A 72,089-nucleotide genomic window follows, 5' to 3' on the forward strand; every position below is an offset into this window, starting at 1 on the left:
GTGGTCTTATGGATGAGTACTGGAAAAACAGTGTTCTCTAGATCAATAGCTGTATGTCATGTACTTGGAGATGTGTTAATCTGATTGAGTAATGACACCACATCTTTTACAGAAGTTGCAATTGTAGTCACTATTGATTAATTTCTGATATACAACTATCATTCTCCAAGAACCATTTGTCTTCTGCACTGGCCAGATAGGAGATTTAAGGGAAAATATATTGGGAAACACCACCCCTTCATCTTTCAAGTCCTTCATGGTAGCATTAATTTCTTCAGTTCTTCCTGTGATATGGTATTGTCTTTGATTCACTATTTTCTCTGGCAGAGGCAATGGCTTCCATTTCACCCTGGCAAGCATAGTAGCCCTCCCTCCATAAGTCAGGGAACCAATATGAGAAATCTGCTAACTCTCAAGTATAATCTATCCCAATTATGCATTCTGAAACTTGAGAAAAACCCCACAGGATTATTCTGTATACTAACTGAACCCACCGTGAGTCAACTTCAGCTAAAAGTCCATTAATTACTTGATCTTTATTAGCCCCTACTTTATTTGGAGTGCCGCAATGCTTTATGTGGTCTCTCAGAATCTGTGTCAATTTTGAACCAGTATCCAATAGACCCTGGAAAGTTTGGTTGTTTCCTTTCACCCTGTGTATAGTTACTCTTATAAATGGTCCATTGGTCCCTTTGGAGATAGACTGGAGAAAGGCTATCAGTAAAATTCTTAGGTATTTTATCAAGGTCCTTCCTTAGGTCAATATGGCCACCCCTTTATTCAAGGGTTCTGAGTCTGCAAACTATTTCAAGTCTGGAAATTGGTTTGTGGGTCAAGATTCCCTTTTGCCACAATCCAGTGGAATCTTTCTTGCACATGTTTGAGAATTTTTCTACTTACACAGATCAAATAAAAATGCAGTAGGATTCTCATCTATTTCATGACTGAAAACACATAATTATTGCTAGATTCATATGTTATGGATAAAATTCACTATGCCTGTGCTGACCATTACATGTCAGGCTATTACAAACACTGCTTTGTGTATGTTGCACATTACAATAAATAACTATAATTGTTTTGCCCTTGGAGATTTGGTGCTGCCACCAGGCTGATGCTACTTTGGTGACCAATAAAAGCCATTGCATTTAATTATCTAACTGAACAGAAGTATCTCTACCTCCATGGTCTGATACAAGATAAAGGGCAACAACAAAGCTCTTCAAATATGCTAGTGCCCCTCTCACCATTTTGCATCTTATAAGTAAAGGGCATGTCTTCTGGCCCTTCCCATTGTGGAGGACTAGGTTTTATACAGTGTACCCACTTTAACATTGCAATTTCCCTAAAGTTTAAAATCCTTTCATCACCAGGGGATATCAGGCACCTCCAACTTCTTTTCAGTAAGCTATCTTTTGACAAATTCTTCAGTCAACCATTTAAACTTATGACACCTTCCTTTTTTACTGAATATGCTTCCATATTAAAACTAGAATCTCTACTCAGAGGGCTCATATCAGTAATCTCAGCCTGATACAGTTTTATGTTTCTTCCACCATTATACCACACCCTTAAAATCCATTCCCACACATATTCCCCAAACTTCTGCTTGAACGAATTTGCAAATTAATTAAGCTCTTTCATGGTTTAGCATACCTCCTCATGTACAATACTTTCTATCTGTCCACTAGGAGCCTGTTTTGCCTTAAGTCTGGTTATAGGTCTCAAGGTAGCTGTTTGTGGGAATTGAGAGACATCAGTATTGTCTTGTTTGACATTTCTTTCAGAGAAAGTCACTGCTGATTTAGCAGACAATGAAGGATTAATTTTCTCAACCAAAGATAGAGAAGGCAATATTTCAGGAGCTGGGAGTGGGAGTACACCTTCTGCTGAGAGTAGAGAGTACTTCCTCAGGTGAGATGAACATTTGAGAATCTGAGGGTTCAAAGTCCTCAGCCTCAAAAGCCCCCCCCCCACATCTCCATCCCAAGTTACAGAATCCTATTCTTTACCAATTAGTGCAATCAGCAGACATCCTCTGAGGCTGGGGTTTGAATTTTTTGGTAATTCATTCAACATTAGAATGAAGACTTCAGCTTAATTTTTCAAAACTTGATCTCTAAGGCTGCTGGAGAGAATATTCTATTCCAAGGCACACTTACAAATCTTTAGATTGGTTACACACATATCGAACTGGTCAGTTTTATCACTAAGTCCATTATTCTTCACCATAGTCTGAGATATTCAAAGTTGGCTGATTTTCTCATGGAACTCACTCTTTTCCTTCATAATTTCTCCAGAGATTGTAGGAGCAACCAACCGGCAGCATCATTTTCCATGTTTTTCTACAAATAATCATAGGTTTCTATACAAGGTCACTAAATAATTTGCCCCTTACAATTATTGAATCAGGATAATTAAATCCATTAGTCTCCATAAGTTTTTAAAGTAGTCTGCACCATGGGCTTTCACTACTCTCTGAACTTCTAGGAGAGGCTTTAGTAACCATAGGTGTTGACAAATTGGAAAACCTATTCCAGTTACTTAAAAAATATCTCTAGAACCACTTCTAGTTACAAAAATTAGTCACTGCAGTGATATTTTATTTGTGCTCTAACAAATAAAACTTATCTGGAGATCAGAGAACAGACCCAGCCACCAAATTAGACATAAAGGTCAGTCATGGTGGCACACACCTTTAATCCTGTCACTCTGGGAGGCAGAGATCCACCTGGATGTCTGTGAGTTCAAGGCCACACTGGAAACAGCCAGGCATGGTGAAACACACCTTTAATCCTAGCACTTGAGATCTCATACGTTTGCTACCAAGTATTTGGGAAGCATACACACCTTTAATCCCAGCACTAGGGAGGCAGGGCACAGAAAGGTATATAAGGCGTGAGTAAATAGGAAGTCTTGCTCTGTAGGCTGAGGAGTTGGTAAGGTGAGGTTGGCTGTGGATTGTTCTGTTTCTCTGATCTTCTTGCTTTTACCTCAATAGCTGGCTCTGTTTTTTTTTTTTTCTTTTTTCTAGTAAGACCTTTTAAGATTCATGTTACAAGTCCCACTGAGACCTTGTAATTTAAGTAAATTATAGAATTGACAGGAAAATTTCAAACAGGGCTCTGTTTTAACTCAAGCCATCTTCCATGCTTATGATGCCCATGTCACTCATTTACTTAGGGACAATTTTTAAAATCTGATATAATCTGAAAAAAATGTTAATTGAAGTTTGGCTTTGTCAATGTGGGCAGTCATGAGCCATGCTTTTCTATTAAAATATTCTTATTTCTTCTCTGCTTATATATGGGAGACCCATTCAGTGATAGATATGCCCCTGTTTCCTTTATGTGAAGTCAAGGTCTGCTTTTCCTAATGCAAGAAAGCAATGCTCTCTTCCACCCTCTTGACTCCCATAAAAGCTCAGATTAAAAAACTCTGTGATCGTTAGCCTAGCCTCTAACAGCTGAACCATGATAAGATTTTTAATTCCCTCCCTTTTTTTCTTTTTTCTCTTATTTTTTTTTTTTTGGGGGGGAGTGCATGAACAGAGGGCAGATGTGAAGGGGCCAGGAAAGGAATGGGATCAAGATACATGATGTAAAAGATGCACAGAATAAATAAAAACAAAAAAAGTCCTGTATGATAAAAAGGCAGTCACAATTGAAGGGCTATAGCAGTCCGTTGCATGGCATACATAGGCCTGAGCATGGAAAACCTGTCTCCAACAGAGTTTGCCTTTTGCCTTCTCCCCCATTCCCTCTTCTTTGCTAGACTTTGGATTGTATTTATATAGCTAGCCACCAAGGTCTATTCCCTTATTTGGCTACTTCCTCATCCTGAGGCTGACTACAAAGGTCCAGATATCAAAGTATTGAAGTCCAGCAATCAGAAGCCCCCTTGTGGCTACCCTAATTAACATGTCCAATCAACATTAGCCAACTCATCCTAACACAGTTTCCCCTTTTTCTCTTTATAAACTGCCAATTGCCTATGGGCCACATCTTTCTCCTCTCTATGAAGAGATGGTCCTTTCTCTCTCAGAGACTAATATTCCTTCCCCCTTTTCTCTTCTGCTTCATTCTCTATCCCCTGTCTTCATCCCTTATTCCTGCCTTTTGTCCCCCTGGAGCAAATAAATTTCCTTTGTGCTGAGAACTTGGTCCTGGTGTGTCCTGGGTCATCCTTCCTTCAACAATGATGCTTCCATTAGTGTACACGAATTTACTTTTTGCTTGCTTTGAGCACCCTTTTTGTTTTCAACATTTTACTTTCCCATGACAAAAATCTAAATATGCACACATTTGTTCCCTTTCCTCTGATGAAGTAAAAATGAAAGAATAATTTAGATGAATTTCCAAACAGTCTTATTCAATAAGAAACACAGAGACAGCCGGGCGTTGGTGGCGCACGCCTTTAATCCCAGCACTCGGGAGGCAGAGCCAGGCGGATCTCTGTGAGTTCGAGGCCAGCCTGGGCTACCAAGTGAGCTCCAGGAAAGGCGCAAAGCAACACAGAGAAACCCTGTCTCGAAAAACCAAAAAAAAAAAAAAAAAAAAACCACAGAGAAAAATACAGGGGTGAAAGCTGTAGAGATCAGAGAAATAGTGAGAGCCAGCCGCCAGCTAACTTTAGTTCACCCCGTGCTGTAGCTTCCCAAGAGAGAGCTTCTTCCTGTCTGTCCTGAATCTTTATTGCCTTGTTCTGCCTTCTCATTGGCTCTTAGCCCAGCTACCTCATTTCCGTGTCACTGCCTGTCTGTACAGACTCCCAGGTCTCTATGGTTAGTACTGGGATTAAAGGTGTGTGTCACCACACTTGGCTTTTCCCTAGTGTGTTCTTGAACACACAGGGACTCTGCTTGCCATGTGATTGGAATATGGGCATGTGCTACCACTACCTGACTTTTGTTTATGGCTGGCTATCTATGTCCTCTGATCTCCAGGCAAACATTATTTATTAACATACAAATAAAATATTGCCACATTTCAGCACAATATAATATCACCACAGAATAATTTCACCTTTAACTTTATAAATAATGTCTCCTCCAAGACTTGAATGGCCAGTAGTTATTATACATTTCAGCAACTACATTTAGTAATCTGCCCATCACACAAAGCTCAGAGACTAATATGATATTGTTAAAAGAGTGCTAACATCATTTTAAAAATCAACATTATCTGTTATACTATCTCATTCCTATTTTACTTGATAGCCTAAGCCTGAGTAGCTTCATAGATAAAAATGTAGGTAGGTACCTATATTAGACTACAACACCCTAAACAGTCTTTGGCAAGCATTGCTGTATTTGGATATAAATTTATTACTTAAAATCATAAATGCACACATTTAAAATTGGAAATTTTAGAACTTTTTACACAACTACTCAATTTTGCCATTTTTCCTGAAAGCAGCCATATATGATACATAGATAATGAGTATGATTGTGTTCTTATATGGTTATAATTCTAGGCCATGGGCTGGTTGGGGTTGACCTATGAGAATATAATTGACCAGCCCTAGATTCAAACTCCTCTTATTTTAAAATTGTCTCTGACATTCTTTATTTATACTCACATGGGTGTAGGCATTCACAAAAGTGTGTTATCATTTGTACAATGGGGTTTATCAATGCTATTTCCATGACATCTATGAACAGAAGTGGTGGCATGGGACTTAAAATGTTACAAAGAAAACGACAAGCTTATGTGGTTACTATAGTGTAAAATACTATGCTCTTCTATTGTTTATAATGACTTTAAATTTAACTTCTTGTAATTTACTTTGTTTATTGGTAACAATGTAAATAGGGAAAACTGCATTCATTCTATTTTTCTATAGTTAATTGCCAATGGCATCTGACAGCCTCAAGTACTTTCTGTAAACTTGACCCCTCTCATCAATATGATGGTTGTCTTGGTTGTCAATTTAACTGCCTCTAGAATAAACTAAAACCTAAGCTCCTAGGCACTCCTGGGAGGGATTTTCTTAATCAGACTATTTGGAGGTGAAAGACCCACCCTAAATCTGGGTCATACCTGGTGGCAGCCCACATAAAAGGTCTCTGAAGAAGAAGGAAGCTTTGCTTTGTGCCTGGTAGCCCTCACTCTCAGAAACAAGTCCATCTATCCTTCTGCTGAGGCATTCTTTCACTCTTACTAGAACTGAATTCTTTGGGATTCCAACGTAGTAGACTGAAGACTAACAGCCCTTCATGCATCTTCCAGGACACCAGCACCAAATTGGGATGGCTGAGACATCCAGCCTTAAGGACTGAACAAGTATGGAATTCTTTGTCTTTCTGCCATGAAATAGTCACTGCTGAACACCAGGACCACCCAGCTTGTAAACGAGTCTAATGAACCATATATACATAAATATGTACACACACATATTCTATCAGTTCTGTTCTTAGAGAATCCTAACACCATCAAAATATTCACAATTTTCCTGGGAAATAATCCTCAAAACCCAGATGTACACAACAGTAGCTTTTAGTATCTCAGTATCACAGCTCGGTTGCATAGCATTGCCTCCTCTTGGGTCCTTCTAGTCACAGCAGCTCATTTCCATCCCTCTTCCTACTTGTCATGCTCCCCTTTCCATCCCACAGTATTTTCATTGTCCTGCTCTTTGAATGTTTCTCTTTCATTTTCATTGAGTCTCAGCTCCTTCCTCTTCATATTGCCCCTTGGGTGTGGCTTCATCAAGATTATCCTCCCTGTCTTCCCCAAAGAAGTGAAACTCATAATTACAAAGTCTGCTGTCACAGATGTCTTCCATTTTTCCTCTTTATTTTAGCATTTTTTTTCAAAGCTACACCCTAGAATTTTATGTTTGATGCTGTAATTTGGAGGGTGGGTCTGTTACTACATAATGTCAAATATAAGAAGGAAGATGCTAGTTTTTGCTACTGCTTTGTCTTCTAAATATAATGTAGTGCCTCACACAGTAAATGTTAACTCAATAAACTGAACAGAGGGACAAAATGAAGAAATGAGCGAAATTTTAGTATTCTAGGAATAAGAAACTAAATACTTGGAAAATAGCATAATTTTCTTCAAAGTGGTCAGTAGTAGGAGAAATTGTGAAGGGAGAAATAACTTACTTTTGCTAAATGAAATGTAAAATTGTAGATATCACTGGAAAAACAATTTACTTTTAGATCATCATGCTCATCAATAGAGGAGCAGGCATTGGTGTATGAAGTGTCGAAGTGCTGTGGTAGGTTTTCATCATGATGATCACTGGTGTATAAATAAACAAAAGTTGATTCCCATAGTCCTACATTGTTAGCACATCACCATAGAGGAATGCAGCACCATAATTAGTTTTTCCTTTGTTGGGGCTGCTATAAATGTTTCTTCCTTTGCCAAAAAAAAAAATGTTATATAAGAATTTCTCCTTAATAATTAGGGGATATTGAAGCTATTTCTTTATTTAGGATGATTCAGTAAGATAGGATTTACAATTTATTATTATCAACATGTGTTGTGTCAATTCAAGGCAATTTAAATGCCAAGCTCTGTATATTCCTACCCAAGAGGAGTGAAATAGGATCAACATAATGTGCATGATTTCAGTGCAAAGCAACATGGGCTCTGTAGACCTGTGCTGTAAAGGAACCTCAGGGGGAATGAGCAGATCAAATCTGAGAGCTTACTGTTATCCTGGCCCAAGATTTTGTGATCATGGAACACATTCAAGTAAGGAGCCACTGCTTCGAAAAGGAGCCTTGCAGAAATTTTGCTCATTAGGTGTTAAGAGTTAATGTTCATCTTGGCTTCATATCCACTGATGATAAGATAGAAATCCTGAAATTATCATTTAATTGATATAGGAAACGATTTGTGTCGTGTGGCGAGTCTTGAAATTTACCCTCATTGCTTCTAATAGGCAGCAAATATAATTTTTTTTTTTTTTGTGAGATAGGTTATAGCTCAGTGTAAGGACACTTGCCTTACATGAGCAAGGCCCTGGATTATATCACCAGTATTGAAAACAGAAAATAAACAAACAAACAAACCCCCAAAATTAATGTAAGCAAATTATAAATAGTAAAAGGTATAAGATGAAAGTTAGAGGTCTAAAGCCAACAACATAACCAATAACCAATCAACCAACTGACTAACAAAATAATTACAATTGCTAATCCAGGAGGGCTCCTTGCTAGCATGCTTCTGCCCTACCTGGGAGCATGTTAGAAATTCAGTCTCTGCCTCAGCCACACTTAGAAAATTAGTCAGTACATTTTCTACAAGTCTTCAAATGCATGGATAAATGTGACTATAGCATGATCAATTCTCTTTACTTCTTAATTTTTGGCTTACAACTCCCTCCTCTAGCCTGCTTACCTTTTGCTGGTAAGTAGACATCACATATCACTGAAATGGGTAGCTAACACTGATTTTCTTCTTAAAATAACTGTTAATTTCTTTTGAAACTCCTAAATTGAAAGCTCTTGAGACAGAAACCACCTGTCTATGTGTACATTCTGAGTTAAGTATGGATATAACTATGAAATCACTTTCATCACATTTTATTTTACTTTTATTCTTAATTTTTTTTAAAGACAGGACTTTTCTGTGTAGTTTCGGTGCCTCTCCTGGATCTCGCTCTGTAGACCAGGCTGGACTCAAACTCACAGAGATCTGCCTGGCTCTGCCTCCCAAGTGCTGGGATTAAAGGTGTGCGCCACCACCGCCAGGGCACAATTTTATTTTTTATTGTGGAGTCCATTATATATGTTAGTCAACTATTCCTGAACATAATAATGCCTGTCCCAGAGTGGCTGATACATCCATTGTCACTCTTTTGGAAGAAACTGATTTTCCCTCTCTCAACTAGAGTAAGTGATGGTTCAGTACCTAACCCTTGCCCTAGTTCCTGGGTATTCATTCATCCATTCTTCCATTTGCTTTTTTTTTTTTTTTTAATGTATAACAAAATAAAATACAATAAGATAAAACAAAAACTATGACACTGAAGTTTGATAAGACAAACCAACAGAAGGAAAAGAGCCCAAGAGAAGGCCCCCAAATTAGAAACCTATTCATTTGCCCATTCAGAAATCCCATAAAAACAGTGAACTGGATACCATAATATAAGTGCAGAGGACCTGATGCAAACCTGTGCAGGACCTCATAATTTTCTAAATAAAATTAACCTTTTGGTTTGATTCTGCATAACTCCTATGGAGGCAAGAGTTCATTTATAATTAAAGCATTTTGTGTTTCAAATGCTGATGCATTTTCATAATGAAGGGTATGCCAGGAATTCTGTGATTTTTCATTCTGAAATCTGATCTTTCGAAGTTAAAAATCCATTTGAATGCTTCTGAACTTTTGTTTTGAATCCCCAACAGAGATGTTCTTGGGTGGCTCATGGTTAACTGTGAATAATTCTTTGGTATGATCTCTTATTCTTTTATAGGAATAAGGACATTTGCACCTGAGTGGATCATTTTGTTACTTAAGTTAATTCAGTAGTAGAATGTTTCTCTTATGGCTTAATCCAGATCTCTGCATCAGTGGTTGAGGCTCTGGGGATATTCTAACATTCAGAGGTCAGAACACAGCCTCATAGCTAATAAGCAAGATCCTGTGCTTGTTAAGATCATTAGCCAATACTTAGACAGATAGCATGAACATTAGAATCTGACCAGAATACTGATTATAGATTCATGGACTAACAATAATTTTTAAATAAGTCTGTCTATGACTTAAGTGATTTTAAAATCATCTCTTTCATATTGAATCAGCATTGTCATTAATTACAGTTCCTATCTATGTTGGCATTTTATTTACTCCACTCATTTCCCTTGCCATTGTACTAGGACTATGTTCTATAGTGTAAATTGAAAAGAACAGCATGGAACAGACTAGCCTGATAATCTGCAGTGCCACACATAATGTATCATCAAGAAAAATGATGCATTGTAAGTTCCCAACTATGTAGAAATATCAAAAAACTTATCACATTTTATAACAGTTAGTTCATGGTTAGTTGCTTTTTAAATTAGCATAGTGCTAGTTAATGGAAATTATTTTCTGAAATTACTTTCTGTAATTCAAGTTTACCATAAGGAGACATGGGGCACCATTTAGAGAAGGAAAATATTTGTTACAGTGGGAAACTTTCTTTTTCTTTCAGATTGACCATATATTGGAGAGTATTATTCAGTCATAAATGTGGATACAAATTAAATTCCTCCACTAAAAACTTTTTCATGAAACTCTATGAGGTCATGCTTCATTCCTACATTCTTGGCCACTTAAATTAAGGCTGATTTCCTGGTTATCCTGTGCTGCACAGAGAGTAAAGCCAAACATTTCATGATTAGTGAGAGGAGTTCATGCTCCTAGACCCTTTTCCAGAATTTTGCTCTTCCATCCCTGCATTTCTTATCTTTGTTTTATGTTTTCAATCCACTACTCTTCGGCTATTGGTAATATGGAAGCTGGGTCTAGGCTTTAATTTTACCAGTTTACCTATATCAGCTTTTTGCACTGAAACACCCAGAACACCAAGGGGGGTTTCTGCTTGTCTTGGAGGTGGAACTAGTTTGAACCTGGTTTGAACCTTATGGAGTTGACTTCTTTGTGTGCCTAAATTTTATGGTTAAAGGTCACTTCATCTGAAATGCAGCCCTCTTTAAATAGAGTTTGCCAAGGTGATTTAGATTGCATTTTCTGCCTAACTGCTGTGAAATATATTGAGATGAACCATTTTTTTTTTCAGAGACTATTTAGGCTTCCTGGCAATAATAAAAAAACATGCATAATAAAAAGGGGAGCATGTTTCCTGACTTGAAAATCATGGTAAATATTTATTTAAAGACAAGAAATGTTTCTAATTTTTGTAAGTAGTAACTATTGTTTTTGTTGTTGCTGCTGCTGTTGTTTTTTAACTGTCTAAGCAGTCTGTGTAATTACACTGGCTTATTTTCTAAGATCAATCCCTGATTTGTGATAGGAACTTAGAATTCCTTACCGAAGTGAAAACTTGTTGTGTACCTATTTCTATGCTGTGTGTTGTGGGTGTGTGTGATTAATTTAGACTCAGAAAATTCTAAATGCAGATGCTTTATTACTCAGAAAGTAAACAACTCATGAGTCTCAGGAAATTTCTGAAACTGACTAGATTCCCAAGGCTCCTTCTCCCCCAGGATAACATGAGCAGTAAGAAATACTAAGCAGATTCAGAGCAGCTAAGCTGCCTAAAAGAGACACTTGCAACTGCCTAGCTGCCTATAAGTCACCCGTGAGTAAGTCCCAGGCACTAGCTTTTGTGAGTTGTCACCCATGTTGTGGGGTGGCTTTGGGTGATAACTTTGAGTAATTTCTGCTCTGGTAATAACTTCTCACCTATACTCCCATAGGTAACCTCAATGAGCTCATGCTTCACCAAGCTGAACTTGGATGGTATTGTTACTTTGTTGTCAGTTCCCAGGAAAAGTTTCACACACAGATTCTAATCATCCTTGAACTCATTTATACTTCTTGAAATTTGGGTCTGAAGCCATAATATGAAATTTAACTTCTATCACTACACCAACGTTAACTATTACACCTGTTACTTCCAAAGGACTCAGGTATCTAAGGAGGATGTGCTTTGGCATAGAATGAAGAAATGAGCTACAAACTCAACACGTTAAGTTTTTGTTGACTAGACTGAAAACAACTTTGTTTAATTAACAGTCATATTATGGTTTTCAATTATAAACCTAAATACTCAAAGCACCAAAAATTAACCATCTTTTTTTTTTTTTTTTTAAAAAAAAAATCCTAATGTTTAACTGAGATCTCTTGTACTATTTGATGGGTACTTAGACACTTGACTATATTAAGTTTAATCTTTGTGTTGGTTTCTTAAGTTAACGTTCTCCTCTACACATATAAAATCTAACCGTAGAATCATTATAAAACAAAACCTGATAATACTAGTGTTTGACCCAGATTTTCTGATCAGAGATAAACTCTTAACTGCCACATGATTTAGTGTAGGAGGAAGAGATGAGGCTTCTTCAAACCTGGCGTATGACTGAAGATCTCACTTGAAGAAAATGTAACATTGAATTATTTCAGTTGTTTGTTCCAGATCTTTATGACCACCTGAACTGATTCGCAGTGACTCCAAACTTCCCCAGGTCCACTGATTATGTTATACAGTCCCTAGCCACAATGTTGGGTAACTCAAGAGGCATCTGTTTTTCCTTACTTCCTTTTTAAGTTTTTGGGATATCATCTATTAATTATCAACTTCTAACTGACCCTGATCAAATATTGACAAGGCTACTGAGGTGGTTAACTCCCCATGAATTGGCACTTTTTTATTCTATACTCATTTTCTGGGATCTTCTAGTATCCCCCCAATTTCAAGATACTAAATGTCTGAATTCTGCCCCAATGCTTTCCAGTTATTATTCTGGCTTGATAATATATGTATATGTAAGTTATTAATGAATGGAAATGTGGCCTCAGGGGCTTACTGTTGAGAACCTTTCATATTTAACCCTCATTGATGATTTCCTAAGTTTGCCTTAGACCATTTGCATGCATAGGGATGTGGGACTTCTGTAGTAAACTTGTTAATTTCACTAAAGCTAGATATTGTACCCAGAGTCCCCTAAAGACCACCAAGAGACCTATCCGATGCAAAAGCCGAGTCTTTTTACTATTTTGAGTTAACCTGAGTCTCTCTGTTCATCTGATGCAGCAGCAGGCCGGAGAGACCCCAAGTAGCAACGTGGCAAGGTTTTTATAGGGGGTAAAGCAAGGGAGTTCTTGGGACCTTCAGATTATATAAAAACAAACTCAGGATTGATTTATGTTAGTGGCAATCATGTTAGTAACTTTTAATTGGCTAGGGTTAGTTGGGGTACAGTTTTCCATTTTTGTACAGGCCTGGGCAAGTCCCAGGCTCTGTCCTTGAGCTGCTGTGGAGGCTGGCTGGCCCAGCACATACTGACTGTCCCTGCTCGCAGGGGCTTCATTGATTAATAGTCTTTTGTTTGTGGCCCTCCCAGAAACTGCTTGCTCAGTCTCAGGAAACTGAAATTGAGGTCTGATCTCTGAGAGAAGACTGAGCAGCTGTTATGGCATCAGCTTGGTCCTTTCACTAGACTGTATTCTTCATGTTTCTGAGTTGATATTTCACCACATAGCTAATACATGAAAAATGCAGCTTGTTCATAAGTTACCTCTGAGATGCAAGTAGTAAGGAGAAGCTTTCTGAGAACACTCACCTGTAGTAATGAATACTTGGACAGAATATTTTGAAATAACTGCATGTCCCCTCTGGTTTTAATTTACACACAAATATTTCCAACCTAAAAGAAACCTGGAGGTCATTGTTCATCCTTTTTTTTTTATGGGGCAGTTTAATACTTAGTACAGTTTTTTTCTGATAGCATTTTTATGTACATGAATATCATGTAATTAATCATTGTTGTACATTAGCCTGAACTTAGCTATATCTTCAAATTAGTTAGTATAGTCCATGCATCTTCTAACAATTGATAGGCATTGGCACATATGATGAACACTCTCTGCCATCCTTTGCTATCTCAGATTGATGACACAGGTTTGATGATATGTGTTGTTTTTCTGTTGGGCTAATCCTGGCTTTAGATGCTGTGGCTATATCACGTTCTCCTTCCAGCTACAGCTCAGCTATCATCAAGAAGATGGCAATGGCCATGGTGCTCACTCTTTGCTGTGGATATCACTCTGTATAAATAAAATGCTGATTGGCCAGTAGCCAGGCAGGAAGTATAGGTGGGACAAAGAGAGAGGAGAATTCTGGGAAGTGGAAGGCTGAGGCAGAGAGACGCTGCCAGCCACCACCATGACAAGCAACATGTGAAGATGCTGGTAAACCACGAGCCACGTGGCAAGGTATAGATTTATAGAAATGGGTTAATTTAAGATAGAACAACTAGATAACAAGAAGCCTGCTGCGGCCATACAGCATATATTACTTATATTGTAAGCAATATAAGTCTCTGTGTGTTTACTCGGTTGGGGACTGGCAGGTGAGAGAGATTTGTCCTGACTGTGGGCTTGGCAGGAGCTGGAAAGAATAACTCCAACTACAACTCTTCCCTTAACCAGGGTTACAATAAAAGACCTTGTAATCACCACAATTGTCTTACACAATATGTTTTATAATTAAAGTAGTCAACAGCATCAGCTCACAATGTGAATAAAACTACTGAAACAATAAATAAGTTACATTTCTCAAATTGAGGATGAGAATAATTTAAGAGAGAATGTTAGCATTAACCCAGAGATAGAAACCTCAAGCTCAAAGTAAGTGGGGAAATTCTGATGACTGTTTCTTACATTTCTTATCTTCTTCCTTTTATTCACCAGGAGTCATAATTAATCATTCACCTGAAATAATTTCACATTATACATTTAGACTATCCCAAAGTAGTTATAACCCTCTCCATCTGACTAGAAGAAATGGTGAAGAGAGTGAGTCAAAGGAGGAGACTAAAAAAAGAATTCCATTTCCTTCAGCAAATCACACTACATTTATTTTCACAGTTTCTCTCAAATGACTAGAACTAGCTTTCTGTTCAAGTCTCACTGTGTAAGTGGGTGGCCCTAAAACATCCAACATGCTCAAGCATTGCTTTCAGCGTTCCTTATTTTCACAGATACAAAAACAAGGGAAATGAAAGGAAGGCTTCCTCTGAATCCTTAAACTGTTTCTCAGAAGTGAAGAAAAAGTCATCTCAGTAGTTCAACATATCTGTTTTTAATGCAAGGTCAAATAAAAAAGTTATTTTTATAATCTGTCAAGGGCACTTATTTTTGCAAACTCTGCTGGGTATTCAATATCAGTGAGAACAATTTAGAGAGTTTCACTTATTTATTGAGACATATTTTTCAACATTAAGCTCAGAATCAAACTGATGAAAACATATATTTCTTATGTGAAATATTCCCTGAAAGAAAGGTTGTAAGACACATGGCAATTCCCAATACAATGACACTTATTTATGTAAAAAATACATTATATAATTCTGTAGATATTTAGTATAAATTTTTCATTGAATGATTATTAAATTCACATGGCTGAAAAATTTAGGATATAGGTTACAGATATTCAAGTCTTTTATGGTTTACCCTAACATTTTATTTATAATCTATAAACAAAGACTATTGACTTTGGCCCTTTCAGAAAGCTGAAGTTATTAAAGACAGATTGCATTACCCAATTAAATTATTAAAAATCAGTCAGGCATCCTATAATATTACAAGAGTTATATCATTCTGAAGAACAAGAGAAGACAAGATTAATTAGTGAAAAAATTCTGTTGGTAATGACAGATCTGGGAGATTAGAATCTGCTACTTGTGAGTTTAAGAACATATTATCCAAGGTTGCACATAGAATTCTATTCATGTATGTTGACAAGAACTAAGGCAGCATTAATTATAAACTTATTAATTGAAGGAAGCAGTATTTACATATTGAGCCAGGGTTACCTGATAGACTGTGGGAATGAAAGCCAGGACAGGATAGAGGGACCACAAGTATATTCTTAGCTATCAAACATTTTATAGCTTTATCAGAAACAGAAAACAGTGGCAATTGTCAAGATTAATACAATGGCAATTGCCAGGATACAATGATATTTGTAAGCTGTACAGTGTATACAAGATTAATGTCTAAGACCAATTGTCCTGCCAAGCCTCTGTATGCTTCACTGACGTCTAGGGAACACAGAGAAACACAAAGCAGTCTGAGGGTTTCATGCCTGAGGGTGGTCTCTATTTTCAGGAGCTAACAGAACATAGTACCCCAGGTGCTTGGACTCTAACCTGAAAAAAAAAAAAACAAAACTATGATGCATTTCCTTCAAGGCAGCTGGATCAGGCCAACTCCATGATTCCCTACAATTAACATAGGAAAGAAGATGGTTACATGCTGTGTGATATTTTTCTTTGTGTTCTGACAAATAAAGCTTGCCTAGAGATCAGAGGGAAGAGATAGTCACTAGTTAAACATAGAGGTCTGGAGGTCTGTACAGACAGAAGACAGGAAGTGATAAGTTAGGGCAGAGACAGGATTTCATTTTTTTTTCTTTTGGTCTGAGGATTTGGAGAGGTAAGAAGTCTCTGGTGGCTGCTCCTCTGCTTCTGTGATCATTCAGCTTTTACCCCAATATCTGATGCCTGGTTTTTATTGATAAGACTAATTAGGATCACACTTCATCTGGTGTCCAACTTTTGGGGAACAAATTCACAAAAAAAGCCACTTGCCTGAGGCTTTGCAGCCACAAACACATGCCAGTGCTGCACACATGGAGTGTGTGTGTGTGTGTGTGGGGTCCCCATAGGACTCACCACCCTGCAAACTAGGTTTTCCTTTTTTTCTCCTCAAGCCCTGAGTCTGGGATTTTTCTGTTGCAGCCTCTGCAAGGCAAACTCCACAGGCACTTGGACTTCAAACCCTACTGAGGTTAGCCCCTCATCACCAGGTAGCTCTGCCTTTAGACAGCTCCCTCCACACATGCTTCTTCCACACAGTTCCCTGTGTGCATTTTTCAGGCAGCCAGCTCCCTGTGCAGGTGGGTTGTGGGCTTTCCCTGGACACCCCCCCTCCGCCCCCTCCCACCTCGGGCTGCTGCCACACTAGGTAGCTGTCTTGACACACACTCAGGCTTCTACTGTTCTATGCAGCAACAATGAGCTTCACATTTCACTGTCATCTTCACAGTCATGGTCAGCAGATTTGGTGAGACAATTTGGAATTCTTTTTTTTTAAAAAAATATTTATTATTTATTTATTTATTTATTTATTTATTTATTTATTTATTTATTTATTATGTACGCTGTGTTCTGCTTGCATGTATGCCTACAGGCTGGAATAGGGCACCAGACCTCATTACAGATGGTTGTGAGCCACCATGTGGTTGCTGGGAATTGAACTCTGGACCTCTGGAAGAGCAACCAGTGCTCTTAACCTCTGAGCTATCTCTCCAGCCCGACAATTTGGAATTCTTAAAAGGGAGAACTAGTTCAAAATAAGAGAGAGCATTTTTTCCCATGTTAAAAAATGGGAAACGCTATATGATGGAGGGAATTAGGTTATGATTACACAATGAATGGTTTAAACATGAAACAGTTAAATGAAGGGATAATCAACTTAACTGGGATTGACATAATGTTCATTATCATTTTGATAATACTTGTTTTATTCCTAAAAAATGTTGGTTGATATGACACAAGTCCTAGAAAAACTTATTAAACAGATCATAGAGATATTCAGAACCAGGCAGATGAATTTAAAGGAGAACCAACATTATCATTACATCATAAAATTAGAGAGGACCAGCCCAAATTTATCAAACAATCAACCTTAATTTATCTAGTCACCTTGCAAAAACAACTGCCAAATGACAGGTGTCCCCAAGGCAATGTAAGAGCTGACTGTATTCCTGTGGAAATGTTAGATTTGAGGAGATTTAAGGAAGTGATATTCTCATATGGTATGCATTAACTTTTTGTGAAGCAGAGGTTAAATTCGTAGTCAACTAGTAACAGAATTTTCCCACAAGTTGGGAGGGACTTGGTTACAGCAGCACTAGAACCTGGTCCTCAATTACAGTGGAGGACCTGGTGGGAAAATGAGGCTAAGACCATTGAACAGCAAAGTAGGGTTAGAAGTATTGAGATAGGAAGTGATGGGGTGGGACAGAGACAAGATCTTTTTTTTAAATCTGAGGATTCAGAGAGGTAAGAAGTTTCTGGTGGCTGCTCCTCTGTTTCTGTGATCTTTCAACTTTTACTCTGATATCTGACTCCTGGTTTTTATTGATAAGACTAATTAGGATCATGCTTCAGTTATAGAAGTAAAGTAAGATATGATGGCTTGCAGTAGCCTAATTTTATTCATATATTTCTGTTCTCCTTGTGTAATAAGATTGTAGTAAGTTTTAAATTGTAACCAACCTTACACCACAGTGTCTTTCAGTCATGATGAAAATAGACGACAAGTGGAGTTTCTAGAATACTGAAGAGAAGGAAAACTACAAAAAAAAAAAAAAACTTAAATATGTATCACTAAGTGGAAAAGCTAATCAGAAAGAAATAAATGCTATGTGATTCTAACCATATGATATTCTGGAAAAGAGAGAAACAATGGATACAGAAAAAACATCAATGTTTTCCAGAAGTTAGATGGGAAGGAATGAGGAGGCTGAACACCAAAGATTTTGGAACAATGTAGCTGTTCTTCAGGATGCTGTAATGGTGGACACACACCATTAGACCTGTGCACATTAAGAATAAGCCCTATTACAAACTATGAACTTTGTATAACAATCATGTCCCAATCTAGGTCCTTTTACTATAGTAATTTTGTTATTTTGCCATAAAATATTGGCAGTGGCGGAGCCTGTGAATATGTGGAGTCAAGAGATACATAAAAGTTTCTATTTTCTAAAAAAACTAATGTTGCTGAGAACCTAATATATACTATAAAAATGGATTCTTCTTATCAGGAGAAAAATATAACCAGTTTGTAATGCTATACCTAAATATAGTAAACGTATTTATACTAATCATACATCTGAGTATAGTTTTCTGGAGCCACGGCTGCTCAAAGGGTCTATAAATTCATTCATGGACACTAAATTTAAATAGAAATTAACACTATTGAGAAAAAAGATACATATAACAATCATTTAAATAGTTACATTATTTTATAACTAATTTACTATAAATAATGATGTATTATCTTACTATTACCTGACTAATGTAACTTATCTAGACTTATCTGGAATTGTTTTAAATATACTTACATTTTAGTTACATTACCTAGAGCAAATTTAAAAATGGTCATCACTTTTTTTCTGATTTACTAGAAATTTTTAGGTTATATAAAATTTGAATGTTCATGATTGTTATTGGTAAAAACGTAAAGCATAATGTGTTTTTATTTATAAGATGTGAGATATTTGTTATGGCCTGCAAATTTTTAGTTTTTGACATTATAAAATCATTGCAACATTTATGTTTTCTTTTTCTCCCTCCAAGCCCTCCATGTAACCCTCCTTGCTCTTTCTCAAATTTATGGCTTCTTTTTACATTACTTGTTATATGCACATAGGTATTATTTACATATATATTCCTAAATATAACATGCTCAGCATGTATAATGTTATTTTTATTCATGTTTTCAGGAGTGACCAATTGAAATTGGATAACATATTGTGTATTTTATCATAAATAGTAATACTAGAGATAAAATGAACTCAATACCTAATCACTTTCTATTATTTTTGATACATGAGTGCATTCTATGATTTAATTGCTTCTATTTGTTTTATCATGGATCGGATGAGTTCCAAGAAAAGAAGATTCTGCTACTTAAAAATTAGCATGAAAAACTAGAAATAACTAGAAGAGTTGTTGATAACATGTAGATATGTTTACTATTCTGCCTAGCTCTTAAGCAAATCCTATCTTTTGTTTTGTGTTACAATATGTTGGAAACAGGAGACTATGCAGTAAGAACTGTAATATTACAGTTTTTTGGCATTTCTTTTTGTATTAGTCACAGAATCAGATTATTGATATTGGAGAACAAATCAAAATAATAAAATAGCTTAGGGAGCTAAGGAGCCTTAACTGGAAGTGTCTCATATTTTACATGGACATATTACAGGACAATAATGGGCCTCCAAAGCCCTGTTGTAATTCCACATGCATTTTGTTCAACTCTTTCTCTTTGTTCACATTCAGTGTTGAGTTTCAGATTTCTGACCATTGCTACAGGGTGATTCTCTGTAGTGAAACTCTGACTTAGGAATGTCAAACATAATGACAATTTTGTCAATGCTGACCACTGCAGTTCCAAAGGGCCTCAGCTTCCTAGCATGCACAGGTTTTCCAAATTCATCAACAAAACATTGAAATGGATGCAGTTTCTTGGCTTTTATCTTTGGGTAGCTTTTTTCTCAGTTTTCCACTTATTCACTACATTGCAATTATGTCATATAAATGTAACAAAAAGCATGTAGAGAATTAGCTGCATGTCTGTATGACAAATGATCCAAGTCAAAAAAGTCAATTTTAACCTCTAAAGTTTCACCCAGAAAAACAGTGAACAAAACAACCTTAAGAAGTAATATTTTAAAACTGTTGATGTATTATGAAATTTCAAAAATACATATTATGAAAAGCTTCTGTCAAATGCCCTTAGAATTCCCTTAATACTTTGTAATTATACTTACTTGTGTCTTGTCACAGATTGATAGGAAATTAACACTAACATTAAATGTAGTAATTACTATATGTTTTACATCTGTGTGTGAGTATCTTTATGATATGAAAATGTATATGTAGAGATATATCTGGGTGAGCACATGTTTGTGAAGGGTGGAGGTCAACATCTGCTCTCTTCCCCTATCATTCACTGGCCAGCAATACTATTTCCACATGTCCTCCCAACTCTGCACAGCATTGATGGCACAGATGCCCAACACTGCACTAGGCTTTTAAATAGTTGCTGTGAACCACAATTCAGTTCCTCACGTTTTTATAGCAGAAGCTGCTGTGAGCCACAGAACTATGAAGTAGGACCTCAGCTGGCACTGACAAGGCTGACTCATCAGAACCAGGGGCACTGGTGGAGGTCAAAGTCAAAACATAGGATGTTTTCATGTTATTGCCTTTTGAATGTATTAGCTGTGTCCTGCAGTGAATTTCTTGTGTGCTATTGTAGCCTTCACATTTGATTCTTTTCCCAAGATCTTCTAACAGTGTGACTGGTCATTTATTGGGCACAATTTCCCCTATACATTTGGGGTATTTGGGTAACATCTCTCAGCTATGTGTGAAAACAGTCACAGAGTCAAAACCTGTTTCCTTCAACCAGGTCTTTGTTCCTTTCTCCAATGTAATCTTAGAGGTCTGCCCTCCTGTAATTATCTTCATTGGCAGACATTTGGTCAGTGTTAAGTGGCCAGGCAAAAGTATCTCATTTGAGACATTCTCAGACACCCAAGAACATAGAATTACAACATGGCTAAAATTGTTGATTCACAGCCTTAGAGAGACAGGGAACAAGTGTGGCCCGAGTTTACCCCACCAACAGATAGAAAAGTGCTACTACAAGCTAAACTCTCACTAACAAATTCTTAACTCCTTGTACTCTCACCATGGTTTGTTAATTAGATTATTATCTAACCACACTTAGGAATGCAGTATTTCACATGGATTCCCCTTTTTTTTCCTTCAGATTTCTGAGTCTCTCTCCCTCTCATTTGTCTCTGTTCCCTTTAAGAATTCCCTGAGGCTCTTGCAAGTCATTCCTACCTTGAGTCATAAAGAAAGTCTGACAGTCACTGCCTTGTGCAATTCTTATCTGCTTTTATGACCCTGAAAGAATTAAAGCCCTATGATGCTGTTTTGGCCAGAGAATTGCTGATTATATGTATATAAAAACTAGAAACTTCAGAGATTCAGAGTAAAACTAAGGTAGAAGAAAGCAAGAACAGCAAAAAGAAGTGCATGGATAGTCAGGCAAGAGAGAAGCTAATAATGAAAGCTGAAAAGAAGCTGTAGATTTAGGAGAAGCTTATTTAAGACAATAAAGTAGATGGATTCAAAGATAAGTAGTTTCCCTTGCCAAATGTAATGCCTTCCTTGGTTTCTGGGAGAAAACTATTGGGACTAGGTCCTAATATCTTTTGTTAAAAGACATCAGTGGGAGAGGTATCTTTCTAGATTGGGCTTTCCATTGTATGAACTCGATCATTTTAAGAAAAGACAAAATGAGTAAAATGCTTAGGTCTCAACTTCGCTTGAAGAACAGGAGATAAATTATATTTGATTAAAAAAAGAAAAAAGAAAAAAGAAAAGTCTAATGGAATGAATTCTGAAGTTATGGAGTTGCATCCATGCTTAAAATGGTTACATAAGATTAAAATAATACAATAAAATGTCTTTGGGAAATATTTTTAGGCAGAAAGCCAATGAAATTGGCTTTTAGATTAAATTGGCTTTTAGAATTAGATTTTCCATCTAATTCTGCCAATAAGTTAACTTCACATACTCAAAAATCTGCTTCTGCTGACATGTCAGTTCTACATGCTCTAACATCTGCTTCTACTGACCATCAGTTCTACAAGCTCTAACATCTGCTTCTGCTGACACGTCAATTCTACATGCTCTAACATCTTCTGCTGACATGCCAGTTCTACATGCTCTAACATCTGCTTCTGCTGACATGTAAGTTCTGCATGCTCTAACATCTGCTTCTGCTGACATGTTGGGCTCCAACACCTGCTTCTGCTGACATGTAAATTCTACATGCTCTAACATCTGCTTGTATGAGTTTCTGTGCTTTCAACTAGATGAAAGTCCTCCAAGTCAATCACATGCTAAGTGAATGGGAATACTTTTTCTTTAAAGATAGGAAAATTCTAGATAAAAAGTCAATATATTCTTTTTTTGTTTGTTTGTTTGTTTGTTTGTTTTTCGAGACAGGGTTTCTCTGTGTAGCTTTGTGTTTTTCCTGGAACTTGCTTTGTAGACCAGGCTGGCCTCGAACTCAGAGATCTGCCTGCCTCTGCCTCCCGAGTGCTGGGATTAAAGGCATGCACCACCACCACCCAGCAATATATTCCTTTTCATATACAATCAACACAGTTTCATTACTGTTAGGTCTCTTGGCCAGAAAGATTTGCTTTCCAACAGTATGTTTTCTCTACACAACAGTGCATTCCCATTAGATTAAAATGTGACTGATGTGAAAGAAAAATAATTTGTTTTCTCTAAATATTTTAAATAAATAAACATTCTCTAAATATTCCCAATTGCCATGCATTGTGCTGGGTGACTTGAGGGACTACAAATGAAGACAAGAAAGATTGCTCTCTAAGCCACTTAGGAAAAATACAAGTTTGCTTTTGTATCTTCCAGTCACAGTGTTTCTCAGAACGTTACTCTCATCTCACTTTCTTTCATTTCACACTCATTTTTTTTTTAAAATTTTGATAGTAGTAATGATATACAGTTAACAATTTTTTTAGAGATGTTGATTGTCATAGAAAATCTCCAAACCATTTGTGTTTAGTACAACAGAAGACAAATCCATTTGTGGTGGAGTTGGGGCTAACTGTAGAGAAACTCATGGGAAGCACTGTATTTCAGTCGTTCAGGTTTTATCCCCTATACATCATATCTAGAGATGCTCCTGAATCATAATCAAGGAAGGTACAGAAAAGGCATCTGTGCAGTCCATTTTCACCCACATGCCACTCTTTACAACATAGCTGCAGAGCCAAAATGACTGGGCATTGCTTACTCCTATTTGTTCCTAAGTAAGTCTCCTTATACTTTTTGGAGAAATTGCATGGGCATATTGTTTACATCATTCTATTTGCATTCAACTGTGAAACAATTCTCGGAACAAGTGCATGAAACATCATTTATGCACCATGTGGTATTTCACACAAGGAACAAAGAAGCCCTAAAGTAAGTGCAATGACCCAGGCATTGTAAAGGATGAAGCTGCATAGGAAGCAAGAACATAACCTAATTGTGAGAACTGGCTAATAGTTGATGCCAACTGGCCATCAAGAATAGATTTGTGAATGAAGACTCTAATTTGGTTTATTTGTAGAAACTTTAAAACTTAGATTATTCATACAATTATAATTCTGATTACAGGTATAAACAGCCAAAATAGTACACGAATTTTTAATTCTAATTCTAAAATATAAGAAATCAATTTTTAGCAGACTTAGGAAACTCAAGTACAGTTGAAATTGCAATGGACAATAATGTAATCAAGAGACAATTAGATAAATAAGCATTTTAATTTGTCCCTGATATGTGAACAGAGTGGAATTCATGGATTAAATCCAACCCTTTTTGGAGACCAGGTGACATTGTACTTTTATTCTAACAATTTTCATGATCAAAATACTTTCAAATATATTTTCATTGCATTGTTGGTTTTGGTTTATTCAGAGTATTTTTCCTTAAAATAATTTAGAACTTATTGAAATACTTCAAGTTCCAGAATAACTATAGCCCAAATACAAAGAAATGCATTTAAAACTTTCAGAATAAAAAAAAAAAAACTAATGAATTATGTCCCATTCAGTAAATATAACACCAAATATAAGCAATCAGAAAGTTATTTTATCAGCTGTTGTCTATCAACCAAGGGCTTTGGGAAGCAGATTTTTCTCTCAGAGTAAATAACTATCACTTTGTGTCATAGTATATCAAAATTGCTTTTGTGATAGCAGCTAAATAAATCTTCCTTGGTTAGAACAGATATCAAGAACTTCATTCACTGAATTTATGAAAAATATTTTTATATAACTTGATCTCTATAAAAGAGAGAGATAGACAGAGACAGAAAGAGAGAGAGAGAGACAGAGACAGAGAGAGAGAGAGAGCTCAATGCTATGGCATGGACCTCAACGTCCTATTATTTTACATTATCAAGCCAGTCAAAGCTATATGTGAGGTTTGATTTGCTTCAAACATTTTAAGGTCAAGACTGCATTTCTGCATGCCTTTTACTCCCCCAAATTTTCACTTGTCCTGTGGAACTGGGCAGCCTTTTCTCAAAGCTCTTTGGGAAATATTCATTCCTCCAATTAAATGTTTTTCTGTTCACATTTACTAGGAGAGAAAAGGAATTAATCTTATCCTAACTATAGGAATGCTGTGGTTCATTCTTTAGGGATCAAATTAAGAAAGTAGCATGGTATTACACTTGGATTGGCTGCATTGTCCACCCTTCATTTATCGGGGGTAATCAGTCATTTTGAGCTCTGGGTAGGTGTATGGTCAGGTTGTGTACAGTAAGGAGTGTGTGGAGAAGTGTTAGGAATGCAAACACATCATCTAACAAATGATGCACAGCATTTTAAATATTTTATTGTTAAAATTCTGTCCACAATGTCAGAATTATTTTATTTTCATCTATAATTAGGCACAGAGCCTAATAATTAATCTGCCATCTAGTAATCTAGTAACCTTCACTTTTCTTTTTAGTTTTCTAGGTGCACAGTTTTTTTTTTTTTTTTTTTTTGGCTAGACAGTGAAAGGTAATATCATAATATCCAAAACATTTGCTGCCTCTGTTAACAAAGAAAAAAAATTAAAAGAAATCAAAGGAGTAGGAAGACACTGAATGTTTGGAATATAAGCCTGCCAAAATGTTAAAGTGGAAAATGTTCTAAGATGACCTTTGGAATTATTTTTATCTAGCCTTGAATATATAGGATGTTTTTTTTAAAAATGTTTTATGGACACTTGCACATTACTGACATGGCTAAAATGATTTTTCAGTGGATTTTAAAAGCAAATAAATTAAACCTCTTGAAAATATATTAAAATTATGGTTTGATCATATTGAAGATTCTGTCCTAAAATAAAAACGTTCTTCAAGAGTTAAATGAAAAGTCCAGACGAGCAGCATTTGTTGCAGCCCAGTTAATTATATATTATACAACTTCTTGTGTTTCCTAAAATATGAGCATGGAGAGAATTTCAATTACCCATTTCTATGGATCCTTTCTTAGCATATGGATGAAGACATAAAACGTTCATATTCAGAGAGATCAGACATGTATTAGGTATACATATAACAAAGAAAATTATGAAAGTAAGACATTTAGTCAAGCATGACATAACCAGAAATAAATGAAAATATGTGCAATAAAGTACCTGGAACAAGCAAGTAATGAGATACATCAATATTGTGTGTGGGGAGTCTCAACAGTTTATCTAATTTAATGAATAAATACAATTTGCTTCTTAACCAAAATTAAAAAGTCAACAAAATTTAAATTTTAGAATGAAAATATGGACTTGAGATTATTAATATTTCCCCATATAAATGTAGAAGGAAAGGAGGGAGGCAATCAAGCGGAAAAGGAAGGAAGTGGGAGAGGAAAGGAGAGAGGAAGTTAAGAAATGTGTGATTAGCTTGTTTAATCTGAGACAATCGGCTTATTTTGGCCTGGTTTTGAAGATCGTATCTCATGAATTGTTTATCCTATGGGCCTGTGGGGACGCTCTGAGTCATAACAGGAGCATGTGTCAGAATGAAACTACCTGTGTTATGGCCAGGGAGAGAGCGAGCACAGAGCCTCTGAGGTTCCACGGTCCCTTTCTGGGAACACTCGAAGATCTGAATTCCTCCCAGGGCCCACTTCTTAGTTTCAGTGAGTTTCCTAGGGTCCCAATTTGGGCACCAAGCTTTTGGAAGATAGTCATGATTTCTATACAGTAGGAGGAAGAAATGAGAGAGAGGAGAGGGAATAAGAGGAAAGAGAGGAGGAAAGGGAGGGAGGGTAAAGTGAGAGGGAGCAAGGAGAAAGAGTCGAGATGTGTGTAGAGGTGTTTTACACCAGAAACAGATTCCTGATGCAGCTTTTTAGTCGTAGTATCAGGCAGCTGGATATGCTACTCTACGTAGCTGCTCCCAAGGGACTTTGAGGGTTGCTAGTTAAAAAATTACCCAGAGTTGCTCTCAACTTTGACACTGGATGGCGTGGCCTGTTCCTCCTAATTCTAAATCTTTCTTTTAGAACTAGTGGTAAGCCTAGGGGCACCCTTCTTGTAGTAGAGTACAATAAAACAGTAAAGCAGAAGTCTATTGAGGCTGAAATGGCATCTGCAAGTTACGGCTTCTACTTTTTACAATAAGCCAAATCAAGTTTTAAAGTATGCTCAGCCTTCAGGATGTGGATGGCCCTAGTTTGCTTCTCTGTTGCTGTGATTAAAAACCTGACCAAAAGCAACTTGTGACGGACAGGGTTTATTTGGCTTGGAGTAATAGATCACAGGCCATCATGCGAAGTCAATGCATGAATTCAAGCAGGAACATGGAGGCAGGATCTAACAGAGTCCGCGAAGGATTACTGTTTACTGGCTTGATCTCCATGGCATTATCAGTCAGCTTTCCTATACAACCCAAATCACCTGCCCAGGGGTGCCACCACATACAGTAGGTTAGACTCTCCCACATCAACCATCAGTCAAGAAAATGCCACACAGACTCATCCATAGACCAATCTGACTGAAGCAATCCCTCATATTGAGTTCCCTCTTCCCAAGTGACTCTAGTTTCTGTCAAACTGATGAAAACGGAACCAGCACAGGCAGATAGTTGTACAGAGAAATAGGGCACAGAATGTGGGTAGAAGACTAGGAACCATTAAAACAATGTAACAAACTGTATTTTTGTGGTATTTGCACTTATTCTACATTAGTCATGGAATCAAAAATTAAAAATAAAAATGTACAATTAATATGAAGAATACAAGAAAGAAAATTATTTGTAAGCATAAAAATATCCTTCATAAACTTGTCATATTTATTATCAAAATAATGTATACTATGTTAAGGAGATGTTTTTTATTATCCCAATGGGTCTGATACAGTTAGTGTGTGGCCGACAGTGTTGCTTGGGTATAGATGAATTGCTAAATGGTCTCGTTAATAAAAAACTGCGAGCCAGAATTGGGGTTAAAGCCCGAGAGAGATCAGAGAAATAGGAAAAGCCATAGCTAACCTCACCTCACTAACTCCACAGCTTCCAAAAGCAAGCTACTTCCTGTCTACCCACACCCATATGCCTTTCTGTTCTGTTCTCTCATTTGCTCTCTCAGTCATCTACATCACTTCCTCTTCCTGCCCAGCTCTGTCACTTCCTGTCTATCTGTACAACCTCTAGACCTTTATGGTTGGTGCTGGGAATAAAGGTGTGTGTTACCATGTCTGACTCTGTTCCCCAGAGTGGCCTTGAACTCACAGAGGTCAAGACAAATCCCTGCCTGACAACTGATAGGATTGAAGGCATGCGCTATCATTGCCTGACTTCTATATAGTGGCTGGCTTTTTCCTCTGATCTCCAAGCAAGTTTTATTGGGGGACACAGTATATTGGGGGACACAATACATCACCATATTTCCCCTTTTTTGTCTAAAATAAATAATTATAACTAATACAAGAAAAACTATATACAATAAATACAGTAACTATATGCAATATATACAAGCAATAAATACACCAACAATGTCTAGTCCATTTGCATTTGACAAATTCAATGAAAATATTTCACTATCTATGCTACTTTCGTAAGTCCAAAATGTATCTAATTCACTTTCTATCCTATCCTGTTTCACCAACAGAAAACTGTCTTATGATGTCTTTCAAATTTATACACTTTACACCTCTTAGTGAGTTTCTTTTCTGAAATTGTTAACAAAGAAAGCTGTAACTACAACTATCTAATCTTCAACTCCCTTAGAGACCCGAGAAGGAAATAATATTACCTAGTAAAACAAGAAGTACAAACAAGTGACTTCCAAAAAATGTGAGTGATGACAGAAACAGCCAGCTTCCTGGGCAGTCACCCGAGATTTCTCTGCATGTTGGGGCATCATCTTTGGTCTACAGGGTTAGCATATCTGGCAGACTCAATTTGTAAAACAGGATGCATGCAAGGTCTATAGCTCAACCTCACATTTGGTGCAAGTATTCCATTTACCAAATAAGCTTTTTTTCTACCAGTGTCATGTCATGATTCAGGATTTTAAATTCTGGAAATTGCTGGTATTTTTGGAATTTGGCTTCTCATTCTTCTCTGCTTGTGGGTGGCTTCATTTCCTTTATTAAATACCAGTCTACCATTGAGAGGCTAGACTCCATCAGCCTAGTTACTCCTCCAAGAATAACTGCTTCAGCTACTGTTCCACTGCACACCAGAAGCCGTAGCCCACTGCCTGCACAGCTGCCTTCTAAGGAGGGGGCACTGTACCTTTTCCAGATTGCAAAGCCACTTCAGTGATGGTGCCATATTGCCCTGGCCTCAAAGGATGCCTGTTGCCAAAGCTGCAACCACACTTGTCTTAGCAAGGATTGACAGTGTTTTTTTTTTTTTTTTTTTTTTTTTTTTTTTTTTGTGTGTGTGTGTGTGTGTGTGTGTGTGTGTGTGTGTGTGTGTGTGTGTCCTGCTTGTCCATTTTGGATAGCATGCTTTCTGCAGTCAATGCGAGGGCACTTTCTTACCTGGTAGTTAACTTTTGCCACAGTGAAAGTAAACCCCATGTGGAGGTTCTTCAATGCCCATATCTTCTCTGAAGTAGATTCATGCTACCAGGAGCAGACATGTCTCATAGTCATAAAAAAGAAAAAAAAACTATGCTATTAAAACATTTTAATGCCATAATCTATAGATCTATGAAGGGTTTGAAGATGACCTATCTATCTAAAATATGTCTCTGCTGGACTTTGAAAACATACGTAATATGACTACAAGTTCAATTATAGGAACTAACTACTAACTTTCATTTCTTTATATCCTAAGAGTTGGTAACAATAACTTTCACGGATTACCAAATTGCATTACATGTTTTTATTTTATTTATATTTACTTGTTTGTTTTCTTGAGACAGTGTTTCACTGTGTAGCGTTGTGCCCTTCCTGGAACTCATTCTGTAGCCAAGGCTGGCCTCGAACTCATAGAGATCTATCTGCCTTTGCCTCCCGAGTGTTAGGATTATAGGCTTGTGCCACCACCACCTTGCTGCACTACATTGTTAAATGAGCTGTATAGGTATACTATCTTGAACAAGATTAGAAATATATGTATAATATATTCTAACAAAATCAATCTCAAATTTTGCATCAATATACATAATTTGTATACAATATACAAAAATCCAATTCAATGTAAAATATTTAAAACTAGTAGTTGCCTTTTAAAAGTAGATTGAATAATCTGCCTTTTTATTTGTATTATATCTAATCCTTTTTTTTCTTTTCAGAGTAGATTCAATAATCTACCTCTTATCTATATCTCTTTTTTCTTTTTCTTTTTCTTTTTCAAACAAGAACTCTAAATCTAATCTCCTTTGTTTAGTCTTTTTCCTGACCATTAACAATAACAACTTATAACCATCCTAGACAATGACAATTATACAAAACTCATTGAAAGACCAAAAGCCACCTGCCGCACTCTTGGGTGTGAAGAGGACAAATGTCCTATTCCGTTTGAGAATGAATATAATTGATAAGACCTTAAGGTAGTCTGTACATTTCTATTATAATTTAAAGTGAATATATTATCTCAAACCTACCACTTTCTTTAGGAGTTTATGTTCTGGATATGTGTGTGAACATAGGAGCAAATATATGAAAAACAATTTCTAGTGTCTGCAGTAAGGGAATACGAATCATCCAATGTTTATCAGTATAAGCGTGTTTCTGTCAATCATGGTACATCCTCTCAGAAAGAAAGCTTATAAACAGACACAGTGATGTCACTGTGGCATTGAATTCTTTGTTCTGTCTATGTGTCTGGCTTTCTTATTTCTATTTATTTGGTATTGGAGGCATAGGTGACACAAAGTGTTAGTAGAGGTCAGAAGTCAGTTCTCAGGAATCAGATCTTTACTTATACCATATGACTCACCAGCAATATAATTGCTGTTATCAGGCATGTTATCAGGCTTACACCCTAACCTAGGGGAGCATCTCAATTGTTTTTGTGTGCTTTCAAAATGAGGTTCAAATTGAATGGCACTGGATAAAGCATAACAGACACACACACACACACACACACACACACACACACACACACACACACCACTGTATGCATCATCTAGATCACATTTCAATCCTGAAAAGTGAGGTGTTTTACTTGCTTTATGCACTTGGTGCTCACGTAATTAACATCAATCATTTTTTACTTCTCTACCCATTTCCATTGTGAAAGGAAAAGGATCAATGAGTATTTGGCGGGAAAGTAAAAAGTTATTTTTTTAGAGTCTGTCTTCATCCAATTCCACAAAAGAGCTGTTTGAGTGAGTTCAATTTAATAATCATTAAACGAAGTCTGAGGATTTGACCACTTGAGACCAGGAAGTGATTAATATACAGTTGTAGTATTCAGTTAAAAATGCTAAGCGTCTTTGTAATTAGGCCCCCATTGGGCCAGAGAAGACACAAGGAATAAATAAATTAATGAGCAGTATAATTTTATATAATGACAAATGCATTTGAAGCTTTATGAAACCTCCCAGTTGGTTTTCTGTTCCCAGAAATTCATTCTGTCTTAACTAACATTTTTAGACAGAACTTTCCCTTCCTAAGACATCTTTGCATATACCTCTTCTCTAAGTTTCCACTTTGTGAAACAATTATGCTAAATGTTAGAGAAAAATAATGGATAAAATCTCTTTTCATGATGTTCATAATTTTTGATGTAGCAATCCATTTAAAAATAATTTTAAAATATTTAATTTTGAGTATCTGTGTAAGGGAATGCATGTGAATGCAAAGGAGCTGAAAAGAGGGTGTCCCTGGAGCTGGAGTCGTAGGCAGTTGTGAGCTTCCCAGTTTGGGCACTGTAAACCTAGCTGGGTCTTGGGCAAGAACAAGCAGCACATTCTCTTACCCATTGTATCATCTTACCAGCCCTTTGCATGTATTTTGTGGCTGTTATATTTCTCAAAATAAGAATTTGAAAAGTTCTGTGACCATGTGGGAAATCAGAGGTATGCAAAAATAAATTAATGTTTTATCAACTTACATAAGGCAATCTTACACAATTTTATTTCACACATATTGTTGGGGATGTACTCAATATCTATAATCCATGGTTAAAGGACCATCTACCTATGGGTTGCACACAACACTTAGGTTGAAAATTTTTTCAGGTACTTATGGTTTATTTCCCTGATTAGGGACCACAGAGTGACAGTTCAAGACCAATTCTAAATAAGAAATTTCCTTAGCTCATTTGTACAGCTAGTGCAAATAGAAGAACCTATAAAATGTATGTCTATGTCTTTGTTGGATAATAAACAATCCTGTAAAGATAGGAATTTCTCCTCAGAGAAATGTCTGTCATGATTCTTTATGTTCAGAAATAATGACACTGACTGCTCACAACAAATATGATTTCTAAAGAATGGGGGGGGCAGTGGGTATCCCTCTGCATGTCAAACATAATTCCCCACAACTCACCAAGTCAGAAAAGTCAATGGACTGTGGTGGTTTGAATAAAATGCCCCCCATAGGTCCATACAGAGTGGCTCTATTAGGAGATGTGGTTTGATTGGAGGAAGTGTGTTGCTGGGGGTGGATTTTGGTATCTCAGATGCTCAAGCCAGGCCCAGTGTGGCAGTTTTTCTTCCTGCTGCCTGTTGATCTAGGTGTAGAATTCTCAGCTACTAGCACCATGCCAGCCTATGTGCCACCATGTTCCCTGCTATGGTGACAATGGACTAAACCTCTGAAATGCAAGCTATCTCCAGTTAAAGCTATTCCTCTGTAAGAGTTGCCATGGTAATGGTGTTTTTTTTGTGTTGTTGTTGTTTTTTTTCACAACAATAGAACACTGGCTAAGACAGGAAAACAAAAGTCAGCATCCTAATTCCCATCTCAAACGTAAAACAATAGATTAATTTTCAGTTCATTGTTTCAAGCAAAGATAAGAAGAAGGGGCTGGCATTGGTGGTCACTGTTCCAGAAATGCAGAGGGAGAAGGAAGAGAGGGAAGAAAAGGGAGAGAATGAACATGGATAAAAGTGACCCCAGATGACTGGGTTATCTTCTGTGCATCTGCTGAAGCATGTATCTATGTCCAGTGTTGAGCTTAGTCCTACCACTTTTCCTCCTCCTGCTTCCTGGGCCTAAACATCTTTAGGTCATGTTCAAGAACATACATTAATGGCAGGAGAGTGGTATTTTGGAAGATGCTTAAGATCCTGACAAGTTTTGTGCAATCTAGAGAACTCAACTGTAGACTTTTATTGAAAATGGAAATAGATTTCTACTTTTAACTTGTTTTTTAGTTTAATGTCTGATTAAAAGCCATTATTGATAGATGTGACCATTTACAATTAGGGACAATCATAAGCAGTTTGGTATTATAAATCTAATGAGGTTCTCACAAGAATTAATTATCCACCAGAGGCCTTTGAACCTTACACATACTCTTTGCATGAGATGCGCATGAACGCATTTGGAAATTATTAAAACAGCAACACAATGTTTCAATATTGAGTTAAATCTAAAGAGACAAAATTGAAGAAGTAAAACCTATAAATTTTTGTTATGCACTACTAAATAGCAATGGTAATTCTGCTATTAAAACTTACAATCAATATTTATATTTACAGTTGAGTATTAAAACATTAAAATATTCATATAACAGGAATTCAACAATATAGCACAATGATATAGTAGCATTGCTGGATTTGGGAAGAAATGCTTCCAACTGATATCACTTGCCTCCCAAAGACAACTATAAGAAGGTCAACTTTTTAATAGAAAAGTCCCAATTATCTATGGGGAAATTAATACTCTCATTAATTTCTGGTACAGAAAAATCTAGAGACTGAAATAGAAATTCCCAGGTGCAATGAGATGAGATCCTGTAGAAATGACAAGTTGTTCATCAGTCATGGAACTAGGTGTGCTTTTGATAAAGATATCTTTTGTCTGAGTATTTTCTAGAAGTTTCATTTATCCTTGAGAAAACAGACCGCTTCATTAATGGGATGGGATGTGTAGTGATTTTAGAGTACATTTGGTGGCATTTACAAATCATTTGTCCTAAGTTGGGATCTATTCCCAATGTGCTCATTAAATATCATTGTTGATGTCCATTACAATAACATGCTTTTCTCCAAAATATCTAATTTTGTTTATAGTCTATCATTTGTGGTTAATTCACTTTAATATATTTTAACATTTTTACTCTCATATATTATATTCCAATGACATTTTTCCCTCCATTTCCTTAACCTAGCTTCTCCCTACATCCCCTCTCCCCCAGATTCACCTACTTAGCCTCCCCTCAGAAAAGAGGAGGGCTACCAGGGGCATCTAATAACATGGGATAACAAGCTACAATAAGACCAGGAACATAAATACCATCATATAATTGCTGGACCAGAGACCCCAGCAGGAGGAGAAGGGTCACACAAGTAAGCAAAAGAGTCAGGGGCACCTATGTTCCTACTGTCAGGAATCCCACATAAACACCAAACTACTCAGCCATAACATATATGCAGAGGAACTGTGTCAGACCCCAACAGACTCCCTGATCTCTGTGAGCCGCAATGAACCCCAGTCAGTTGATGCTATATGCCATGTTTCCTTGGTATCCCTGACCCTCTGATTCCTCTGATCCTTCCTTCCCCACCTTCAGAGGAACCCCCAAGCTCTGCCTAACGTTTGGCTGTGGCACGCTGCATCTGCTTCCATCAGTTGCTAGATGAAGTCTCTCTGGTCTTTGATGATGATTCTGCAAGGCTTTGGTTCCAGAACAAGTAGGACAAATTGTAGATTGAAGATTTTGAGACTGGGTTGATGTACCAATACCCCCACTTGAGACTTTTCCTGGTTATAGATGATGGCCCATTCAGGCCCTATGTCCCCAATTTCTAAGAGTCTTTGCTAGGATTACTCATGTAGATTCCATTATACTAGGCTTCCAACATGCCTTCCAATTCTAGTCATTTCTCCCAATATTTTCTCCTTCCCCCATACCTGATCTCTACTATTCCCAATGCCATGTACCCCCAGTCCACCCACAAAATCAATTCCATTTTCCCTTCTTAGGGAGATTCTTGTGTCTTCCATGTCAGAATTATCTTTTACTTTACAACTAATATCTACTTGTAAATGAGTAAATATCATATTTGTATTTTTGGGTAGGACTGGATTACCTTACTCAGGATGACTTTTACTATTTCCATCCATTTGTCTGAAAATTTCATGATGTCATTGTTTGACAGCTGAGTAATACTCAGTTGTGCAAATGTATCACATTTTCTTTATATATTCTTTGGTTGAGAGATATCTAGGTTGCTGCCACTTTTGGGATATTATGAATAAAATTTCTATAAACATAGGTGAGTAAATATCCTTGTGATAAGATGGAATATCCTTTGAGTATATGCCGACAAGTGGTTTAGCTAGGTCTTGAGGTAGATCAATTCCCAATTTTCTGAGAAACCACTGTATTGATTTCCAAAGTAGCTGTGTAAGTTTTCACTCCCACCAGCAGTGAAGGGGTGTACACTTTGTTCCAAATCCTCCCCAGCATGAGTTGTCATTTGAGTTTTTTATCTTAGCCATTCTGACAAGTATAAGATGGAATCAAAGTTATTTTGATTTGCATTTTCCTGATGGCTAAGGATGTTGAACATTTCTTTAAGTGTTTCTTGACCATTTGAAATTCCTCTGTTTAGAATTCTCTTTTTAGATGTGTACCCTATTTTTAATTGGATTATTTAATTTGTTGATATCTAGTTTCTTGAATTCTTTATATATTTTGGATATTAGTTTTCTGTGAGATGTGGGGTTGGTGAAAAATCTTTTACCATTCTGTAGGCTGCTGTTTTGTCCTAGTGATGGTGTCCTTTGCCTTAGAGAAGGTTTTCAGTTTCATGAGGTCCCATTTATTAATTGTTTATCTTAGTGCCTGAACTATTAGTGTTCTATTTAGGAATTGCCTCCTGTGCCAATGCTTTCACGGTTATTTTGCACCTTCTCTTCTATAAGTTCAGTATATCTGGATTTATGTTGAGGTCTTTTATTCACATGGACTTGAGTTTGGGGAAGAGTGATAGACGTGGATATATTTGCATTCTTCTACCTGCCATCACTCATAGAGAACTACACCATTTGTTGAAGATGCTTTCTTTTTCCATTGCATATTTCTGGCTTCTTTATCAAAAATCAGGTGTCCATAGGTGTGTGGATTTATGTCTGAGACTTCAATTCAATTCCATTGATCCACCTGTCTGTTTGTCTGCCTATACCATGTGGATTTTATTACTACATCTCTGCATTACAGCTTGAAATCAGGGATGGTGATACCTCTGCAAGTTCTTTCATTGTATAAAATTGTTTTAGCTATCCTGGTTAGTTTGTTTGTTTGTTTTTCCATATGAAGTTAAGTTTTGTTTTTTCAAGGTCTGGGATTTTGATGGGAATTGCCTTGAATCTGTACATTGCTTTTGTAGAATGACCATTTTTACTATGTCAATTTTGCTGATCAATGAGGATAGATCTTTTCATTTACTGATATCTTCTTCAATTTCCTTCTTCAAAGATTTGAGGTTCTTATCATACAGGTCTCTGGCTATTGTGAAGGGTGTTGTTCCCTTGATTTCTTTCTCAGCCCATTTGTCATTTCTGTATAGGATGGATACTGATTTTTTTTAAGTTAATCTTGTATCCAGCCACTTCACTGAAGGTGTTTACTAACTGTAGAAGTGTCCTGGTAGTATTTTTGGTGTTGTTTAAGTATACTATCATATCATTTGCAAATAATGATACTTTGATATTTTCCTTTCCAATCTATATCCCCTTGATCTCCTTCAGTTATTTTACTACTCTAGATAGAACGTCAAGTACTGTATGGAGTAGATATGCATAGAGTGGACAGCCTTGTCTTGTTTTTTAGTGAAATTGTTTTGAGTTTTCTCTCCATTTACTTTGATGTTGGCTATATGCTTGCTCTAAATTGATATTAGAATAGCTGTACCAGTTTGCTTCTTGTCCATTTGCTATTAAAATATTTTTCTAATGCTTTACTCTGAGGTAATGTCTGTCTTGATATTGAGGTATATATCTTTTATGTAGCAGAAGGACAAATCCTGCTTTGGTATCCATTTTGTTAGCTGGTATCTTTTTATTGGGAAATTGAGTCCCTCCATAGTGAGGGATATTAATGACTAATGATTGTTTATTTCTGTTATTTTATTGATGTTGTTTTTGGTGTGTGTGGGTGGGTGGGTGTATGTGTGTGTGTGTGTGTGTGTGTGTGTGTGAGTGTGTGTGTGTGTGATGGGCTCCAACTCCATTTATCCTATCTTGGTGGGGAGGGGAAACACTAGAGCCCAGGAAGAGCCAAAGGCAAATCCCAAGTGGCTCATGAGTATGACAGAAAAGACCTTCCATGAGTCAGCTTTAGTGAGGCAGATCAGTTTATTGAAGACTGTAGAACAATTTATATATCATAGGTCAAGTAGAGAAAGGAGGATGGATGAACAAGGGAGGGAATGCACCTAATATACCAGAGCACAGGAAAAAGATGAGAGCTTGTGTCCTGAGTCACACAGTGTTTGCAGGGAGCTTTTGTGCCAGGTCATCCTGCAAATAAGATCGGGCATCTGGGCCTAGAGAAACTCTACAAATAGGTGGAGAGGGAGTCCTGCTGCAAAGGAAGTCCTCTTTATTACTCTGAGTTACAGACAGTTATCAGATGTCATGTGGGAGCTGGGAATCAAATTTGGGTCCCCTTGAAGAGCAGTCAGTGGTTGAGTAACTGCTGAGCTGTCAAAGACCAGCTTTGGTCCAGGTTCAGGTCCCAAAGGGATGTGTGGAGTCAGTGGGGCAGGGCAGGAGTGAGAGGGAATACACAATCTGAGTGTGAAAGTGTGAATCAGAATGGCTGCCAGTATTATTTATTGAGAAAAGATTACACCTTTTATACTTTAGAGTTGCACATTAGGATACAATGGGAGAAAGAGGGCATGTGAGCTGAGGTGTGGATTGAGGTAAGGAGCTGAGGAATCTAGCACTGACCTTGACGATAGGCACCAGTCATATGTTAATGAAGGGCCACAAGTTCCTCCTGCCAGAGATAAGGAGAGACTGTTTTAGCAAGTGGGAACTTTCCTAAGCCCCGAGGGAACGGAGGACATTATCCAAATGCCTGACCTTGGGAAAAGGACTTGTGCGGACCTGTACCTGCACTGCGATTTAAGAGCAATTTTCAACCCTCAAGGTGATAATCAGTGAGTTGTTTCTTAAATGTGTCCCTTTGTGGCATAGTCCTAAAATATGAGGCCATTGCCCTCATGCTCCCAAAAGGGAAGCTCCTAATGTCTTCCTCTTTCCCCATTATACATACCATTCTGATTTCTCTACACTTATTAGCTGAACTCTTGCCCTTAATGACCTCGGGTTCTGGATCTGAACTGTAGGCACATCATCCTTGGGATCAGGTGTGTCTCCTAAATCTCTAACTTTGTTGTTCTTGGTGCAATTAGGAGGGCACGGTGGGATTTCTGGTTCCATGGTGGTGGGTATCTTTTTCCAAAAAATTACTTTATTTGGAGAGGCTGCCATTGTACACATTTTTATTCTATTCATTTCACATGTGCTGTATTAGCCAGTCTATCTTTGTAATGTATGTGTGTGTGTGTGTGTGTGTATTTGTATATATGTGTATATATGAAGTGATAATCCACATTTGAGAGATAACAGATAATATCTGCCTTTATGAACTTGGGTTATGTCACATGTGTGTATGTGTGTGTTTACATACACACACACACACACACATATATGATGGCTATGTTTCATTTTTGTAGAGGTAAATAAAATTCAATTGAGTGTGTGGATCATATTTTTCTTATCTATTCATTGTTGATGAACATTTATTTGCTGTTGTAAATAAAGTAGCAATAAAAGCAATGAACTTAGTTGCAGCTCTCTGTAGAATGTAGAATCCTTTTTGAATGTAGAATCCTTTGGGTATACACTGAGGAATAGTATATCTGGGTCATATGTTAGTTCTATGTTTTGATTTTTGCGGAACCTACAGCCTGGGTTTCCATAGTGACAGTACCAGTTTATCCTTCTATCAACAGTAAACCCAGGTTACTGTTCCCTCCATCTTCCCCAGCATTGCTATCATTTATTTTCCAGATGGACATTAAGAGTGGGATTAGCTTGATCTGGAGGCGGTGGAAATGGGGGGTGGGCTGGGGGGAAGGGGAGGGGGGCAGGAAGGGAGAGAACAAGGGAATCAGTGGCTATTATGTAGAACTGAATAGTATTGTAAAATAAATAAAAAAATTTTAAAAAAAGTGGGATTAGGTAGCATCTCAAAATTTTCATTTTCCTGATGCCTAATGCTGTGTAACACTTTTTAAAATGTTGGCCATTTATATATTTTTTTTTTTTTTTTTTTTTTTTTTTTTTTTTTTTTTTACTTTCTTGAATATATTTTATTACACACAATGTTTAGTACACCTTAAATGTTTCTTTCTTACAAACTATGTATAGAAAATTTTTATATATCTATTTTTATCTATGTATTCATCCCATCATAATCTTATTTCATTTGGGAAATTAAATTTTTATAAAACATAGAGGAATTATCCCAAGTAAGTTAATTCCACAATGAATATTAAATTTCTATTCACATAAAAAGAATCATTCACATAACTATCAATTTATTTATTCAATGAATGTAGGATATTGTAGATGTAACCAACCATCTTATTAAAATAAAAAACACAGAACCAATGTAAAAAAGAAAGCCGAAAGGTCAGAGCTCAGAGCTAAAATAAAGTAGCAATAAAAGCAATGAACTTAGTTGCAGCTCTCTGTAGAATGTAGAATCCTTTTTGAATGTAGAATCCTTTGGGTATACACTGAGGAATAGTATATCTGGGTCATATGTTAGTTCTATGTTTTGATTTTTGCGGAACCTACAGCCTGGGTTTCCATAGTGACAGTACCAGTTTATCCTTCTATCAACAGTAAACCCAGGTTACTGTTCCCTCCATCTTCCCCAGCATTGCTATCATTTATTTTCCAGATGGACATTAAGAGTGGGATTAGCTTGATCTGGAGGCGGTGGAAATGGGGGGTGGGCTGGGGGGGGGGGGGGAAGGAAGGGAGAGAACAAGGGAATCAGTGGCTATTATGTAGAACTGAATAGTATTGTAAAATAAATAAAAAAAAATAAAATAAAAAAAAAGTGGGATTAGGTAGCATCTCAAAATTTTCATTTTCCTGATGCCTAATGCTGTGTAACACTTTTTAAAATGTTGGCCATTTATATATTTTTGAGAATTCTGTTTCATTCATTACTCCATTTACTGATTAGGCTATTGTTCTTATTCATTTTTTTTTTCCTGTGTGTTCTAGGTTTAATCCTCTGTCAGATATGTAACAAGCAAATACTTTCCCCATTCTTTGGGATGCCTCTTCAGTCAACTTACGTTCTCTTTACTGTATCAAAGCTTTTGAATATTATTGGGCCTTATATGTTTATTCTTGTCACCATGTCCAGAATAATTAAAATCTTCTACAGAAAATATTTTTAAACTCTACATTCACATTTCTCTAGTTTGTATCATGTTCCATTTTCTTGTTTCATAGTCTTGTATAGAATATTATTTACTTTCTTCTTATTCCTTTTAGTTTTTGACAGAACTCTGTAAGTTATGTCAGTTTTCTCTTGTGTTCCATTAACATACATCATTGTCATGGGGTCATTTAAAAGATTATTTCTAGCTCAGTTCTAAAAATAGGCCAGTCAGACATCAGCACACAGACAGTTGTCTGGTCTCTGCCTTGTACTTTTCCTGTAATTATACCCTGGAGGAAGGACAGGTTTGACTCAACAGAATAAAATCTACCCACTGTCATCAGACTGTCCCCTTCTGGCCTTCAGTGAACAGATCTAGTGTTTACATGGAGCCTCACTGGCCTCTGTCTGCTCGTGATTCTGAATTAAAAATATCTACAGTGACCATTTCTTTTTCTGAAACTTCACTAAAATTTTAATTTGTTTTTTCAAAAACAAAATGTCGATTGAACTTCAACTTTCTAGAAGAGAAGAATTAATTATTATACTTATTTATAAATTATATTGGGTTTATAATTCATTATCAGTTTTTGTTCATGTTATAAATGATAAATCTTGGCTCATGTAATAGATGGTCATGGTATATAACCAACACCATATCTAAACACCACGATTATTTAATTTTTAGCTATAAGATCTCAATAGCATTAAACTGCTTTACAGCTTGAACTCAACAAAATCCACCAAAATAAAATTGAAAAAAAAAATATCAATCAAAGCCAGTGATATTTTAAAACATTGCCCTCTTTAAAGAAAAACACATTTAGACAGGTCATAAACTTTTGAAAAAGCATTTCAAAATGAATTAAATATTGTGACTCAGTCTAAAGAAACTATAAACTTACATGTTTATTTTCATGTTATTTGGCTAATGTCTTTCATTAAAGAGTTAGTGACATTGCTTTTGACTAAAATTTTCTTACTAACTGCATATTAAATGGGATCTATTTCTGACTTATGCTTATAGCTTTCATTTGTATTCAAAGTAAAAAAAATTACACAAGAATAAACATTGCTATTTTATGTAAAAAGTAAAATAGCATGTTGAAAAATAATGGTAAGCAAAACATAACATTTGAAAATAAAAAGGAAATTGCACACATTTACAGGTTGCAAATAATATTGTATTCTGGTAACTGACTCATAATCAACATAGAAAATACTTTTGTGAATATTTATAACTTTTCTAATAATATTTTTCAAATATAGGGTCAGAATTGAGTGCTTGGCTTCACAATCTGCAAAGGAATACAAGACTTGATTATCCACATGATATCATTTGTAAGGAAAAATGCATTTTCTTTTACATCAATGGCACATTTTTTATTTTATTTCTTTATAGCAAGATTCTTTCTATCTAGCTCAAGCTCTAAAGAGTAAAAGAGAGCTGATTGTCCATAGCTCCAGCAGCTTTACTGAAGGCAGGCTTGTCCTTGTGACCCCAAGTAGGACACCGCCCACCACCCACTAAACCCCTTTAAGCCTGACCAACATCCTCAGAGTGCACACCATCTCCTGGGATCCATATCCTGAACTATAACTTCAGAAGATACTTCTGCTTTATGGGAAGCAAGGCTGGATTTAGAGTCCTGGGCCCCCAAACCCCAGGGGAGACACACTACTGTACCTGAAGACTCACTAGTCGCCAAAACCCTTGGCCACTTAGGCCAGAAGACCAGAGATGAAAGAAAAAACCAATAAACAAAATACTCATTTAACAAAGACAAATGCAAGAATCAATACCTAGACCTATAATCATTCTGAATCCAGATGCCTAACTGCCAGTGTAAGAACCCAAATGATAATAGAAAGGAATGTGGCACCACCAGAAACAAACTATCCAATGATAGCAAAACCAGAATCATCCAGTGCATCTGAAGCACAAGAAAACAACTTAAAAATACCTTTATGAAGATGATAAAGATCCCTAAAGAGGAAATAAAAAAAATCTCTTCAAGAAATTGAGGGAAAGACAAACAAACGAATGAATGAATGAAATCAATAAACCCCTGAAAGAAAGCCAAGGGAGAAAATGGTTGAAGGAAACAGTTTAAGACATGAAAATTGAAATAGAAACAATAAATAAAATACAAATGGAGCATCTTGGCAATGGAAAGTCTGGGTAAGTGATCAGGAATTACAGATGCAAACATCACCAGCAGGCTACAAGAGATGGAAGAGAGACTCTCAGGCGTTGAAGACACATAGAGAAAATAGTCTCATCTATCAAAGAAAATGTTAAATTTAAAAAAATTCCTAACACATAACATCCAAGAAATCTGAGACACTATGAAAAGACCAAACCTAAGAATAATAGAAATGGAAGAAGTATCCCAGCTAAAAAACCCAGAGACTGTATTTCACAAAATCATAGAAGACAAATTTCCCAACCTAAAGAAGGACAAATCTATGAAGGTTCAAGAAGTTTACAGAACACTATGAATCCCACTGTAGGAGAATAAGACCACTGCCACAATGTAAAACCAAATGAAAGCAAATTTTAATTAAATACTAGCCAGGTGCATGAGCTCTGGCCAGGTCTATCTCTAGGAAATGGCCCCCAGTCATGGTTTGCAACATTTTAAGTATTTCCTATCAGGTCCAATCAGGCAAGCATACATCCTGACGTATTTCCTGCACTGAACATCCCACTCACATGTGATCAAGCACATCCAGTCAAGATGGGTCAAACATACTTGTCTAGGGAAGTGAACACATGTGGCTTTCTATCTCCTATAAACAATAGCATGTCAGAAACTATCTGTCCTTGAGCAAGGTGCTTGTTGTTCAGAGGCATTTTTGTTTCATGGATTTCATAGGCATAGCAAGTACAACTAAAAGTATAACTTTGGCTCTCACAACAACAAATAGATTGATTGGAAAAGAAAATCATCTCACCACATAATAATCAAAATACCCATCATTCAGAAAAAAGAAAGAATGTTAAAAGCGGTAAGGGAAAAGATCCAAGTAATATATAAAGATAGACCTATTATAATCATACCTGACTTCTCAACAAAGACCATGAAATCGAGAAGGGTCTGAACTGATGTCTTACAGACTCTAAGAGAACACAGATGCCAGTCCAGACTATTATACTTAGCAAAACTGTCAATAACCATAGATGAAGAAAACAAGATATTTCATAACAAAGTCAAATTTAAACACTATCTATCCCCAAATTCAGCCCTACTAAAGGTATTAAAAGGAAAATTCCAAGCCCTGGAAGTTAAGTACATACACACAAACACATCAGCAAAACCAAAAGAAAGAAAACACACACACACACACACACACACACACACACACACACACACACACACACAAACACATTACTACCATGAGTACCTCATGGAACTTTCTCCAAAATTGACCATATACTCAATCCAAAAGTAAATATAAAAAAAAATTGAAATAACTCCCTGTATTTTATCAGATCACTGTGAATTAAAGCTGAATTTCAACAATCACAAAAACAATGGAAAGCCTATAAACTCATGGAAACTGAACATTTCTCAACTGAATTACCACAAAAGATGGAAAGATCTCCCTTTCTCATGGATTGGTAGGATTAACATAGTAAAAAGGGCAATCTTACCAAATGCCATCTGCAGATTCAATGCAATTCCCATTAAAATGCCAACACAATTCATTACAGATCTTAAACAAAAAATATTCAACTTCATATGGAAAAACAAAATACCCATTAAAAATCCCAACACAATTCATTACAAATTTTGAAAGAATAATACTCAACTTCATATGGAAAAACAAAATACCGAGAATAGCTAGAACAATCCTGTACAATAAGCTATGCTACAGAGCTACAGTCATAAAAACTTTGTCATATTGACATAAAAACAGAAAAGTGGATCAATGGATCTAATTAAAGACAGAGATGTAAGGCTACACACCTATGAACACAAGATTTTCAACAAAGATGCCAAAATTATACAATGGAAAAAGGAAAGCATCTTCAACAAATGGTGCTAGTCTAATTGAATGTTGTCATGTAGAAGAATGCAAATAGGTCCATATCTATCACCCTGCATAAAATTCAAATCCAAGCAGATAAAGGACCTCAACAGAAATCCAGATACACTAAACCCAATAGAAGAGAAAGTGAGAAATAGCCTTGAATGCATTGCCAAAGGAGACAACTTCAGGAATAGAACATCAACACTGCAGACACTAAGGTCAACAATTAATAAATGGGACTTCATGAAACCAATGTTTCTATTAGACAAAGGACACCATCATTAGGACAAAATGACAGCCTAAAGAACGGAAAAAGATCTTCACCAATACTTCATCTGACAGTGTCTGTTTTTTTTTGTTGTTGTTGTTTTTTTTTTCCGTTTTTCAAGACAAGGTCTCTCTGTGTAGTTTTGGTGCCTGTCCTGGATCTCGCTCTGTAGACCAGGCTGGCCTCGAACTCACAGAGATCCGCCTGCCTCTGCCTCCCACTGATTTTTAAAATATATAAAAAAAACTCAAGAAACTAGACATCAACAAACAATTAATTCAGTTAGAAATTGGAATACAAATCTAAATGGAGGATTTTCAACAGAGTACTCTCAAATGGCTGAGAAACATTTAAAGAAATGTTCAACATCCTTAGCCATCAGGGAAATGCAAATCAAAACAACTCTGATATTCCATCTTACACTTGTCAGAATAGCTAAGATAAGAAACACAAGGGAGAGCTCATGCTGGGGAGGATGTGGAGCGAGGGGAACACTCCTTCACTGCTGGTGGGAATACAAACTTTTACAGCCACTTTGGAAATTAATGAGGCAGTTTCTCAGAAAAGTGGGACACAACTATAGTACTCTTGGGCATATGCTCAAAGGATACTCAATCATATCACAAGGATATTTCCTTAACTAAGTTCATAGCAGCTTTATTTGTAAAAGCCAGAACCTGGAGATAGCCTAGGTATCCCTCAACTGAGGAACTGATAAAGAAAATGTGGTACATTTACACAATAGAGTATTACTCAGCTATCAAAACAGTGCCATTCTGAAATTTTCAGGCAAATGGATGGAACTAGAAAAAAAATTATCCCGAGTGAGGCAACCCAGATGCAGAAAGACAAAGATGGCATGTAATCTCTCATAAGTGAATATTAGCTGTAAAATAAAGGATAACTATGTAACTATTCCACAGACCCAGAACGACTAGGTAACAAGGAGAGTTTAAAGGGGAATGTCTGAATCTCCCTGGGAAGGGGATATAGAAGACATTCTGTGAGTGGAATAAGGGCAGGTGGGGATGGGAACAGGAACAATCAGGTTAGGGTGGGTAGAGAGTGGAGAGTACTGAAAGAGACTACTGGAAATGGAGGGCATTTTGGGGTCACATAAAAACCTGGCACAAGGGAATCTCCCAGGAATCTATAATGATGACTCCAGATAAGACTCAGAGCAATAGCAGATATGTATGTCATCTGAACTGGTCATCTCCTGTGATCAGACAAGGATTCAAGTAGAGGGAACAGGACACCAACTCAGCCAAATGACCTTTGACCTACAATATGTCCTGCCTATGGGATATGCTGGGATAATCTTGGCCTAGAGATTGAGTAAGTTGCCAAACAATGCCTGGTCTAGCCTAAAACTCATGCCAGGAGAGTAAGTCCACCTCTGACACTACTTGAATCACCACGATCCACAGCCTGTATGGCTCAGAGACCTAGGATAGAACCAAACACGATTGGAAGGGGAAAAACATGTCAATGTAATGATGCCTAATAATATTCTGCTAAATCTATAGATTGGTGCTTAGCCCAATTGTTATCAGAAAGGCTTCATCTAACAACTGAAGGAAGCAAATGCAGACCCACAGTTTGGGGAATCCTGCAAAAGAGGAGGAGAAAGGATTGTAGGAGGCAGATGGGTCAAGGATACTACGAAAACCCACAAAATCAAATAACCTGGGCTCATAGAGGCTCACAGAGACAGAATCAACAACCAGGGAGCCTGCATGGACTGACCTAGGCACTCTGCATATATGCTACAGTTGTGTAGCTGGTCCTCTTGTGGAACTTTTAATAGTGGGAGCAGGTGCTGTCTTTGACCGTTTTACTGGCTGTTGGGACCCTACTTATCACACTGGGTCACTTTGCCCAACCTCAATACATGGGGAGGTGCTTACTCTTGCTGCAATTTGACATGTATATTTTGTTGATACTCATGGGAGACCTTCTATTTCCTGAACAAAAATGGAGAAAGAATGAATTGGAGGGTAGGAACAGAGGAGGTGGGGGGAATGACTAGGAGTGTAGCTGGAGTTTTCTCTCTGGGTCCTGGCAAGCCCGACAGCCCACTTATAAAATAAACACAGACACGCTTATATTATTTACAAACTGTATGGCCATGGCAGGCTTCTTGCTAACTGTTCTTATATCTTAAATTAACCCATTTCTATTAATCTTTAAGTTGCCACGTGGCTCATGGCTTACGGGTACCTTACATCTTGCTTGTCACGGCAGTGTCTGGCAGCGTCTCTCTGACTCAGCCTTCTACTTCCCAACATTCTCTTCTCTGCTTGTCCCACCTATACTTCCTGCCTAGCTACTGGCCAATCAGAATTTTATTTATGCAGAGCAATATCCATAGCATGGGAGGATAGGAGGAAGGGGAAATTTTGGCCAGGATATAAAATAAATAGATGGATAGATAGATAGATAGATAGATAGATAGATAGATAGATAGACAGACAGACAGATAGATAGAAAATAAAGTGAAAGAAAGCTGATTGAACTTTTGCCTGTGTAATTTCAAACATTTTGCTCAACTGTTCAGTTTATCTGTTAAAATGCTACAGTTCTGAATGAAGCTAGAATCTACAAGCTATATACCATTAAAAAAAATTATCTAGCCAGAGAAATAGCATTGTTCAGGCTATTAATTGGCTACACTTTTTTTTTAGTAAAATAAAAAATCCAGAAAAACAGAGGCAAAATCTCACAGCAAAATGTAGGCGTCTACATAGCTAACTATTTGGGAAAATATTGATATCCTATCATAAGTAAAGGGACTAGATTCAGAAACTTTATACTTGGTGTGAACTGTTTATAATTATAACCAAAAGCCTACATCAAGGATACACTATCATTGTGATTTTTGATGAATTTTTTTGGCTTTTTTTCTTTTATACTTCTATTATTCTATTCCTTTAAAAATTTTATATTGACATAAGGATGTCAACTCTATAATAGTCATTTTAAAAATATACCACTGAGAAGATATACACAAGTATAATGTACTTATTTTTTTGAAGATAACTAGCCTATTATAAAAACCAAAAATAAATAACTATAATTGTGGAGATCAGTAGTGGCAATTAAAAGACTTTGGACTAGAAAGCTATATTTGTCAACTCTTACAGAAATTTAAAATTCTAACAAAATTGGTAATTCTGAATATTTACTGATTCACAAAGTAGCAATAATTTAAATTATTGGGATAAATAAATGGTGCCAAAACTATATTGTAATCATAATAGCATGAATTGAATATGAAGTGAAATATAAAGAAAGCAGTTTTTTACAAGTAAAAATATCAAATGTATAAATCACTGACAAAAATTATTTGATGTAACCTTAGGATATGAAGATATCATTTTCAGCATCAATGATAGTATGCTCAAACTCTTTCGCAGAAAAAAATATAGTGATCATCTGGCTAGTATGATGAAAGGAAATGGGAGCAAATCCTCAAGCATATTTGGAAATGAGTAATTCTGGTGGACCATGAAGTTTAACACATTTTATAAAGCATTAAACACATGGCCCCATATTGCATGGACTATGCCCTCACCAGATACAAACTTCTCAATTTTGAGCATTGGAGAAATCAATTATATTTATGATTAGTTTAATTATACATTCAAATAATTGATTAGTATAATATTATTTTCTCTAGTTCAATTATGTAAATTTAGATACTATAAATCCTAACATTTTAGTGTAGTGGCTTGCACTCATGGTCAGTGATGCAGTGTCATTCAGCTTAAGCATCACTGTTACCTTTATGCTTACTAAGCTCATGATGACATGAGGTCATTTTATTGTACATAATAAGCAAAGCCAAAAAAGTAACAAGTTTAAAATGCCTTATAATTCATTAAATTATGTACTGTGGCTTTGATATGTTCAAGGTATGTTATGAGACCATGAGTGCTGTCACAACTCTAGGTAATATAGATTTCAATTTCACACATGAGTTCAGAGTTCTGAACAATTTTATAAATAAGTATTTGACAATATGTTGTCTGTTTCTTAATCAAGTTTATTCTAGACTAAAACTATTTTCATCTTCCTCTATTTGTTCTTAAATTAACAAATGCTGAATGTTCATCCCAGTAGGCATTATACTGGTTGGCAGGACTGGTACTCTGACCACATATGTTAGACCCATCCAAACCTTGGATTATCCATGCCTTTTATTTAGTGAGTAAGGCAAAAAAGAAGCTAAGAAAATAATAAGAAATGCATAAAATGAGTAAGTGACTGGGACAAAGTATGCATACATCTTTCTGAAACTCCAGAGAGGCTGGAAGACTTCATGAGTTCCGACAACATATTTGGAGTGTCCATCTTCCCCAAAGAATTTAGATTTGCCTGTCCCATTACACGAGCCTTATACTTAGATTCTCTTCTCTCCATCTAGTAATTCTGTTCTCTGGAGAACCCTGAAAGGAAAGTGTGTGTGTGTGTGTGTGTGTGTGTGTGTGTGTGTGTGTGTGTGTGTGTGTGTGTGAGAGAGAGAGAGAGAGAGAGAGAGAGAGAGAGATCTATCAACTCCCATCTCTTCTTATGAGGAAAGTGGAACCAGAAAAGAAGGATGTGAAAGAGAAATCCAAGCAAGAGAGGAAGAAACACCAGAGAGTACACTGCTGAAGAATTCCCTGCTCAGCTCTCCAACCTGGTATTTGAAAATGTGGCCCCAAGGCATGGGCCATGCAACTTCTAGTTGATTTCACCTGTCCAGATTACCTCCTGCTCCGAATCTTACACTAGTTTCTGGTTTCAGTCTGTCCCATGAATATTGGACTGCCACCATAGCCAAGGGAAGCCAAGACTTAGTAAGTTTAACTATAAAAAGTAATTATTTGATGTGCAAACTTCATGGATGGTGACAACTAATTACAAGCAGTGATTTGAGTAATGAATTTAAGTCGAGATTTGGTTACAAAGAACATTGGCTACATTAAATTCTCAGCTCTGAATAGAGAAAGAAAAAGTGATAGCCAGTATCTATAAACTGTGGATTTCTTTGCCATATTTTTTGGTGGAGGAATAAGTGTAAAAAGCATTCTATAACTCTGGAAAAACAAGAGATATTTGATAAACTCCGATTTAAGAAATGCAAGCATTATCTGTGATATTGAGGCCAGTGTAATATTTGAGGCAGCAGAGGAACTTATACGTCTGGTGTAATATGGAACAGAGCTGATTGACCCACAGCTGTTTCAGAAGGTTAAGAAAGAACAAAATCAAATGTTTCCCTTACATCTTCTACTGCTAAATAATTTTTCCTAAATGTAAATTAGATAGGAAGAAGGTAAAAATTGGTAAAGATTTCGTAACACTTGGCACTGCTTCTGAGAGGTCACAGGAGTCTGGGTGCAGAGGACTAAGCCCATAAGGAGAAAATCAAGCACTCCATCAAAGAGTGAAGAGAATGGAAAAGGGAGAGAAGAATAAGAAATAAATGAAGGGATGGTGGTTAGAAGCAGAAAATGCAACAGTGTGACCTGGAATTAGAGATGTGAAAGAATTTCAGATGACAACAACTTCATAGTGACCACATCCCTGAAAATATGCCGTGGGGTAGTGGTCATTGGTTATTGCTTGTAGCATCAGGTGTGAAAAAAGTGACAATGACATCTGATTGGTATGGAACCCCTGACTCCGTGAGTAAGCGCCTAGGTGTCTACATACAACACTGGCAAGAAGACTTATACATAAGACTGTACTGTGTGCCACAGAGAGCATTGTATCATAAGGAAGGAGATTGGAGCAGGGAGAGAGAGCAGATGCAGATCTGTATCTGTTTTATCAACTTTGACAAAAAAAGACACACTAAGGAAGATTGTTCCCGTGAAGGTTATGTGGATACATAAAAAAACAGGAAGTATGTACATAGAAGTTAGATTATGCAAGAGAATTAAGATGCATACAACTGCAGGATATGCCATAATGAGCGACAGAGGATGAGTCCTCTGGGGAGAACCAATGAGCATTAAAATAATAGCACAGGTGACAGGAACTGGAGGCAACCTGAGGAGGCCTTGAGCATGAACTGTGAGGAGGAAAGCCTTTTAGAAAGTCATAGAGATAGCAAAATGGAAGACTAGAAGAGAAACTGTTCTCCAAGTGATCATGCTCTGCTAATTTTGTAGGTGCTAGAGAGAGAGCTTGGAGAAAATACTTCGTGATATTAAAATATACTTTGCAGAAATAAGTTGAGTAATGTACATAATTCATTAGAGTCTTATTATAAATGCATTTATTGAAGGAAAAAATACTTTCAAAGCCTAACCAAAAAATAAAATATCAGTCCACTCTTTCTAAAAATAAATCAGCGGACTTTGCTTGCTCTTATGGTAGTTGTTTCCTACTTAGCTTGTACTAGGAGTAGTCATAAAGTTATTCTCATGAACCTTAATATTGACTTTAGCTACATAAGACTTTTTATTGAGAAATGAAACAGTTAATTTGTTTTTCAGCAATGATATAGTTTATTGATAATTAAGTCTAAGACTAACTGATTTCACATTTTCAAAATTAATTCAAGATGCAGCAGAACAAAATGTTAGGGACTTTTGATATTTGTTCTGTAACTGAAGGGAATCTTGAAGTAAAATATCATTCATTACTACTGTCATTGTGAAATAACCTCCCTACTTTTTGGCTTAAGTGAGCCCTGATCCACATATGAATGAGAAACTGGAGTTTTAGTTCCTTTTTGGGTTTGTGCTCCCATCTTTATTTTTAGGTTTGGCCAACATTTGTCAAATGTGTGGTAAACTTCTTTATCAAATCTCTAACCCAATTAAGAGAAAAGTGAAATAGCTTTGCTCTCACTCATGTTTTGAGTTGGTATCTTTAATGTTATAAGGACTCTTAACAGAAGATCAGAGATGATGACATGTCTCATATTAAAAAGGACAGGCTGATAAAACTTGGGAAAAATGCAGCTTCTGCTTCCCCTAATTATTTTCAATTCTTCATTTATTTTCTTTAAAGGAGAAACAATATTTTCTTCCTTTTATTTCTTTAGAAAACTCTGTGGCATTTTACTTAAAGGCTTCTCATAGTACATATGTAAAGTAAGTATGTATCTCTATATATAGTAGAACACTGTGCCCTGGAAATGATTTTCATGAATAGAACTATTTTTCTGTCTCAGGTCTGGAAAAATACAGGGAGGTCAAAAGTAAACATAAATACAAGGGTATACAGAGTGAGTCTTTGTTTAAAAAATGTGCTCTTTTGTCATCAAGTTACATTTCCCCAAATAATAACTTTCTATTGAATAACATTCAGTGCTACAATCCTTCAAACAGCAACTTTAAACAAACTAAGATTTTCATTTAAAGATTAATTAATCCTCTAACACACAGCAAATAGGATAACATTTACTCAAACTTCATTATTCATTGCAAGTTATGTCCAGATCTTGTGCATCTGGAAGTTTCTGAACATCAGCAGAACACTTAATCATATTTTCTTGACTATGAACAAGACTCGTTGGAAGTGGTTGAGAACTCACTGATTTATACAGGATATAGCTATGAGAATTATCAGTTAGATTTCTTTTTACTGAAGATTTGATAATCCCCATGAATTTTGTGTTCATTTTTTCTTTGCTTTTAATATCTTTGATTATTCAAATAAAATCCTGTTTCAAAACATGTGAGAGCACATTAATGAGATGTGTATATTCATGGTATTTACAAGATCTTAACTGTAATTTTAGATATTCTAAATAAATACTTGTTTATGTAATTATTTGTATTATAGATTCTCCAATTAAAAATACAACATTCAATCTAACACTGCTCTTTCTTCTGAAACAAGGACTTAGTTTATCATCATTGGAATGTCCGTGTCTAGACCCACAGTACAAACTCACAGAAACAGCCAACATCAACCATGATGGGATCATCAGGTTAGGAACAAGTTTTGCGCTAGAAATAAGACTGTTGAACCCTCAATCTGGTCATAAAATTTTCTCAGTGTAACTTAAGCATTTTCTTCCTTTCTGTATCATCAATGTCCCATGTCACTAAATCTTCCTTAGTAGCAGTAGAATGTTTGCCTTCTCAACATGTCGGGGGGTGGGGGAGACCATAGAAAACTTAAAACCTCCCTTTTCCCCATTTGTGTATGTTTGTTTTTAGTTACCAGCAAGAATGAGAGAGATTATTCATTCCCCTACAACATGTCCTGTTATTCAAGATAGGGACATAGCTGAGTAGTAAAACATTTCCTTAGTGCCACTGAGGTGCTGGGTTTGATCCCCAGCATGGGTGAGCTATAGACAAAAGAAGTTGAAAAGACTATCAATTTAATGTGTGCCTGTGTGTACAGTGCACATGTATATATATGTGAATGTGGAGGTCAGAGGTGTTGTTCCTCAAAAACAGCCCGCTTTGTTGCATGAGATCCAGTCTCTCTGTGGGACCTGGAGTTCACAGATTAGGCTAGGATGGCTGATCAGGGAATCCATTGGTTCATTATATATAATGTGTGTTGATTTAACTTATACAGGATCTATAATATGCAGTATGATATATATATCTTAATTATCTGTAAAAGCTATTTTTCCCTAGAGATCAGAATATTTTATTTTAAGCCATTCTACATCCATTTTGATACAGTACACTTGGGTAACGGCAGAACTCACCTGCTGAGATGCTTGCCTCTCTATTAAACAGTCTTCTTGCCTGAAATCCAATGCTGTAAAAATTATTTTATCATATATTTGATCTATTTTTCTTTATAAATCGGGTCCCTCTAATACCCAGAAGTGTAGGCTGCCAATTCTTTGGTTTTCTCTTCTTCCCCCTTCCCTTCCTCCTCCTTCTTCTTACAGTTTCTGGATTTTCTATGCCATGTGAAACAACAAAATGTTGGATACTAAGGGATCCATGAAATAATTTTAGTTTTCACTGATTGTTTATGATCTCTTTGCACCTTGTTTCTAGGTAAGACTTCAAAGAATGATTCAACATGCCCATGAACTGCATTCCAGAGATAGCTGTTGTGTTATGTAATTGAGATCAGATGAAAAGGACCAGAGATGACATTTGGAGAACAGCTTGAGTGAAGAAAACTTAATGAATCTCTGAAGATACATTTTTAATATTAGAGGGGAACTTTAGAAAAATATAGTTATATTTTTATCAAGTCTACAAACTAAGAAAGGATGCTATTTTATACTATTCTTGTAACCTTTGTCTCCTTGGTGATATCACAAATTTCCTAAATCATGAGGTTTACAATCCTAGCTTATACTTTAAGCTTCATGAAATCTATTTTCCCAAGATGAATGCTATGTCTACATAACCAGAGTATAACAAAAGCCTCACTTAGGTGGATGATAATATTTTCTGTCAATCAGCTATGATCAGTTAGAATTTTAAAATCTATTAAAAGATTTCAAAGTTTATTTAAAAAATTGGAGGAGATGGGAATGGGGGGTGGTTTGGGGGAAGGGGGGGCGGAGGGGGGAGAACAAGGGAATCTGTGGCTGATATGTAAAATTATATTAAATTATAAAATAATATATATATAATTGGAACAAGTTTTAAAGATTTATTATTTTTTCTTTTTTTCATTTTTTAAATTTATTTATTAAATTTAATTTTACATATCAGCCACGGATTCCCTTGTTCTTCCCCTCCCACCACCCATTCCCATCTCCTCCAGGGCAAAGACTCCCCAGAGGATTGAGTTCAACCTGGTAGATTCAGTCCAGGCAGGTCCAGTCCCCTTCTCCCAGGCTGATCCAAGTGTCCCTGTATAAGCCCCAGGTTCCAAACTGCCAGTTCATGCATGCACTGAGGACAGGACCTGGTCCCACTGTCTGGATGCCTCCCAAGCAGATCAAGCTAATCAACTGTCTTATTTATCCAGATGGCCTGATCCAGTTGGGGGCTCCTCAGCTATTGGTTCATAGTTCATGTGTTTCCTTTCGTTTGTATATTTGTCCCTGTGAAGATTTATTATTTTTAAATTGTGTGTGTGTGTGTGTGTGTGTGTGTGTGTGTGTGTGTGTGTGTGAGTGGGTGTGTTGGTATGTGCACATTAGTGCAGATACACATATAGGCTAGAGGTATCACATCTCTCTGAAGCTGAGGTTCCTGGCATTTGTGTGCTTGCTCAATGTTGGTCCTGAGATTGGAACTCAGGTTCTCTGTAAGAGCAGTACATGCTCTTAACTGCTGAGTCATCTTTCCAGTCTCAAACTTGGAATATACTTTTAAAAAGAATATTAGCTTGCTAAAATTATTTTTCAATGATGGATTACTATGTTTCAAGCAGTACTTTGATCACTTTTTATGACTTTACATAAATTGTCCCAGAAGCTTAGAATTAAATAAAACATGCTCATGCAGTAGAATTTTGGGGACATTTAAGGAAGAAGGAAAAACATTTTTTTCCCAATTTCAAACTTTGTAGAGTAATTATAAATTTTATTTGAAAAAACATAATTTAAAAGCAAAAGAATCACACGAATAAGAAAAATTCAATTCTGTATTCAGTTCAAACTAGGACTTTAATAATATGTTCCTGAATGTAGAAAATGTGGACTTCTGGATAGAGTAATTTGCAATAACTTGATGCAACTTCCAGAAATAGCAGAAAAGTATTAAACATTTGTATGTGTGAGTGTGAAACAGGGATTGTCCAAAAGCAGCTTTGCTCCATTCGGTCTTGGAGTCAGTTTGTAAACAGAGACAGAATTAGTGCAGCACCTACTAATCCAGGAGTCTGGGGAGGGGAGCTTGCAGGCTTAGGTGTTTGCAAAGCTGTCACCTGGACAGACAGACATTTGTTCCTTCCTAAGAGCTGCAGAGAAAAAAAAAATGCTACCTGTTTGGCTTGTTTGTTTGTTTGTTTGTTTTGCTCTTTTCTTATTCCATAATACACTCAGGCATTATTTTTAAAAAGACTAAATCTCCAATCAGAAAAATTTGAGCAAAATACTTTTTCTGATGTGTCACAGGACTGGCTAAGAATTTAAACAGTGTTTGTCAACAGTTTTAAGAGAAGTTAAAGCTGCTTGCTTGGCGATAGAAGAATTAACTATGTAGTGTCACATTCATTAAAATATTTTAACAATTATGAAAATCTTATTATTCATTTTTTTCACTTTTATCTCTATAATTTGTTTTCTTACTCTAAAAAGGAAATTCTTCAAAATGGGTTAAAAAGTCTTAAGAGGAAAACATAAAATATTTTATAATATAGTTTTTTAATAATAGCAATTCAATATTATGAAACTAAAAATTATGTGTAAAAAGTCTCCTATGTAATTGTCAGCAAATAAGGACTTAGTTCATTTCATAAGAGGAGTGCAGACAGATATGAAAGCTAGGAGTAAAGAAGCTGAGGGAACACTTCAAGTAAGAAGATAGAAAATGACTTTTCAACTGATCTTTGTGGTAAAAGCGATTATAAAAGTGAGTTGCACTGACTGTTTTCTTTACGTTCTAATTTTATCCTGTAATTTTTTTCTCCAAGAAATAATAAGATAAATTTGAGTGACAAGAATCTTGTTGAATTGTTACTAATTTACTGAATGCTTAATTTGATTTTATGTCTTAATTTGATGGTGTAATATAACCTATAGGGAACAATTTAAATAATTTAACTCTTTGTTATTACATGGAAAGAAGATATAAATGCATCATCCAAAAATGTGTTTCAATAAAAGAATAGAGTATATTTATTAGCCTTTAACCTATCCATGTGATGAATTATCTTAAAGCTTAGAGGCATTCACAACTCAAGAGAGGCCAAGGTATAAAAACAGTACTGGGGCATAGGCTAACCGTGATCACATAATTATAAATGCTGCATTTCCAAGGGTAATCATCCTCCAATTCCCGAAAGGATCTCCATATTTAACTACAAAGTAACTCAGGTTTTTCCAAGTTCAGTATTAAAAATGAACCTCTTATTCCTCAGCTTCAAAACAAGGTATGAGCCAAGAAATGTGATTTCAAAAAGTATAATTAGGAAGAATAAGATGTGATTACATTATGTTTATCGTATTGCATTTTACATAATCATGGTGGCATTATCATACACTAAGAAATTAATGAATAAAACTCATATCACAACACACACACACACACACGGATAGTTAAACACTCTTTAATAGTAAAATAACTGCTGGAGTTATCTCCACTCAGATTTTAAGTTATACTACAGACATAAAGTACTAAAAACAGCGTGGTTTGACTTAAAACAGACATGTTGTTGGATGTAATTGAGTTGAAGACAGGAACATAATTCTACACACCTACAAATACCTGGTTCTTTACTAGAAGCCAAAAATATACACGGGAGAAAAGGCAGCATCTTCAGTGAGTGCTGGTCAAACTGGATGGCTGTATGCTGAAGAGTGCAAGTAGACCCATATCCATAACTGTGCACAAAATACAGATTCAAATGGATGGAGGAACTCAGCATGGGTCCAGATGCCCTGTATGTGATAGAAGAGAAAATAGGGACCAGACTGCAACTTATTAGTGCATGAAAAAGTTTTCTGAACAGGACACCAATAAGATACAGACACTAAGACAACAATTAATATATGAGCCTCATAAAGGTAAAATCTTTAGTATAGCAAAGGATAAAAATCATTTTGGCAAAGATACAGAAAAGAAAAGAATCAGCATCTAGAATATACAAATAACTTTAAAGATGAACATCAAGAAAACAAATAATCCCATAAAATTTGAGTAAAGAACTAAATAAAGAATTCTCAAAGGATGAAATGCAAATGGCTGAAAAACACTTAAAAATGCTCAACATCTTCAGTCATCAGGGAAGTGCAAATCAAACTTATCTTGAGATTTCATCTTAGTACAGAGAAAATGGCAAAGATCAATAAAACAAATGTCAGCACATGCTGGAGAGGATGTGGAGAAAGTGTAAACAGTTATTGCTGATGGGAGTACAAACAGAAATAATTGCTATGAAAATCATTGTGGAGCTTTCTCAAAAATTATATCTACATCTCCTGGGCAGATACCCAACGGAGTCTACATCTTAGTACAGAGATACTGCTCATCCATTTCACTGCTGCTCTATTCATAATATCCAGAAAGTAGAAACATTGTAGGTGTCTATCAAGTGATAAGTGGATGGTGAAAATGGGGTGCATTTATACTATTTATAACTATTATTTAGTTGATTAGAAAAATGAAATTTTCAGGTACGTGGTTGGCACTAGAAACATCGTCCTCAGTAAGTTAAGTCAGACCCAGAAACACAAACATTACATGTGTACTAGTATACATTGATGTTAGGCAGTAAAGGGCTGAAAGTTGGCAATACGAACTTTCAAGGAAGGATAAATACAATGAAAGGAAAATCATGGTAGAAATATCAAATGAGAGGGCAAGGGAAGGTATGGTAGAGGAGGAAGTGTGGAAGGGGTAACTGAAACTAACAGTACCCCTTAACCTTAATGCTCAAATATATTCTCCTATATGAAGTATGTAACATTGATCTTTGAAATAATGAGGCCCTGGTTAGCCTTTTCCTATGAACAAATCAGAGCATTAACCCTGCATATTTTCTGGCTTTAAGAACATTAAATTAACAAGTGAACCTTTTTTAATCTGACTCCAATTTACATAAAAAGTGTGACAATGGTTCATGAATCTGTTATGGAACAAATAGGAAAATTATATCACAATGTGATCACATAAACTGAAACTGGGAAATATCAAATTTGAAAACATATCAGAGAAAAAGCATGAATTCTTTTGGCTTTGAGAGCCATAAAAATAAAAATAGTATATAAAATCATAGGAGAAAATGTAGATGTTGATCACATTTACCATCCAAATTAATTTAGATCAGATGTAGATATTACAAAGGAAGGTAATCTACAAAGACACATTTAGATCTAATTTGAAACTTATTTACAAAGTAAAGCAAGCTGTTTGAAATGTATCTCTGTGACCTTTTTTTAGCTGTCAGATAATGAAAGGTCCAGATTCTTGGCAGTAAACTGTGACCTCATTTTGCAGCACAATGCTGATATTCTTCAGTGAATAGATGCACATAAAGTCTGAAGAAACAAAGAAAAAACAAAGTCAAATAAAGCTTTTCATATCAGAACATCTTAAAATCCTCCAGAGAAATTAATTAAAAATTTGGTTAGGCAAATTGCCACTGTCCTTCTTTATGAATGCACACCACTAATTATTTTTAAGTTAAATAAAGGGCAGAAATTATAGCCACCTTTGAAATCACTAGTGAACATCACAAAACATGACTTTCATCAATTTTTCAAATACACATTATTGTAGAATTATACATAATATAATCTTACAATTATATGAAATCAGATTAGTTATTTTAAAGCAAAATATTATTTTAATCTCCAGATATATAAAATTTATTGAAACATTCATAACTTCCTCTATGCAGTACCCTATATTCCCATTAGCAAGATCATCAAATTAAATATATGTGATGTGGTATCTGCAAAGAAATATTGCTGAAGTATGAGTCTTGTTATTGGTGGAGAAATATTAAATGCAATTAAAAACACCCAAATATAATTACCCCACAATGTTATGCTGCATTTGTCATCTCTTATACCAGCCTGGACAATAATCATAAAAGGCATTAATGTTGCTGTGTAACTCAGGCAAGTTTACATTTTTTACTCTTTGGCAAGTAACTTTGCACCCAGAATGTTTTATTGTCAATAGGAGAATAGTAATAACTACTTAACTTAGAAAGAAGGTATAGATAAATTTTATGCCAATGAAAAATATCTAATAAGATATTTTTAATGACTGAATTTAACAAAATATCGTTATTATTAAATTTTTCAGTGAATAAATATGGGAAACTTTTATTTTTATATTTTGAGTTTTGAAAGTTTCATCTCCAATTACACAGTAAATAATTGAGTTATAAAGTAATTTTGACTTTATGGTCCAAGACTAAGAAAAGGATAATTTTCATGAAAATGTTGAAATAATGGATTTTCAAATGGGCAATAGTAAAAACACATATTAAAATAGAATGCTATTCCATAATCTGAAGCAAGCAGCCCAGACACGCAGTCCATTAAGTGCTCCAGTTCTGGGAACATCCCTGTTATCCTTCATTCACACTTGTAGAACATCAGACCAGTATCTTTAGCAATGATTAATGCTAGCAGAAAAATAACCTCTTCAATAATCATCACACAAGTCCAGGACCTGATAGTTAAACATTCCCATTTTTGTTCCTGGTATCAGGGTGGGACACAGATGCTAACTCTGCACTGCCATCACCTTACACAGAATGCTTCTGCTAATCTGTCAACTTTCCTAAAACAACATCCTCCAGTTAGCAGTTATCTGAACACTTCGCTACGTTTGTCTGTAAGAAGTTCTCACTATGCCTCTTTGCCACTGCTAATATCAAGCAATTGTGGTGGGTTCCCTTTGTAAGTCAACTTATTCTTTCTTGTTTGGTTGGTCCTAAATGACTTCCCAATTATCATTTTTGCCATTGCTTTGATTTGTGGAAAATTGCATGGTTTATATAGACTATTCTACACAGAATCAATATGGTTTATGGTATATCTCTGCTAACCAATTTAGTTATTTATGAAATTAACTAATTCTGATATTTTTGGCAAGAATAATGCCCTGTGGGCTAAGTTTTCTTTCTTTTTTTACACAAATAATTTTTTACTTTACTTTAATTAATTTTGTATCCTGACCACTGCCTCCCCTCCCTCCTCACCTCCCACTCCCCATTCACACCTCCCCTTTGACCCCCAAATCCACCCCTTCTCCATATTCCTTCAGAAAGGTTAGGCCTCCCATCGGCATCAGCAAAGCATGGCATATCAAGCTGCCATAAGACCAAGTGCCTACTCCTGTATTCAGGCTGGGCAAGGCAATCCAGCATGAGAAATAGGTTCCCAAGAGCCAACCAAAATACCATGGACAGACCTGCTCCCATTGCTAGGAATCCCACAAATAGATCAAGCTACACAAATGTCACATATATGCAGAGGGGTTAGATCAGTCCCATGTAGGCTCCCTGGTTGTTGGTTCAGACTCTGTGAGTTCTCATGTGCCAGGCTAGCTCTTCCTGTGGGTTTTCCTGGGATGTTCCTGACCCCTCTGGCTCTTACAATCCATCCTCACTCATTAGCAGAACTCCCTGAGCTTGGCCCAATATTTGGCTGTGGGTCTCTGAATCTGCCTCCATCAGTCACCTCCATCTGGATGAAGGCTCTCCAATGACAACCTGGAAAGTCATCAATTTGATCACAGGAGATGGCCAGTTTAGACATCCGCTGCTGCCAGGAGTCTTAGCTGGGCCCATCCTTTTAGACTCCTAGGAATTTCAATTGTATCAGGCTTCTACCAGACACATAAAGCTCCCCTTTCTAGTCATCTCTGTCAGCACCCTTCCCCTCTGCCTGCCTGCAACCTGATCCCTCAAGTTTTCATGCCCACCTGCCCCTAGTTTACCCAGGAGATCTCCCCTATTTCCCCTTCCCAGGGAGATTTATGCATTTCCCTTAGGCTTTGCCTGTTACCTAGCCTCTCTGGGTCTGTAGATTGTAGCATCTTTACATCTAATATCCACTTATGAGTGAGTACATACCATGCTTTTCTTTCTGGGTCTGGGTTACCTTACTCCCTATTATGTTTTTCTAATTCAAACCATTTGCCTTCAATTTCCTGGTGTCATTGTTTTAAACAGCTGATTAATACTCCATTGTACAAATGTACCACATTTTCTTTATCCATTCTTCAGTTGAGGGGCATCTAGGTTGTTTCCAGGTTCTTGTTATTATGAATAATACTGCTATGAACATAGTTGAGCATGTGTCCTTGTAGTATACTTGAGTATCCTTTGGGTATATGTCAAATAGTAGTATTTCTGGGTCTTGAGGAAGACTGATTCCTAATTTTCTGAGAAACCATCATATTGATTTCCAAAGTGGCCATACAAGTTTGCACTCCCACCAGCAATGAGGAGTGTTCCCCTTGCTCCACATCTCCCCGAGCATGAGTTGTCATTTGTGTTTTTTATCTTGGGCTAAGCTTTCTTAAGTAATTGATAGAGACTGAGCTGTGAGATAGCACAAATGATTATCCTCTCAAATAAGATTCACAGATTCAGAGAGCTTGATAAGTATAAGTATGTAAATGATACTAGGTCAGGGGAAGGACAGGACAATGTTTGGAACCTGTGGTGATCCCTTCCCACACTGGGTTGTGCTTTATAGGCCAGATACTATACAAAGCCTTTATGCCAAGACTTGTGGGTCTGGTTAATATATAGGAAACATTCTGTTAGCAATTTTTTTTTAATTTTGCTCCCTGTGATAGTATATAAATAATTTAGAACTCTATACATATTCATACCTCATAAATCTGGGTTATATGTTTGTTTGTAATTAACAATCCTAAAGCAAGGATTTTCTGATGGCATTATTTCAGGAAAAATGAATCCCTTCCTAAAATATGTTGTGAAATCTACTTAGTAAGACATAAATTTTACATAAATTTTCAAGACAATTAAATAAGATCACATTCTTATTTTTTTTAACCTCAGATAATACCAATAATTAATGAAAACAAAACAAATCACGTTTCAATCCTTTCATTTTTCCCCTCTCTTCTGCTCTTATATACTTTAAAGTATAGGAAAACACTTGAAGGGTCTTAGCAAAATACTTAGTTGTGGTGGTATTCTAATTGTACTGAAATGTGATTTTGATTGTATGTTAATAAATAAAGTTACCCGGGGGTCAGAGCTATTAGAGCCATAGCAAAAGTGTGGCGGTGGTGGCACACGCCTTTAATCCCATAGATCTCTGTATGTTCATGGATACAGCCAGCATTGGAGACATATGCCTTTAAGACCTGGGGAGCTGTACATACAGACAGTGACGAGGCAGTCACGTGTTTGGGTTTACAACCAATGAGAAGGCAGAACAAAATACTATAAGAAGACGGACAGACAGGATATAGCTCTCTTTCGGGAAGCTGGGACACCGCAGGAGGAAGGGTGAGATTTTAGCTCTGAGCTCTGACCTCTCGGCTTTCTCTTTTACATTGGTTCTGTGTTTCTTATTTAATAAGACTGTTGGTTACATCTATACTTAGTTGTTGATTTTTAATAAAAATTATACAATTTAAATCGAGAATATCTTAATACATTAGAAAATACTATATTTATTGACTAAATTGCTTAGTTTTTTTCTTTTTCATTTTTTAAACGTGTACATTGAGGAAAATCAGTAGATAAAACATAGAGTAATTATTGCTGCGTTGGTTATTTTTGGAACACAAAGCCAACTATGCTTAATTTCCAATAAAATAAGTTTTTAATATGAAAATCCAGCCTTATTAATGGATCACCACTCATTTGAACAATCCTCTCTGTGTTTCTACTACACTCATGGAAGTAAGGTCAACAAGAATCATACTGGAGATGAGATCTTGCCTCCAATAAATGCTTCTGTGGAGACACATATTTTCATTGTCTCTTTAGCCCAAATGTATGTGGACATTCTCAGGAAAGCTAAAATATATACAAATGTCTTTAAATAGCTTCCTCTGTGTATGATACATTGCTTTTTAATGGGAGATATGAATAAATATCTTTTATTTGCATTAGGGCACTGAAAACAAGCTAAATACATTCTCCTTAAGTTCAGTTTGGTAAATAAGTATCTATTGCAGTTTTCACAGGAGTAGAGAATGGGTTACTCATAGGCTGCTGTGTCACCCAAAACCCCATCTCAGCATGAGCGAAGAATCAAGAATTCTTTTTGGGAGGGCTCAAGGAAAAGTGAAACTTTTAGGAAGCTCCTAGAAAGGGCCTACCCAACCCAACAATTGTTTACCACTAACACTTACACAACCTCAACATGCCTGTGAATTCTTGCAACTTTCTTACAATCCTGAACCTAATGCATTTCCTAAGTTTTGCATCTACTGGGAAAAAGACACAGGTTTGCTGGCTAGGAAAGCAGGTAGGTTATCTTTACCTCTCCTCTTTTCTTCCAAACCCTATCTCCCAGCTGCCTCCCCAGAAATGTGGGAGACCACCTTCTGTGGGCTCTAGTCTCTCTCTGCCCCCATTCCTGTCAGAAGACAACATGGATCCTGATGGTACAACCTGCTTTCATCTCTCTTGTGGACCCCCTCAGTGCCCTAATTCATCCCCATTACTGAGTGTCAGCTCCAAATACTTAGAAACACATTTTAACCAGGATTCCCAGTGCCATAGCTGACAGTATCACAGAAGCCTTCACTACAGGGCAAGCCCACCCTGTAGAGATTAACCACAGATCAGAAGATATATGGAATAAATAATATTAGAACCAGCAAATCAAAAAAAAAAAAAAGAAGAAGAAGAAGAAACAAGAAAGCACATATCATCACAACAAAATAACAGAAATAAAAAAAAAAAAAACACTATACACTAGACGGTGGTGGTGCACACCTTTAGTCCCAGCACTTGGGAGGCAGAGCCAGGTGGAGCTCTGTGAGTTCGAGGCCAGCCTGGTCTACAGAGTGAGATCCAGGACAGGCACCAAAGCTACACAGAGAAACTCTGTCTCGAAAAACAAAACAAAACAAAAAGTAAAAGAAAACACTACTCTTTGACATCTCTCAAAATCAATAGTCTTAATTCCCCAATAAAAGGACACAAATTAAAAAATGGGTTTGAAAACAGGATGTATCCTTCTTCTATACCCCAAAAATGCACCTTAACATCAAGGATAAAAGGTTGGAACAAGGTATTCCAAACAAACAGATGTAAGAAAAAAGCTTGCTTAACCATTTTATATCTGACAAAATAGATTTCAAACCAAAATTAATAAGAAGAGATAGGAAAGTACACTACTTACTCACCAAATAAAAAATACACTAAGAGGGCATTTCAATTATTTACATCTATACATCAAACCAAAGACACACAAGTTTGTAAAAGAAATGCTAATACAGCTACTTCTACAGTTTTAGTAACATATTGACCCTCACAGAGTGATAGAGGATGTCTATAATAACATACCCTTGCCAATGGACAGGTAATTTAGTTCAAAGAAAAACTAAACAGAGAAAGGAAGGAGCTAATTGACAACATAAACCAGATGGACCTGATAGATGTGCACAGACATTTCATCTAAACACTAAAGTATATACCTTCTTCTCAGTAACTCATGGAACTTTCTTCAAAACTTACCATATATTCAAACACAATCCAAGTCTCAACAGATACAAGAAAATTAAAATAGCGCCCTGCATCCTATCTGATGTTCATTGATTAAAGCTGGTATCAACAACAACAGAAACAGAAAGCTTACAAACTCATAGCAACTGAAAAACTCAATAATGAATGAAAAAAATGTCTCCAGTACATTTTATATACTATAAATGGTTTATATCTATGCAATTTATTGGTCAAAGGGGCCCATGGGAATCCCCAAATGATTAAGGCTATTGCCAAGGTTCCTGGTCACTCTCTAAAAACTGATTGCAAGATCCATTTATATAACTCATTAAACATGGAGAAGTAAAGCTGGTGCCTACCTAGAACATTCATCCCTATGGACAATTCATGGCCTTGGAAGGTAGTGTGCATGCTAAAAGAGGAAGGTAAACACAAACCCAGCAACAAACCATTTGATCTACAACAGTGAGCTTCCTGCAGAGTGCACTGGTACAATAGTGGAACAAAGCTTGTGGGAGTAACCAACCATGATCTGATGTGATTTAATGACTTCTCCATGAATTAGAACCTATCTTTGATGCTTCTTTGGTGGCCATGGACCTGAAAGTAGATGGGCTGGGGATGTATTGGAAAACAAAATACTATGGTTGTGCTAAATGAACGTGGCAATACAATGACTCTACTCATAAACCAGTTCCTTGCTCAACCATCATCAGAGAATTTTTCTCCTGCAGCAAATGGGAACAAATACAAACACCCACAGACAATTTTAAGAGAGTGAGAGACATTGGAACACTCATCTGTAAATGGGATGTCTCCATGAGATACCTCCCCTCAGGGCTCAGAGAGCTCTGTGGAAGAGAGGGAGTAAGAATAAGAGCCAGGGAAGATGGAGAACTACAAGGAAACAAGGATTTATACCACCTCTGGCTCCTACATGCATGAACTCACAGAGACTGTGGCAGCATGCACAGGCCTGAATGGGTCTTTATAAGATGGGATCATACCGGTGATAGAAAGGGACACACATCTCCCGTCCCATTGCAGAAGTTATCGCCAATTGATATCACTTTGAAATGAAAATTAGTTTTCTCCAAGGGAGTCTCACTGAAGAAATAAACTACTTTTAAGTATAGGTCCCATTAGCAGCAGTAGATGGCCAACACAAAACAAACTCAGGCATCCTTGAAAGTTCTCATAATGCCATGTCAGGTGTCAGGGCATTTTGTTTTGTTTTGTTTTGTTTTTATAAACATTAGAATTTCTTTGCATATGTGTTATGGCTTCTGGTTTTGTTGTTGTTGTTTTGTTTTGTTTTTAGGGAAATCCTGTGTGTCTGAAAGTATGTTGAAAGCATGTGTTTTTATGTCAATATGTGTTTCTTATTCCTCTTTTGGCTCTTTTTCTTCTGTTTTTTCTTGTACATTATCTGAGTTGTTCAGTTATAAACCCAAGCCATAGTATCCTCTGGCATAGCAAGATCACTAGGCTTTTATGGAGTCATAAAGGCAGGTAAGAATTTTTTTCAGGCAGTGGCTGTTGGGCTTTTTTCATAACTCAAATGAGTGCTAATGATTGGTTAGTCAAGAAGGGAATCTATGGGCTCAATCGACATTCTTAGAAGTAGTTAGGTAAGAAATTAGGAGTCTATTAGTAAGTCTATCACCTTTAGTGAGACTTCACTAAAGAAGGAAGGTCTCACCCTAAATTGTACAAGAAATAAAGCTATCCTCCTGACCTAGGAGACAGGTGTGGTTTTGTTTGGTCTTGGATGCTTGATAGGTATTTTAGATAAATACACAGTTAGTACTTCTTGGAAGCATGCATAGCATTACAAGAAAAATCACTGTAAGAACCAGCTAATATGCATACAAAAGCTAATATATCACTAAGACTTCGTAAGCCATGGCTTGACCTTTGGAGAAGTCCTTGACTTTTCCAAGTAGTAGCTTTTGTGATAGTAGCTGAATTCCATTACGTTTTCTTGCAGCTTGCAGCAGTTTTTTGTTTATATGAATTTTGATTTGTTTGTTTTGGTTTTTATCTTACTATATTTTATTATTTTTTCTTAGATTCTGGTTTGTTTTTTAAAGAGAGACAGAGAAGGTGTTGATCCAGAAGGGAAGGAAATGGGGAGAAACTAGGAGGACTTTGGGGAGGGAAAAATATAATCAACATATTGTATGAAAAAATATTTTCTCAATAAAAAAACAAATTGTATGAGCAAGTTAAGACCACATATACATATGTATATTATATATACATTCATAAGTATATTGTGTCTATGGGCATTCCTCTTCCATACTGGAGCAATGTTTCAATTGGGAGTAAATATTTACACGACAACATGTCAATGTAAGTGTGATAATTTCAAAATTCTCAGGCAAGATGCCAGTATCAGAGAAGTAAAACATCTTCATGGTTGATTACAGTGAACAACAGAGTAAAAACTGACAGCTTGAAAAGATTAAACAGCTGCATCCACAGCAGAGTATGAAATACATTGAACATGGTGATCTGTTTATGTTTCTACACTGCATTTTAAACAGTTATTTTCTGTGTATATCTGTGATGTTAGTGATTGAATGCAGGAATTTGTACATGTTAAGCAAATGTGCTAACTCAGAGATATATTCTTGACCATTTAATAGCTTTTCAGAGTGGTATGGTGTGCGTGTGTGTGTGTGTGTGTGTGTGTGTGTGTGTGTGTGTGTGCATGTGTTTCTTTTATTTCATAAAATGATATAGAATTCTGAAAGGCTCTTGGAAGTTGTTGTCAACTGATTTCCATTAGTTACAGTGACTGCCCGTAAGCCATGGCTGTCCTAACCAGAGACTGCAGCTCTACTGCTCCCAGCAGTGGTTTGGCTGCTAGGGCCGCAGCCCGAGGGGCTCTGTTTCCCCAGGCACCACTCTTTCAAAGCTGCTAAGGGAAACTTTATCTAGATCTCTATCCCTCTAAAGAACTTATGATTCAAAGGTTAAGGTAGAATTCTGCTCACTCAGAGAGGCCAAATAGCAAGTAGCTAACCTTGCTGGCATCTCCCAAAAAACCCTAATCCTTCTCTCATCTCCCACTTAAAAAACCCTCGCTTCACATGATTTCTCCTTATCACTTCCTGTCAACTACTTGCTGACTCAGCCTCCTACTCACAGGTTAATTTCATTTAATCAAACACATCTTTGTTGTTAATAAAATCAATAGGAAAAAATGCAAAACACTTTAAAATAACATTCCACAATATCTCCTCTTTTTTTCCAAACAAAAACGAAAGGTTCTAACACAGTAAGACTGTATACAATAAGAACAATTATAAAGTAAAGATTTCATTCACAATGTACTGAATTCCAATTCATTTGTGTCTGATAAATTTAAAGAAAATTACTCCAAAATCTACCCTATCTTAATGAATCCAGAATTTTATATGTAATTCACTTTTTATTATATCTAAAGAAACTTCAACTATAACTCTCTAGTCTTCAAATCTATTTAAAAAACCCAAAGGATATAATATTATTTAAGTAAACACAAAGTACATTGCAAACAAGTTCCAAAACTCTAAAAATGACAGAGACATCTGACTGCTTGGACAGTCATCCAAAGTTCCTCTGTAACATTGGAGCATCCATCTTCAGCCTATAGGCCTCATAGTATCTGGCAGACTTTTCAATAAAGCAGGAAATTTGAAAGATTGTCCTATCTATATTAGTAAAATTTATCAATCACTTTCTTCTGTGTCTTGCAGAATGTCTGGCAGTTTCTTCTGTGAAGTAGAAACCCTCAAAGACCATCCTGCCTTGTTTTGACAAAGTTCAACAATCACTTAACTGTGGGTCCTGCAAGTACAATTTATATGATATATCATCAAGCCATCCAGGCAAAAGCAGCTTCTTGCCCAAATGGCTAGGCTTGTCACATTGAAAGCAAGCTCCATAAAGAATTTCTTCAATACTGGTTATCTCTGAAGTATATTGGTGCTGCCAGGAACAGATGTATCTCATTGTCATGAAAAGGCTTAAGTTAACAAAACATTTTAAATGTCATATTCTGTAGGTCTTTGAAAGTTTGCAAACCATCTATGTAAAATAAATCTCAATATGATCTGGAAAGCATACCTAACATATCTACAAATTTGATTGTTATAAATGACTAGCCAATAATCTATGTTTCTGGTTATCCTATATAAATTATAATAATAGCTATCAAAAACAAGAACTTCACCTTACATTTCCAAATGAACTACATAAACACAATACCTCAAACAAAATAGAAACATGCATACAATATGTTGTAACAAAAATAAACTTAAATTTTTATCACTATACAAAAATCCCCCAAACAGGAACAGAAACATACATACAGTGTGTTGCAAAAAAATTACCATGAATTTGTGTCAATATAAAAAAGTTCTTACAAATACAAAGTATTTCAGATCAATAGTTGCCCCATAATTTATAGTAGATTCAATAGTCTGCCCTATTATTTAAAGTAGGTTCAATAATCTACCATTCTATCTTATCATTCCTATATCCCCCTCTTTTTTCTCAAATATATCCCTGAATGTAATATCATTCATATAATGTCTTCCCAATAACAGTAACAATTAATAAACAAATCTCATAAATGATGACAATCATTTAAGGTTGATATATTGTGCATCCCAATAAACTTATTTGGGGGTCAGAGAACAGAATAACCACTATATAAAACATAGAGGTTAGGCAGTGGTAGCACACACCTTCAATCCTAGCATTCTAGAGGCAGAGATCCATCTAAATCTCTGTGAGTTCAAGGCCACACTGGAAACAGCCAGGCATTGTGACACACACCTTTAATCCTAGCACTTGAGATATCATGTCTTGCTTGAAAAAGACACATGCCTTTAATCCTAGGAAGTGATGGCAGGAAGTAGAAAAGTATATAAGGAATGAAGACCAGGAACTAGAGGCTTTTAAGCTTTGAGGCTTTTAGCAGCAGTTCACCTCAGATCCATTCAGGTGAGGACTCAGAAGCTTTCAGTCTGAAGATTCATGGAAACAGGATCCAATGAGGAGTTGCCAAGGTGAGGTTATCTCTGATCTTTCAGAATTCACCCCAATACCTGGCTCCTTTTTTTTTTGTTGTTGTTGTTGATTTTTTTTTTTTATTAATAAGACCTTTTAAGATTTGTGCTACAATCATCCATAACCCACCAAATGACCAAATACCATTTTCCCTACCTCTTAGGGATGTGGGTGTTTTGTTCCCAACATTACTTCCTGTTGTCTGGGGTTGATGATAGCCTGAAAAAACTGAGATATCAGCCAAGTCCTGAGAAAACCAGCTGCAACATTCATCATCCAGTCTCTGTGTAATGGAACAGTGCAAAGCTTATCTGAAATCCTGGCTAGAGTATCCTGTGAGACTGAATCACTGGCTGGAGAGATGGCTCAGCCATTAAAGGCTAGGCTCACAACCAAAAATATAAGAGACTGAACCCACTCAGTAAGCAACTTTAGAGTTATCCTGAGCAGTTGGTAGTCCAATAGTCATCTTTACGTGGTGCTTGTTCCCTTAATGGCATTACCACAATCAAAATAGTATAATCATTGTGAGGTCCTATCTTCTATTAGAAACGTAAAAGTTTGCTGTTATGACTGGTCAAGGTCCACTGCTGAAAACTTAAATATTTTAAATGTCATACACAGAATGGTTTTATAAGTCTAGAGCTAATATTTATGAAACATTTTAAGTAGTTAAATAAAACAAAAGAATTATGAGATTATTAGCAATAGAAAAGACCCTAAATTTTGGTTTTCTTCTGTTCCAGATCAGCTGGCTGTTCTGACATGAGACAGAGATTTTGGATTTTCCTTTAGCAAACATGCTTGAGTTCAGAGAAGGAGAGAGTCATGCCCCAACCCTAAAGTCAGCTTTGAATTTTAATTAAATTAGGGCTATAAAGAGATTATTTCCCTGTTGTAGTTGTAAAGGACAACAAAAACAAATATTTAGGAAGACTTATGAAATTTTATTTTGTTGGAAATATGCCATACTATATAATATATTATATTAGGCTAGTTTGACTCTTAGCTATGTCTTCTTCACATCAGGAAAGCTCTCCAGTTCAACTCTATTCTTTATCAATCTTGATAGTATCCATAGTTTTTCTTCTCCTGTGGAAACAAAAGCAAAAGCTCTCCTTCAATGTACCATATATACTGGTTTCCATTCTGAGTTTAATACATCATTAAAAATTTAGATTGATCTAATTAATCATTTTTTTATTATCCAATGTTTCTCTGCAGTTGTTCTATTTTCATAAGCATTTAAAAAATTAAAGTTAATAAAGTATTGTGTAATCTATGTCTGTGTGTTTTTATTACTGCATTCTGTTTTTTAAGCATTTCTTTTAGAGTTTGATTAGTTCTTTCTATAGCTGCTTACCCTGTAGTGTTGAGTGGTAGACCTGTAATATAATTTATGTTATAATATGCAAAAATGTTTCATTTTACAAGACTGAAGCATTGTCAGTCTTAATTTATACAGGTATCCACAGAATGGCCATAACTTCTAATAGATAGGTAATTAAAAAACCAGCCTTTTCAGAACTCAAAGCATTAAAATCCTAAATATGCATTTATGGTATGGTGTACATATTTTAATTTTCAAAATTCTTCAAAATGAAGCACATCCATTTGCCAAACTTTATTTCTTTAAGTATCCTTTGGGTTACTTCCTGCAGGTAGTGGAGTTTTGTTATACAAGGAATAAGCAGGACATTTTCTTTTAATTTCCTTGGCTTGTTGCCAAGTGATAGAAAAATCCTTTCTCAAACCTTTGCTATTGACATGGTATTTTTTATGAAACTCTGAGACCTCCAGCACATTTCCTATTAGTATGTGGTTAACTTCATCATATCATTGTACTGGAGGCCCTGGAAAACCCATACAGAATCTGATATGTGTTATACATATGGGCTAATTCATATTTCTAACTATTTTCTGTAATTGTATAAATAACAGAGTTAATTCTGACTTATGAGAAATAAATTCAGTGGTTTCAATATGTAAGAAAACTTTCTGCATATTGAGAGTCAGTAATTATATTAAGAGGTTCTGAAAATCTAATAATACCATGAGACTAGCCCACAATTCTGATTTCTGAACTGAATCATAAGGTCTTTTGTTGCTCCCTTAGGGGAGGGGGTGAGAATGCATGGCACCAATGACATAGATGCTGGGAGTCAGTTGAAGGCAGACAGCAGATTCATTTATTCAATAATGGGAAAGCCCTTATATACCCTCTTCTCAGCACCCAGGCTTTGTCCCAATCTGGTGACATTGCATGGTCATCCCTCATTGGCTAGGAATGATCAGGCACTCTGACAGCAATCAGGAACTTTGACAGCACCTGTTGCTAGGTACTCAGGCTGACTCTGCATGAT

Source organism: Peromyscus leucopus, chromosome 10, assembly GCF_004664715.2.
Source record: "Peromyscus leucopus breed LL Stock chromosome 10, UCI_PerLeu_2.1, whole genome shotgun sequence".
In the NCBI taxonomy this organism is placed as follows: domain Eukaryota; kingdom Metazoa; phylum Chordata; class Mammalia; order Rodentia; family Cricetidae; genus Peromyscus; species Peromyscus leucopus.